Below are 59,161 nucleotides of genomic sequence, written 5' to 3' on the forward strand. Positions count from 1 at the left end.
TGTAACTGGCATGTGTTATGTACACGCTGGGTGTATCAGAATATCTTTTATCCATACGTTGGTCATGTTACACAATATGAATGAAAAGCTAAATTGAGATAGTACTTATTAATTGCTTGTATAGAGTGTAATGTTTCACACTGAAAGTAGCTGTACCTACAGAAAAATACTTTCTTATATGGTGTGAAATATTTCACACTGAAGGCAGTGATAACTATATGGTAACATTATGTTATATGGTGTGAAATATTTCACAATGAAGGTTGTGATAACTATATGGTAACATTATGTTATATGGTGTGAAATATTTCACAATGAAGGCTGTGATAACTATATGGTAACATTATGTTATATGGTGTGAAATATTTCACAATGAAGGCTGTGATAACTATATGGTAACATTATGTTATATGGTGTGAAATATTTCACACTGAAGGCAGTGATAACTATATGGTAACATTATGTTATATGGTGTGAAATATTTCACAGTGAAGGCTGTGGTAACTATATGGTAACATTTTGTTATATGGTGTGAAATATTTCATACTGTCGGTAGCGATAACTATGTGGTAACACTTTCTTATCTGGTAGGAAAGATTTCATAGTCAAGGTTTTAATTGTTTGTTTTGAAGTTAAGCACAAAGATACACAATGGGCTATCTGTGCTGCATAATGAAGGTAGTGGTAACTATATGGTAATTTTTTCTTGTATGGTGAAAAGTTTTCACACTGAAAGTAGTGGTAACACTTTCTTATCTGATGTGAAAGATTTCATACTGAAGGTATTGGTAACTAAATGGTAACACTCTTTACATGATGTGCAATATTTCTGAAAGTAATGATAATTACTGAAAGTAATGGTAATTATGTGGTAACACTTTCTTTTATGGTATAAAATATTTCACAATGAAGGTAGTGGTAACAATATGGCAACACTTTCTTATATGGTGTGAAGGATTTCACAATGAAGGTAGTGGTAACTATATGATAACACTTTCTTATATGGTGTGAAGGATTTCACAATGAAGGTAGTGGTAACTATATGATAACACTTTATTATATGGTGTGAAGGATTTCACAATGAAAGTAGTGGTAACTATATGGTAACACTTTATTATATGGTGTGAAGGATTTCACAATGAAGGTAGTGGTAACTATATGATGGTAAGGATTTCTGAAGGTATGGTAACTAACACTTTGATGTGCATATTTCTGAAAGTAATGATAATTACTGAAGGTAATTATGTGGTAACACTTTCTTTTATGGTATAAAATATTTCACAATGAAGGTAGTGGTAACAATATGGCAACACTTTCTTATATGGTGTGAAGGATTTCACAATGAAGGTAGTGGTAACAATATGGCAACACTTTCTTATATGGTGTGAAGGATTTCACAATGAAGATAGTGGTAACTATATGATAACACTTTCTTATATGGTGTGAAGGATTTCACAATGAAGGTAGTGGTAACTATATGATAACACTTTATTATATGGTGTGAAGGATTTCACAATGAAAGTAGTGGTAACTATATGATAACACTTTATTATATGGTGTGAAGGATTTCACAATGAAGGTAGTGGTAACTATATGATAACACTTTCTTATATGGTGTGAAGGATTTCACAATGAAGGTAGTGGTAACTATATGGTAACACTTTATTATATGGTGTGAAGGATTTCACAATGAAAGTAATGGTAGCTACATGACAATACTTGATTGGTTGCAGTGTAACAATTCGCATTTAAGAAATGGTAACTACATGGTAATACTATCTTATTTGATGTACATCGCTTCGTAATGAAAATAATGGTAGCTACATAGTAAAACTTTCTTGTTTGGTATGCAACGTTTCACATTAAAGGTAACGGTAACTACGTATAAATAATTGATTAATTGCAATGCTAACACTGTTTCAGAATCACTTTGATCTGAGGTTTCCACCATTCATGTGAACAGTAGACACAAGTCCAAGATGATTAATTAAAGTGTACATTGTGAATTACGCTCAACTACAAACTAGGGACCAGTTTTGATTCAGAAATGTTTTCGGTTTAGCCCCTTGAACGGTATTAATAAAGGTAAAGTAGACTTTAAAAATTATAATATTACAATTAAAAAATTCAACTTATTTTAAAAATCGAATTCTCTATTAGCATATTGATTTGCTTTTATTGTTGGAGTTAGTCCATTAATTCGATGTTTGGATGCCCCATCTATGAACGAAAACATGTACTAAACATTATTTTATAGTCTTGTTACTCTAAAGAAAGTGATTTTATCATAGTAGTAACGTTCTTCTAATAAATTTAAAATAACCAAAATGCTCCTTTGAGAAATGCTGCTTACGGTTAAGGTTAATAAATATGGATAATGAAGTAACATATGATACACTTATGATAACACTTAACATATGATAAATGATACACTTATCAGGAGGTTATTTTACACTTGGAACATCTTCTATGATGTAATGTTATGTGTAACGAATTAGGCTTACGTTGTTCAGTCTCAGGCATGAACTGAATAGACTAACTCACTATTTTCATCCTGGCAATCCAAGAACGTGTCATCTACGAAATTAGTTCAACAATCGTGTTTAGAAAACATTATCTAAAGCAGTACATTCGAATGTGTGTTTTGTTATAGCAAAGTCACAACGGGTTATCTGTTGAGTCCACCGAGGGGAATCAAACCCCTGACTTTAACGTTGTAAGACTTAACATAGGGGTACACTACATTTGACACTATTCGTTGTATAGGAGGAAAGAAAGAGGTGAAACCATAGACGGCCCAATATTCTGTGTTTACTGATTTTCATGACGTTTGAATAACATTTTTAATATATGCTTTAGCCTAACCCCGCGTGGTAAGGCGGTAAGTTTAGAGACTTACAACATTAAACTCTGGGGTTCAACCTCCGAGGTGAACACAGCAGATGGTTCGGCGTGACATGGTTCTAAAACGAAGAAGTACGTGCTCTAATTCATCTAATGATGTCAACAATTTCTGTATGAGAAGTAGAACCTTGAATTATTCTATCGTGAAAATAGTTTATAGTGTCTTCTTCCAGAACTTTTAATGAATACAAACGAATCACACGAATAACGTTTCACGACTCTCAGCAGGGCTTGTAAAGTTTATAAAAACATGAAAATTTGCTACATTTCAAGACCTTTTTATGCCATTTCTTAGTAAAAAAAAATCCAAAAATTAACCACCCTATTGAGACCTAAATTTTCCAGTTACCACAGAAAAATGTCATCATGGTAAACTGTGGATGTGATGGATGCTAGCATTATAGGATACCTTATAATGAAACTGTTTCATGGACGAGACTGCTTATTGTCAAGAGCCATATATTATAATTTCGAGACCTTTTTAATACATGGCGTAACATACAGAGCTATGTGTACAAAGCGTTTCTTCTCAAAATGTTAACATTTTCTAAGAATTATCAAAAGTGTCTCTGACTTAAGAAAAACCTTATGAACACAGCGAATTTTGTCTTACGTCATATTATTAAGTTTTTCTTGTGATATTTCTTAGCAGATACATTTTACAGACAATTAGACCGGTCTTACATGAGATGGAAGACACAGGATATGCTTCTATTACGATTTTATTACCTTCCCCACTGTTGACCTCTAGCTATATTAGTTACTAAAGATGTTGACCTTTAGATATTTAGTTACTGAAGATGTTGACTGCTAGCTTTATTAGTTCCTGAAGATGTTGACCGCTAACTATATTAGTTACTGAAGATGTTGACAGCTAGCTTTATTAGTTACTGAAAAGATGTTGACCGCTAGCTATATTAGTTACTGAAGATGTTGACCGCTAGCTATATTAGTTACTGAAGATGTTGACCGCTAGCTTTATTAGTTACTGAAGATGTTGACTGCTAGCTATATTAGTTACTGAAGATGTTGACCGCTAGCTATATTAGTTACTGAAGATGTTGACCTCTAGCTATATTAGTTACTGAAGATGTTGACCTCTAGCTATATTAGTTACTGAAGATGTTGACCTCTAGCTATATTAGTTACTGAAGATGTTGACCTCTAGCTATATTAGTTACTGAAGATGTTGACCTCTAGCTATATTAGTTACTGAAGATGTTGACCTCTAGCTATATTAGTTACTGAAGATGTTGACCTCTAGCTATATTAGTTACTGAAGATGTTGACCTCTAGCTATATTAGTTACTGAAGATGTTGACTGCTAGCTATATTAGTTCCTGAAGATGTTGACCTCTAGATATATTAATTACTGAAGATGTTGACCTCTAGGTATGCTGGTTACTGAAGATGTTGACTTGTAGGTATATTGGTTACTGAAAATGCTGACTATTGACCACTAACTAGCTATGCTGTTTCTGAAGATGTTGGCCTCTATGCTTGTGATACTATTAGATTTTTGAAGATGAATTGTGCAAAGCTACTAGGGCTATATTAGCCGTCCCTAATTTTGAGTGTAGACTGTTAAGGCAGCTGGTCTAGCTATCTTGGTTACTCTTTACCAACGATGTGGGCCGTAACTATAACGCCGCCACGGCTATTAGTTACTGAACGAGGATGTTGACTCAGATTAGCTATACCTAGTTCTTGATTTAAATATGTTGACCTCTAGATATATTAACTACTAGTCATATTGGTTCTTGAATATTCTGACTACTAGCTGGTTCCTGGAATTCTGACTATGTAGGTAATGGTGGTTCTAGAAAATGCTGACTAATGACCACACTAACTAAAATGTGTGTTTCCTGAAGATTTTATCATCAAAACATAGTTACTGTTGTCATTCCTTGAAGATACTATTAGATTTTTTATCTCTTCTGGTTTCGTGTTTGTGGTGTAATTACGTGTCAGCTATAGTATAAATCTTTTAATTGTAACATGTCATGTTATAACCGATAATAGAAACTAGTGATTGTAAGTCGGCTTCATAAAGAGATATGTTCCCTCTATTCTAAAAAACCGTGTAAAAAACAGATGTGTTCACTTCATTGGACATCGCTAGGGGTCTGTTGATAAACCAATAATTCCTTCCACCCTCCAATCTGAATGGATCATGTGCTAAACCTAAATGTTTCTTTCATCCTACAATTCTAGTGGATCGTGGGAAACATCAGCATTTCCCCTCTATCCTACAATTGTAATAAACTATATGACATATCGAAGTGTTTCCTCCATTTCTAGAGGACCGTATAGTAAAATGATATGTCCCCCATCCATTCAAGGGGACCGTGTGATAAAAAGATACGTTCTTTCCATCCCATTGGACCGTGCTGACTAAGTAATATAAATTATTGATGTTAAGGTTAGAGGAACGTGTAACAAAACTAGTAAATACATCAGAATATTAGTGTGCTATATTTTTCTTCACTGAATTAATCATCCGTGTTAAGATATAACAAAATATTTTCACCAGTGAAGTACAACCATATGTAGTATTTGTTTATCTTAAAGTCACATTGGACTATCTTCTATGTCCACCGCGGGGAATTGAACCCCGGATTCTTGCGTTGTTAGTCCGTAAAGTCACCGCTGTTCCACCGAGAGACCACCAGTATTGAAAATCAAGGAAAGATATTGTCGTCCCGAGCTTATGGAGATACTAACTTATCTGCTTTCTTCAGTCGTTTTGGTTGGACACTATCCATAAGTTCTCGTTAAACGTGTAAATTTATTAAAGTTTGGACCAGTCAGGTTATCAGTAATTTTTGTCTTTGTGGATCTACACACATTGTTCACTCTGCTAGATAAATAGGTGTTCTTTAATGGTTGCGAATTAGACCCAAAACTCGGACGCCTTCGACTAGTTGACTGTTCTTCTTAAGGATAATACAGGGTTATTTTAAAATATTGATTAAAATCTTGTTTCGTTTTTATTATTATGTTTTTTTCAAGACGAAATAACATGCCAAAAATGTACATTTTGCAAAACAGATAGTGTTCAGTTGTATAAGTTGTAAACATATGCATATGTTTACAAGAAATGTCAAGAAAGTCCAGAGCAACGTGGTTTAGTGTAGAATGAGACATTCATTTTAAAATATGGGTTTGACACATTTTATTTGAAAACATATGATATCGCAACGCTTCAAAGAAACAACGCTATATGATGCTCACCTTTATTGTATGTACCTCTTACAAACACCGTACCAATTGTCCCGGTAATCCCCTTCACCTAATACATAAATAGATACGGTATAAAAATTTGTACAGTTTTGCTTTTCATAAACCAAACAGGCCTCTGTATAAATATCACGAACAACATTTTTTTTCTGTTGTTTTTTTCTCACACATTGAACGAGTTAATTCGTTCGTTACTGTATTGTCTTCTAACGAAAATAACGCGCAACGAACGATAGTAGCACAATATGGACGAAAATAGCAAATACGAATTAAACCGGAAAACATACTAACCAGTGAGAACTTCACATAGAATAGCAAATACTGCATATCTGAAGAGAAGCAACCATTCTGTGCACAGCGTAAAGAAAACATTACTTAAAAAGAAACAGTTTCTAGAACCCAGATAAAACAGCCCAATAACTTATATAAATCCTTATTTTCCAAAGAACTTTCAAACAGCATGTTTTGGTTAAATAAAACTAGGCTCTCTCGCGAAGGAGTAGCTTAAAACATAAATCTTCATATAATGTTACTGTATTATATACTGACGTTAAGAAAACAGTTGTGTTAAAAGAAGTCGAGAAAATAATAACCCTATAACCCGAGCGCTTCCTAAAGATAGCCTTTTTTGTTTCATCAGGAGCAAATAGTTTGCTTCTGACGTCTACATTTATCAGAGATAAAAATATTATAACGTTGAATTAAAATTGTAGATTTGTCTTAGTTCTCATCTCTATAATTCATTTACTTTTCTCTTATGTATGAGTAATAGATACATTAAGAAATAATACTATTAAATAATACTGCATCAAATAAACAGTGGTTTAAGTACCTTATGATGAACATTGTTGGAGACACACGACACTATCTTTTTATGGAACCATCCAAGACGAATAGATAGAACAATACAAACATCGTAACAATGCTTGCAAATAAATAATCTCGTAATCATGAAGGTAAAAAGGTTTGCAACAGGTTAAAATATCATTTCAAATTAAAGTTGACAATCATAGTCTATTATAGCTGAGAAAAGTGTCTATTGTATTAAACACGAAATTTGTTTAGGCAGGATTACGGTAAATTAATCTGTAACACTTATTTTTAAACCCTTTTATTAGCTATATTTTTGTGCGTCATCAATACCAAGCAGGTTTATTACTCATAAGGATTTATATCAGCCTACCCTCAAATTGAATTTTACTTTAGGTAAGATAAAAATGAATTGAGCTTGGGCGTGGTAAGTTCATCATTCGAAAGAATTTGACCTTCTGAGTCTGAAACAGTAATTAAATCTCAAATTGGTCAAGAGAAGATGGAGCTACGAACTAAACATCTGTACTTATAAAACAAACAAACAAAAACTAGGAGCCATTCTGTAAGCCGTTATGTCGCGGCAAAAAGTTTTCTCATGTTAAAGTAGGTTACTGTAGTCTATCATGACGAATTATATTAAACTATCTAGTCAAACTCGGTTAAAAGTCAACTTCAGGACAAAGGATATAGTCAAAGTTTACAGTAAACACCAGATACAAGATCCACCAGAGTGAAATAAACTTTCACGTTTAAAATATTAAAATTTTAAAGAAATAAGGAGCAAAAAGAAAATCACCTCTAACATAAATCAGACAAACAACAAACAAGACTTGCAGAAGTTAAATCTTCCTTCTTGAAGGGTAGATTGGCAGTTTTCAGTTTTAATCTAAATAAAAAATAATGGTTTCTGACACCATGATTCCTCTAAATGCTGTTTTTCATCCCATATATTATTAAGTTGAAATATTTATACATTATAAAGGTGATCAGCTTTGTAAACATTTGGCCCATCGTCTAATTAGTTAGTGAGTAATAATTAGACTTGAGTGACTACTGACCACGATTCACGTCGTTACGACCTTACGTTTGTCTTCCATGACTCAGGTCATCACAGCCTGACATTAGAACTTGCATTAGTCTCCCATGACTCAGGTCATCACAGCCTGACATTAGAACTTGCATTAGTCTTCCATGATTCAGGTCATCACAGCCTGACATTAAAACTTGCTTTAGTCTCCCATGGCTCAGACGTACACAGCCTGACATTAGAACTTGCATTAGTCTCCCATGACTCAGGTCATCACAGCCTGACATTAGAACTTGCATTAGTCTTCCATGATTCAGACGTACACAGCCTGACATTAGAACTTGCATTAGTCTCTCATGGCTCAGACGTACACAGCCTGACATTAGAACTTGCATTTGTCTCCCATGGCTCAGATCACCACATCCTTACGTCAGATTTTAGATTTTTCTCCCACGAATCAGATGGATACAGCCTTACATTAGAAGTACATTTGTCTCCTATGACTCAGGTTGCCACGACCCTACACAAGTATTTAAGTTTATCTCAAGGATTGACGTTACTATATTTCTTATTTTGACATTTAACAAGACGCTAAAAACTTGTCATTCAGTAATTATAGAATAAAATAGCTAGACAGTTAAACACTAGAATAGAACAACATTCAAAGGGAATTTTTAGTTCAATGTAATCTACTAAAAGTGTGGTTCAATTCCTATTACTGGTTGAATTTCTTGTTGTTGAATACAAGGCTTAGCATATAAACCAAAAAGTAGGTACGATTTTGAATTCATCATTCGAAACACCACTTGTCATCAAGCTATAGTGGTGTTGGGGGATTTCACCCCTCGTTAGTAATCTGGATAATGGTAGATCACACGATAACTGTATACTCGTACAACCATTTTAAAAATATGTACCACTGATGTTACCAGATAAATTGTTCATAATAGTAAAAACTATCCATGAAGCCGAATCTATTATTCGATTTATCACTTGTCAAACTGGTCTCGTGAATTCCTTTCGTACATTTTTTTAATATTTGAATTTTTACTAAACATGTTTCACTGAGACCTTACACAACGTCTCTTTACAAATTACATAAAACAATGAACTGCATCTATTAACATGTCGACGTAAAACTCCCCACCAACTAAAGTATTGGACAAATTGAATTTGTAGAACGAAAAACACATTCTAACAGATACACAAGTTCTCATAAAACGATGACGTAAAGCTCCCTACCAACTAAAGCGTTAGACAAACCGAGTTTTTTTTACCACAAAATACGTTTTAACAGCTACACAACTACTGGCACGTTGACGTAAAGCTCCCTACCAACTAAAGAGTTAGACAAACCGAGTTTTTTTTACCACAAAACACATTTTAACAACTACACAACTAATAACACGTTGACGCAAAACTCCCTACAAACTAAAGTATTGGAAAAACTGAGTTTGTTGAACATAAAACACGTTTTATCAGATACATAAGTGCTAAAATGTTGACGTGAATCTCCCCACCAACTAAAGTATCGGACAAATTGAATTTGTTGAACACAAAATACGTTTTACCAGCTACACAGCACATGAACGTGTTTTGTGTTCAATCAAAGTCTTACTGTTAGAATAAAAACTGCAAAAACTCACCAATCCTAGCTATTTAGTACATAAGGTAATAAGTTTGATTGTCTGATAACAGACACTGATTAAGGTACTTTCATGATCATTAAAAATACATCCACATATATTCATTGTTCAAATATTTCATAAGAGATGGCGCTATAAGTATAAAAATGTTGTTATTCTGGTCACCAGGCAGAAAAGTTTTGACCAAAAACTATTAGGGAAACATGAATTAAGCCTAACCCTTTTCAAGTATTGTCGATTTGTATTTTGTTTTAATTGTTAAAGTGTTAATATTTCCTTTGGAAAACAAGTTTTATGTTTATAAGAAAGTAAAGAACGAAAAAAGAAGCAATCAAGTTATGAAAAAAAAAAACTACGTGAAACTCAATAGAAAAACCGGCTTTTAAAATTCACCATGCAAACAACACGAAACTTAAAATTAGGAAATCGTGATATCTGAGCCATCTGTACTGTTTTCATAGTTAATAGAAAATATATGCTTGCTAGCTGGTCCCTCGCGTTTCCAGCGCCTTGAGATTGCAACACATGAAGCTAAAATACTGAGCTCGACAAATAACGTTAAACTTCCAAAAACAGCCGTTATTGTTGGTTCAAAACACACGATGTCGCCCTCTGGTGGGACCATGTCTATCTCCTTTTCTTTAAAAACTGGAAAATAAGAAAACGATGATAAATATTTTTTTGTTTTTATAGAAATTTTTCAAGTAACAAATTACAAATTTTCTGATTATACGTGAGAGAGCTTCGAGGTTTAATAAATATTAATATTAAGAAAAAATAAAACGATTTAAAAACTACACATGAAACATCTGAAAAAGTAAAGTACATTTTATGATTTTTTTTATTATTATGAATGTTTGACGTAAGATGCAATATGGTTCCCCCAGTGGCTTAGCGATAGGTCTGTAGGCTAAGGATGCTTAAATGTAGTAGGCAGAGCACAAACAACTTAATGTGTAACAGAAACAACTAATCGTTAGGTCGTATTTAGAACGAAATAACAAAGCAAGTATGAATATTAGATGTTAATATCCATGTTTTCACATATCAAAGCCACATTGTGCTATCTGCTATGTCCACCGAGGGGAATCGGATCCCCTGATTTGAGCGTTATAAATTCGAAGACATACCACTCTCCCACCGGGAGACATAGATGTTAATAAAACCATAAATAGGACAATGAGATGGTTGATAAAATCTGAGAAGTATTCACTTAAGCTGTTCTAAGTAGAAAATAAATTTATTTCGCGTTAGAATTTACAAGCAAGGTATCAATGAAAGTTAAGACGTTTGGAAGGTAAAGGTAAGAAAATCTGACAGGTATTCTACGAACTTCTGACTACAAAGTAAAGAAAGGTAGGTTATAATATTTCAGCACACTATATTTCCCATATCCAGTGCAGACGAGGCCTTTCGTCTAATACCAAGGATCATCAGACCAGCCAAGATACGACAGACACAGGCAATTTTTACATCATAATTTTCCAAGAACAACAACTGTTATGGTAAATCAGATTAAGGAGTGAATTGTAATTGCTATACATTTTACTTAAGTCATTTTTAATAACAAGGATTAATAATACATTGGTACTCTACTGATGGAACATGTACAGACACGTCCTTCTCGGAAGTTTATCTCTTGTTCAGAGATAAATGTTCTGTGTAGTTGAGAGACAAATAATGGGGTGGTTAACTACTTCAACAAGGTATACGACAGGTAGACTTTTTAAGTTTTTACCTGTTCTTGTTGGAGCCGTGACGGGGGTGGCATAGTTAGCCTCATAATAAGGTTGTCCAACTCCAAAATCGGGGGCTTTCACTGCAAGACTTTTAGCCAACTTCATGGTCGACAGAACCTTCCCGTTGTTACTCTCTCTAACGTCACGTTTCTTACGCCCGAACGAATACACCGTTTCAAGGTCATCTTCACTTCTACCAGTAGGAATGTTGCACAGGCCTGAAGATAGAGATTACATAGGTTTCTAGTATCGTCCTACTTGTCCTATTATTCATGTTTGTGTCGGTGGTTATTTAAGACTAAATGTTCATAAATCATTGTTTCTTCAAAGTCGAAGAATTATTGTGAATGAACCTAACCGACAGGAAGGTTTCCTCCATTCACATAAGAAGGATATTCACTAATTTTAAAGATTACTTACAAAAATCTATTAAAATTTGTGGTCTTTTCTCGATATTCAGAGGGTTTTAAAGATAACCATGCGTATGCACACAATATTATTTGTAATTATTTGAAAATTATTCAAGCAAAACAAAGGCCGAAACAAATCGAAACCGTTGAATTTTTTACGATAATTTTATCAACAACTAGAAGTAAACTCCACATAAATTCTTAATTGATACTTTAAAGGACAAATTCATTTATAATGTTAAGTAACAAACAGCTCCAACCGCCATCTATCGGTTGATGCTTTTAGTAATAAATATATCAAGTAAGATAGAAGTGCCCGAGGAAATTTTTTTCAATTAGTTGATGCTTTTAGTATAAACATTTCACAGAACACAGAAATGTCCCAAATCGCCATCTATCGGTTGATGCCTTAAGTAACAAATGTAGATTTTCAGAAGTGTCTCAAGGCACTTTCTATCAGCTTGCACTTTTATTAAAAATACATTACCTGCAAAGCATTGTTTCAAAGCGCCATCTGGTAGTTGGCGTTGTAATCCTAAATTAAATAAATAACATAAATAATATTGGTCCAATATTACACCCGCTGGTTGATATTTCTTGAGAAAAGTGATTTTATAAAGCGAAACTTACCGGTTGACAATTTTCAAGGCAAGTTTCCACGTCTGCTTCCAGTTCCAATACGCTGCTTCCAGTGAAAGTGAAAGCTTCTAAGTAACTCTCTAACGACTTGCTATTCTTGTCCAATTTTCGGACTTCTCGCATCATCTTCACTTCTACCGGACATCTGTTGTTAGATAAAGTAAAACTTTCACACGTCCTTCAGCATTTACACAGCTTGCTGACATTCATGTTCGAAAGTCTTCACAAAGTAAATTCAAGGTCAAAAAACTTACTATGGTAAGTCGTTACACTGAACTTGTTTCACTCATTTTACAACGTTAAGTGCACTTATAACCCGTTACCACAGCGACAACAGTTACAATGTAACAACACATCACACGTTAGTAATATATGACAAAGCAATAAGTCACAAAGTAACAACGCATTACAAATTAACATACGTCACAAAGCAACGATAACTCACAACGCATTACACGTCACAAAGTAACAAGAGTTCTCAAAGTAATAACACATCACAAAGTATCAACAAACGACAAAGTAACAACACATCACAGAAGTTTCTCTTACCCGGTTTTGTCAATCAAAGTAATGTTATTAGTACCACTTCCGTCCTTAGCGACGAGGTTCCTTAAAAATATACCATAAGTATCTGAAAATATAAGGCGGTAATTGGTTAAAACTAGGAAACTGTGTTCGGATATTTAATATTATTTTAGTTTTTTGTTTTTTTTACTGCGAACAAAAGATTCAATTCCACAAACATGTTTCTTCTAAATTACTTCCAAGACGGAAAGTTATATTACGGATAGCCAATCGAAGACATTTTAAAAAGCCATCGGTCACGACTGATACTTGGACATTCGTGATATTGAGTAAAAATGTTGATACCAACCGTCCTGAGGTACACATTGTGACAGCTTTCTGTAGCGTTTTCTTTAATAAATTCAAGATGTGTATAAACTTTACGACCACAAAAATAATTTGTAGAATTAGATTCGTGAAATGAATTCTGCTGATTGGAATTCGGTTGTCACTGGGTAAGTTGTATCGTGTATTTAGTTATTGTTGTTGTTTTGAATTAAGCACAAAGCTACACAATTGGTCTGGGTTCTGCCCACTACGGGTATCGAAACCCTGTTTTTAGCATTGTAAGTCCGCAGACATACCGCTGAGCAACTGGGGGGGGGCATATTTAGTTATAATCCTTTCGTTTTGAAAGGTAAACGATCTGAAATCAGGTACGTAATGAACTGAATCTCTCAGAAAAGTGTTCATGATTTCTACACACCGAAACGTTTAGCAAAGAATAGTGTTTATAATTTCTTCTCATCGAAACGTTTACCATGTAAATATATTCATGATCTCAACGAAACATAGAACACAAAATGGTGTTTCTGATTTCTTCTCATCGAAACGTTTAGTATGAAATGGTGTTCATGATGTCTTCTCACAGAACCACCTACTATACAATACTTATAATATAATAGACAACACAGTTATTTAAAAAGAATATATATTTCACATGTATTGCGTTACAAGTGTTTTGATTAATTCAATTGAAACTACTGCTGTAACTGTATGCAAAATGTTATGGCAACAATATTAAATCATGTTAGAAAAACTAAATTTATAATCCAAGTATATAGATACTAGGTGGAAGAATCGACGAAAGTTATGTGAATGTACAATTAATGGAAGGTTATCTTAGGAAATCAAACGTTACTTCCTTATATGTCATTACCAAAAGTACAAATACCATTGTAACTTGCAAAATTTAAAATTGTTAAAGATCCATCCACACTCTGTGAAGTAGTTGCATGGACGAACAGCAGATGGCACTATTATATTTAAATAAATACACCTTACTAATATTATTAAGATACAAACTAATATATTGTTGACTACAGTTAAAAACAACAATAAAAAGAAACATTCGAATAAACTTATTTTACAACTCACTGTATATTCATTAAAATTATGAAACTAAACAACTCACTGTATATTCATTAAAATTATGAAAGTAAACAACTCATTGTATATTCATTAAAACTATAAAAGTAAACAACTCATTGTATATTCATAAAACTGTGAAACTAAACAACTCACTGTATATTCATTAAAATTATGAAAGTAAACAACTCATTGTATATTCATTAAAATTATGAAAGTAAACAACTCATTGTATATTCATAAAACTGTGAAACTAAACAACTCACTGTATATTCATTAAAATTATGAAAGTAAACAACTCATTGTATATTAATAAGGACTGTGAAACTAAGCTTACTGCATATTCATAAGAACTATGAAACTAAACTTACTGCATATTCATAAGAACTATGAAACTAAACTTACTGCATATTCATAAGAACTATGAAACTAAACAACTCACTGTATATTCATAAAACTGTGAAACTAAGCTTACTGCATATTCATAAGAACTATGAAACTAAACTTACTGCATATTCATAAGAACTATGAAACTAAACAACTCACTGTATATTCATAAAACTATGAAAGTAAACAACTCACTAAGATATTAATAAAACTAAACAACTCACTGTATATTCATTAAAACTGTGAAAGTAAACAACTCACTAAGATATTCTGAATTCATGTATGTTGTAAGGATGTGAATTCTCAAACAATGTCCTATCATGAATAGATTAGTGTTACTGTAAAACCCTAAAAACCGTATTACTATAATTAACACTTATTTGTAACACCGATTAAAGATAGTAGTGTTATATGTAACACATTTTTTGTAACACTATTTAAATATAGTTTTTTTTTTTATCTAGTTCACTGTTTGTAACACTGTTTAAAGATAATGTTATGTCTAACACTTTGTTTATAACACCATTTAAAGATAGTGGTGTTATATCTAATATACTGTTTATAACATTGCTTAAAAATAATGGTGTTATATCGAACAATTTTTTTTTTTTTGTATGTTCATAAACACTAAGCGATAAGAGACTAGATAACTGCTTGAATTTAGTTTCAAACCAAAACAGTGAACCCATGGAATCAAAGATGTCGCGAGGGACGGGGGGGGCGGGGGTTCCAGAAGACATCATAGTTTGGTCATTCATAATTGTAATTATACATCTCCAGTTGGCCTGGCATGGCCTAGCGCGTTAAGGCGTGCGCTTCGCAATTCGCGGGTTCGCGCCCGAGAAGATATCATAGTTTGGTCATTCATAATTGTAATTATACATCTCCAGTTTAAAAGTCGAAATCACTTACTAACTCACTATATAATTCTGTAATGTTATCTAAAATGTAAACCTTTTCTTTACACCCTTGATTTGTTTTCTCTGTATTCGTACCTTCCTCAGACATCTTCACCTGAACCCTTAGCAATTCTCCCAGAGTAACACTGTTACGTTCCTCTCCTTGCATGTCCAGTATCCGGAGTAGGAGCTTCGGGAGAGGTGGTCGTCCTCTTGAGAAATCAGTGGACTCTATATTTCTGAAGATAAGTACTTTTGTCAGTCATTATTTATATTTATCCACGGACTAAACAAGGTGCACACAGATATCATAGTTTGTATCAGTGTTAAATACCAATGGAAAGAATCGGGTACTTTTCAAATAATTCATCGAGAAGAGTCCTGATGTGTTAATAACGACAGCAATAAAGCAATGCACATTAATAACTTAATATATTTACTGTGTGACTAATTTAGGTCGGTTTTAACGTAATTTCAGTGACCGAGTTCTTTAAGGTTATGTTGTGGTAAAATTTCATTGTCACGGAAACCAATATATTTTAAACATTTAAGTGACAAAGAAAATTTATACAGATAAGACCTACGGAATTCGTATAGTTTCTTTTATTCTTTGATTTGTGTGTGTGTGAGATATTCCTTTCCGATCTCAAATCAATCTAGTTAGAGATTCGTCTAGGTATGAAATTAAAAAAAAACCGCTAGTACAGCGCTAAGTCTACGGCTTTATAATGTTAAAATCAGGAGTTCAATTCCCCGCGATGAGCTTTCCAGATAGCCCGATATGCCTTTACAATAAGAAAAACACACAGATTTAAAATGTAAAAATAGTTGTTTAAGCATATTTAAAATCGTATTTTTAAATTTGAATTTAACGGAGACGTCATAGAAAGAAAACTATAAATTATTTTATAATAATACTAATAAAAGTCCCAACATATAACAACTTCGGAAACTTGTTGTCTCTTGTCAAATATTTTTGCTGGTTAAATGTAGGAAAGTCATTAATCAAAATAATTAAAGACCAGGAGAAGTGTTTTATTTTATGTCTTTTATTGTTTTCAAACAGATGGCGTGTTTCAATGAACCAAATGGCGACGAGATAAACACACTATTGGGTTTTATTGCCATTCAAGTATTTGAATGTGTTTTTGAGAGTGGAGTTAACCCTAAAATGTTTTCTGAATATTAGAAACCTTTCTATTTATCGTTCACTAGACTAAACTCATTGTCTCCACATAATGAAGTTCACCAAATACGTTTACCATGATTTAAACAGCGAGGTGGAATACAGCAATATGAGATTATAAGTAATGTATGCATAATTCAAGCACAAATAATTATTATTTGTTCATACTTCCTGAAGACGTAAAATATCAAATACAAAAATAAAATCATTAGGACGAACGAAGAAACGAATTTAGAGGGTTAACAAGAGATTATAAATGGATGTAGGATTAGCTTAATTAATGAAGAAATTCAGAGGATTAACTACGGATTAGATGAAGTCCTTTTATGATTGAATAAAAAGAACACCAAAAGAGAAAGGGGAAATTACAAGAAGGAGATATAGAGTCAAATAAAGAAATAAATTCCTACTATATATGGTCGACATTAGTTCCGTGTTTATATAGAGATCAAGTCTGTCTAGGAAGCCAGCATCATTAAACAAATCACCGTGAATGATTCTGTAAGTAAAGTTTTATGTTCAACTCTGAAAAACAGATTTGAACGTTGATTTAACCAAGATCTATTATTGATTAATTAACTGAATGTGTCATTAAAACCGAGAATCAAAAATATTAATATTAGATTCGGTAATAATATGACTTCACCTATATTTACTAAAGATTGTTGTCTCATTGTTGACATTGTTGAGACTACCTTCAGTGATAATATGACTTCACCTATATTTACTAAAGATTGTTGTCTCATTGTTCACATTGTTGAGACTACCTTCAGTGATAATATGACTTCACCTATATTTACTAAAGATTGTTGTCTCATTGTTGACATTGTTAAGTCTACCTTCAGTGATAATATGACTTCACCTATATTTACTAAAGATTGTTGTCTCATTGTTGACATTGTTAAGACTACCTTCAGTGATAATATGACTTCACCTATATTTACTAAAGATTGTTGTCTCATTGTTGACATTGTTAATACAATCTGTATTGGTTATTTACCTTCAAACAAAAACTAATTTGTTACCGTGAAAATATTTAGTACCTATAATTATAATTGGGCGATCAAAACAACAGAATGATCTTTTGTTAATAACACCGTGTCTTCTATATTAACATTTTGAATACAAATGATCGGGCGATCAAAGTAATGTAATGTGATCTCTTATTAATAACACCGTGTTTCCTATATTAATATCTTGAATACCAATAATTAGAATAACAAAGCAATAGAATGATCTCTTGTTAATAACCCTGCGTCTTCTATATTAACCTCTTGAATACCAATAATGGGGTGATCAAAACAACAGAATGATCCTTTGTACTTAATATGCCTTTGTTTCCTATATCTAAATTTACTAAGAAAGACAGTAAGAAAAAGAAACAATTAAAAAAATGGTAATTCTTAGGCTTTCTTTACATGAAAAATACTTTAAATCATAGATGGTAAGATATTTAATTCTCAAGCTCTTGTTATTAACAATACTTTAAATCATAGATAGTAAGATATTTAATTCACAAGCTCTTGTTATTAACAATACTTTAAATCATAGATAGTAAGATATTTAATTCACAAGCTCTTGTTATTAACAATACTTTAAATCATAGATAGTAAGATATTTAATTCAGAAGCTCTTGTTATTAACAATACTTTAAATCATATATAGTAAGATATTTAATTCACAAGCTCTTGTTATTAACAATACTTTAAATCATAGATAGTAAGATATTTAATTCAGAAGCTCTTGTTATTAACAATACTTTAAATCATAGATAGTAAGATATTTAATTCACAAGCTCTTGTTATTAACAATACTTTAAATCATAGATAGTAAGATATTTAATTCAGAAGCTCTTGTTATTAACAATACTTTAAATCATAGATAGTAAGATATTTAATTCACAAGCTCTTGTTATTAACAATACTTTAAATCATAGATAGTAAGATATTTAATTCAGAAGCTCTTGTTATTAACAATACTTTAAATCATAGATAGTAAGATATTTAATTCACAAGCTCTTGTTATTAACAATACTTTAAATCATAGATAGTAAGATATTTAATTCAGAAGCTCTTGTTATTAACAATACTTTAAATCATAGATAGTAAGATATTTAATTCAGAAGCTCTTGTTATTAACAATACTTTAAATCATAGATAGTAAGATATTTAATTCAGAAGCTCTTGTTATTAACAATACTTTAAATCATAGATAGTAAGATATTTAATTCACAAGCTCTTGTTATTAACAATACTTTAAATCATAGATAGTAAGATATTTAATTCAGAAGCTCTTGTTATTAACAATACTTTAAATCATAGATAGTAAGATATTTAATTCAGAAGCTCTTGTTATTAACAATACTTTAAATCATAGATAGTAAGATATTTATTTCAGAAGCTCTTGTTATTAACAATACTTTAAATCATAGATAGTAAGATATTTAATTCAGAAGCTCTTGTTATTAACAATACTTTAAATCATAGATAGTAAGATATTTAATTCTCAAGCTCTTGTTATTAACAATACTTTAAATCATAGATAGTAAGATATTTAATTCAGAAGCTCTTGTTATTAACAATACTTTAAATCATAGATAGTAAGATATTTAATTCACAAGCTCTTGTAATTAACAATACTTTAAATCATAGATAGTAAGATATTTAATTCAGAAGCTCTTGTTATTAACAATACTTTAAATCATAGATAGTAAGATATTTAATTCTCAAGCTCTTGTTATTAACAATACTTTAAATCATAGATAGTAAGATATTTAATTCTCAAGCTCTTGTTATTAATAATACTTTAAATCATAGATAGTAAGATATTTAATTCAGAAGCTCTTGTTATTAACAATACTTTAAATCATAGATAGTAAGATATTTAATTCTCAAGCTCTTGTTATTAAGAATACTTTAAATCATAGATAGTAAGATATTTAATTCTCAAGCTCTTGTTATTAACAATACTTTAAATCATAGATAGTAAGATATTTAATTCTCAAGCTCTTGTTATTAACAATACTTTAAATCATAGATAGTAAGATATTTAATTCAGAAGCTCTTGTTATTAACAATACTTTAAATCATAGATAGTAAGATATTTAATTCACAAGCTCTTGTTATTAACAATACTTTAAATCATAGATAGTAAGATATTTAATTCAGAAGCTCTTGTTATTAACAATACTTTAAATCATAGATAGTAAGATATTTAATTCTCAAGCTCTTGTTATTAACAATACTGTAAATCATAGATAGTAAGATATTTAATTCAGAAGCTCTTGTTATTAACAATACTTTAAATCATAGATAGTAAGATATTTAATTCACAAGCTCTTGTAATTAACAATACTTTAAATCATAGATAGTAAGATATTTAATTCAGAAGCTCTTGTTATTAACAATACTTTAAATCATAGATAGTAAGATATTTAATTCTCAAGCTCTTGTTATTAACAATACTTTAAATCATAGATAGTAAGATATTTAATTCTCAAGCTCTTGTTATTAACAATACTTTAAATCATAGATAGTAAGATATTTAATTCAGAAGCTCTTGTTATTAACAATACTTTAAATCATAGATAGTAAGATATTTAATTCTCAAGCTCTTGTTATTAACAATACTTTAAATCATAGATAGTAAGATATTTAATTCTCAAGCTCTTGTTATTAACAATACTTTAAATCATAGATAGTAAGATATTTAATTCTCAAGCTCTTGTTATTAACAATACTTTAAATCATAGATAGTAAGATATTTAATTCAGAAGCTCTTGTTATTAACAATACTTTAAATCATAGATAGTAAGATATTTAATTCACAAGCTCTTGTTATTAACAATACTTTAAATCATAGATAGTAAGATATTTAATTCACAAGCTCTTGTTATTAACAATACTTTAAATCATAGATAGTAAGATATTTAATTCAGAAGCTCTTGTTATTAACAATACTTTAAATCATAGATAGTAAGATATTTAATTCAGAAGCTCTTGTTATTAACAATACTTTAAATCATAGATAGTAAGATATTTAATTCTCAAGCTCTTGTTATTAACAATACTTTAAATCATAGATAGTAAGATATTTAATTCAGAAGCTCTTGTTATTAACAATACTTTAAATCATAGATAGTAAGATATTTAATTCACAAGCTCTTGTTATTAACAATACTTTAAATCATAGATAGTAAGATATTTAATTCTCAAGCTCTTGTTATTAACAATACTTTAAATCATAGATAGTAAGATATTTAATTCTCAAGCTCTTGTTATTAACAATACTTTAAATCATAGATAGTAAGATATTTAATTCAGAAGCTCTTGTTATTAACAATACTTTAAATCATAGATAGTAAGATATTTAATTCTCAAGCTCTTGTTATTAACAATACTTTAAATCATAGATAGTAAGATATTTAATTCAGAAGCTCTTGTTATTAACAATACTTTAAATCATAGATAGTAAGATATTTAATTCACAAGCTCTTGTTATTAACAATACTTTAAATCATAGATAGTAAGATATTTAATTCAGAAGCTCTTGTTATTAACAATACTTTAAATCATAGATAGTAAGATATTTAATTCTCAAGCTCTTGTTATTAACAATACTTTAAATCATAGATAGTAAGATATTTAATTCACAAGCTCTTGTTATTAACAATACTTTAAATCATAGATAGTAAGATATTTAATTCTCAAGCTCTTGTTATTAACAATACTTTAAATCATAGATAGTAAGATATTTAATTCTCAAGCTCTTGTTATTAACAATACTTTAAATCATAGATAGTAAGATATTTAATTCAGAAGCTCTTGTTATTAACAATACTTTAAATCATAGATAGTAAGATATTTAATTCTCAAGCTCTTGTTATTAACAATACTTTAAATCATAGATAGTAAGATATTTAATTCACAAGCTCTTGTTATTAACAATACTTTAAATCATAGATAGTAAGATATTTAATTCAGAAGCTCTTGTTATTAACAATACTTTAAATCATAGATAGTAAGATATTTAATTCACAAGCTCTTGTTATTAACAATATTTTAAATCATAGATAGTAAGATATTTAATTCAGAAGCTCTTGTTATTAACAATACTTTAAATCATAGATAGTAAGATATTTAATTCAGAAGCTCTTGTTATTAACAATACTTTAAATCATAGATAGTAAGATATTTAATTCAGAAGCTCTTGTTATTAACAATACTTTAAATCATAGATAGTAAGATATTTAATTCAGAAGCTCTTGTTATTAACAATACTTTAAATCATAGATAATATTTATTTCAGAAGCTCTTGTTATTAACAATACTTTAAATCATAGATAATATTTAATTCAGAAGCTCTTGTTATTAACAATACTTTAAATCATAGATAGTAAGATATTTAATTCAGAAGCTCTTGTTATTAACAATACTTTAAATCATAGATAATATTTATTTCAGAAGCTCTTGTTATTAACAATACTTTAAATCATAGATAATATTTATTTCAGAAGCTCTTGTTATTAACAATATTTTAAAACATAGATAATATTTATTTCACAAGCTCTTGTTATTAACAATACTTTAAATCATATATAGTAAGATATTTAATTCAGAAGCTCTTGTTATTAACAATACTTTAAATCATAGATAGTAAGATATTTAATTCAGAAGCTCTTGTTATTAACAATACTTTAAATCATAGATAATATTTATTTCAGAAGCTGTATTATATAAAACCTCCAAGAACGAAACTAAAACATGTAACCGTATGAGTTTTACGAGTCACTCTTATTCTCCCTGTGTCTGTATAGTTGAATAAAAACTTAACTTTTAGAAACAAGTATTAGGTATAGAGCAGTAATATTGAGAACGTTCTTATTTGGTTTTCAAGAACTCAGTTCTATACACGTTTATAGTTCTTACCACAGACTACATGAAGCACTCCTATCTTTCCAATAAACATCACAGATTGTCCGGACATTATGTTAACAAATTTACCGACGTATGTTTTGTTAGTATAATTTCCTGGCAGCCTATATAGTTATAAAGATGATCTCGTATGTCTTAAGCTCAACTTATCTGTACACCTTTGACGTAAACCGAAAGTAATGTATTTCGGTCAGAGTAATAGCGAGGTCAAGGTCACGTTCCTGTAATAAAAACGACTGTCACTTGAGTCCAGATTTTATACAGTAGCACCAACAGCTGGACGGTTTAATTTTGTCATTCAGTTTTGTGTATAGCCCGGCATAGCCAGGTGGTTAGGGCGTTGGACTAGTAAACTGAGATTCGAATCCCCGTCACATCAAAAATGCTCGCCCTTTCGGCCATTTGGGCGTTATAATGTAACGGTCAATCTCACTATTCGTTGGTAAAAGAGTAGCCCAAAAGTTGACGGTGGGCAGTGATGACTAGTTGCCTTCCCTCTAGTCTTACATTCGTAAATTAGGGATGGCTAGTGCAGACAGCCCTCGTGTAGCTTTGCGCGAAATTCAAAACAAACACAACAAACAGTCTTGCGTAATTAAGTTCAATGACGTGAATGGATGTTTATTTAGAACTTTAGATAGTGGTCAGCTGTAGACAGTTGTATGTTTGAGGGTTGTTTTATCTTGTGATTCAAACTAGTGTAGTTATGTTCGCTGACACGATGTGTTCTATTACACGGTGATCTGCTACAGACACTAGTATGTTTAGATTATATTTTATCTTTAAAGTAAACTTTGAACTGAAATAATTCGTTTAAGAAAGTTTTCTTTTTTTAGTAATGTGGTTATAGAATTTAAAATAACTTTAGTTATGTTATTTTAATTTAAGAGTAAATACCAGATACGAACAATAATGGAAAGTAACTCATTCTAAAATTACGAAAGAAATTAATTTGCAACTAAAATAATAATTTTGCTTTCTCATAACTCTGAACTCAATAATCGAACACAGTTGTTTTAAGCCTAGTTAGAGATGTTTTAGATGAAGAAAACGTTTGTTCATGTGTGACGTCAATTTAATGGTTGCCATGACAGTCAACCAACCGAGCGTCATGGTTAATGATCATCTAATACCGGTTCGGCTCCTGTTAGGATGGGTGATCGTGTTTTAGGGAGTGCCAAGGCATAACCCTTTAACCTTGTGACCTCAGGTTCCGGGATTGGCGCGGCGCATTTTGATGTTGTTTCATTATTTTATGGCTAACGACGTAACCTATGACTGTTAAACTTCACTGGCTAACACACTCCCTGGCTTTAGGAAGAATGTACATTTCTTTAACACTGAGATAAGAGTTGAATCACTCCCCAGAACTGGATAATATGGCTATAAAGAAATCAGGAATCTTTTAAAGTTAGAAATTAAAACAAATTCGTTTGTTGAATTTCATGTGAAACTATTCGTGAGTTATTTGCACTATCCGTCCTTAAATTAGAGAATGTTCAGTGACCGGATTCGAACTCTCGATCCGCAGATATTGTGAGTGCTCTGGCCACCAAGAAGGAAAGAAAACAATAAGCAGTAACAACTTTGCCAACACATTACCCCATTTGTGCAGCTTTTTGCTTAACAACAACCAAGTATAATCCAGGTAGAAGCTGACTCGCTAGTATATACAAAGTTGAGTCACTGTTATAAAAACTGACGCAGAACTGTTGAAGATGACACAGTTGTGAAAGTACGTATAAGGATGGCGAAGTGCATGTCATTCACGAAGCTAGATACATAACTTACGTAGGTTAACACAGGAAACAACCTCGTGTTGGGGAAAGAGGCCTGATTATGTGACGTTTTGTTTGTTTGTTCTTGAATTTCGCGCAAAGCTACTCGAGGGCTATCTGTGCTAGTCTCCCTAGTTTAGCAGTGTGAGACTAGGGGAAAGGCAGCTAGTCATCACCACCCACCGCTAACTCTTGGGCTACTCTTTTACCAACGAAAAGTGGGATTGATTGTTACATTATCACGCCCACACAGCTGAAAGGGCGAGTATGTTTGGTGTGACAGGGATTCAAACCCGTGACCTTCGGATTACGAGTCGAGTGCTTTAACCACCTGGCCATGCTGAGCCTGTGTAAGGTAGCAAGGAAAACAATTTCGTGTAGGGGAAAAGTGACTTGATCGTATGGACTAATAATTCGTTTAGTGAAAAAGAGGCCTGGACCTGTAGATTTGAAATCAGTCAGTTTCTGAAACAGTCCTTTAAGTTTAATAATAAAAAGTATAAATCAATACTCTATTCCAATCATTCAAGTCAAGTAAAATGAATATTTACTTACGTTACGTTGATCTGAGTTTCACCAGTTTTATTTCCCACGTCGTAAGAACACTGTACACCCACTGCTTTGTCCTGTGACGTCACTACGTAATCATTACTCTGTATGACTAAAACGTTGGAAAACTTTCCTTCTTCCTTTATAAAAGTAAAGAACACAAAAATAACGTGAGAAGCTTTCTCCAATAATTATGTTCACTGTAGAAATTTATATTTTACATATCTTTGGTTGCAGGCATATTTGAAAGTCACATGTTTACAAGACAACAGGGTTTTGTTTGTTTCTTTGCCACGTTCATGCAAGATATAATAATGTTACATGAGTACCAGAAACAGTTAGCTGTTGAACGTTCATACGAAATATAATGATGTCACTTGTGCACGAGACAGTAGTGACATTTGTTACATTCGAAGAAGATATGGTAACGTCACGTATACCAGACAACGGTGAGTTTTGGCATATTCGTACAATATATAATATAATACGTGTACCAGATAACTGTAAGTTTGGTACCTTTATGGTTTAGGACCAATATCATTTTGCAGAACTTTATGAAATTCGTAAAGTAAGAACAGTGAGTGTGACAACAATATCAACACATGTTATTTGGAGAACAAAAGCATTAGAATTATTGTGTTTCATTCACTTGATAAGTTTGATGAAACAAAGTTTATTTTCCAGGGCTAAATGTAAAAGGTTTTGAGCGATGGAACTACACAGAAAGTGGTGTATTTTAGTGTTGGAGTTTATGTGGTAAAAACGTGAATAGTTAATTGTGATGATCTTTACTTATGTGAAGCTAGTTTTCTGGTGGGATTTTGTCTCTCATTGTTAAGTTTGGACAAACGACATACCACATCCCTGATTAAAAATTTGTTATGTACAATTAAGGGCAATATGAAACAAATATTTAATCTAACCTGATGTTTATCACAAAAAAACAACACCCGTGACTATGCTTTCAGCAAAATCGGGTGAAACACTGTTGACATTATAGGATTGCAGAATTGATTTGGAATTGTTAACCAAGCTAGGGTTAATACTGTTGACGTACCTATGTCCCCCGGTGGGACAACGACAAGTCCACGAATTTATAACGCTAAAATTCGGGTTTCGATTTATCTCGGTGAACACACGACAGCCAAAGGTGGCTTTGCTCTGAAACAAATAAACCCATATCTTTTTTTTTTATTATTTTGCATAAATCTAAAGCAGTTAGTTAAATAATGAAAAATATATTTTAAATTAGTGTTTGAAATCTTATTTCAACATTTTATTATTAAAATAATGCTTAATAAGAAACTCGCAAAGCGTCAGAAATCATTAATAATAATAATATATACCTGTTATACTACAAATCACGTTTTTATAATTAATTTTCATGAGTTATTAGCCCAAAACTCCATCTAATAAACTATCATGTATGCGATCTAAACTGCAACCAACTTTTCAACACCAAAAGACAAAGAATAATATACTCTATTCATTTTCATTAAAGGCATTCAACCATCGCTACCCGCAGTTAGGCTTCTGGTATTGGTTCATCTTTCACCACATAATGATATATATATATATATATCATAAGTAGGTGCGGAAATGAACTTAAAATAGTTTGAGAAACAATGATTGTATTATCGCTTTCTCATCATAATTATATGAAAGTCTCTGTAAAATAAGGTTAGAAGAAATATAACCATCAGAGGAATGACTTCGTTAGGCTCTCATTAGGCCTAATGTTCTATTCGTGCACTCATGAGAACGTGAATATTTTAATAACGAGCAACTTTCTACTGATCACGACCAGCAATGCTTAAAGTTAATACCCTTTACCATCTTAACATTCCCCATATAATTTTGCCCTAAATCATGGATTAAGCTTAATTGAACTACTGGGTACGGATGTAAGTAATCTGGCACAACTGAGGTTATATTTGAATTTTTTTAGGTCTGGGCTTTCTTCAGCTACTTATTTTAATCACCTAAGGTCTATAGGCTTGAAAATAAACAAAATATAATTTCTATTGAATGACTGGTGCTTTTTTGTTGTAGGACTTTTTATATAAAACATACATCACTGACAGTTCGACAGTTGGATCCAACCATTAGGATCTGTAGGTTATACTCTAAGTTGTGGTCCACATTTGTATATAAAACATACCTCATTAACAGTTCCACAATCGGATCCAGCCAGAAGAATCGGTAAGGTAAACACTAAGCTCTGGCTCACATCAAGAACACAAGATTTGGGTTTTTCTTTAGCGTAGATCTTTCCATTAAAAAATGAATTTGTTACAACCTTGACTTTCATCATGTTCGGCTCACAGTTGACAAACACTAAAAGAGAAAAACGATTGAATAGTCTCGTGATTTTCATCATGGTTTCACGAGATCACATTTACTGTAAATACAGCGATAAACTTTCACAACCCATTTGCATCTCGTCACTATATTACATACGCCCCACAAACCCACTTGCATCTCGTCACTATATTACGTCAGCCCCATACACTCCACTTGCGTCTCGTCACTATACGAGGGCTGTTCAAAAAATACGCGGACTGTTTGAATTGCGCGGCTCCAGTTGGTTCCAGGGAATCCGCTTGGTGTCGCTAGGTTCGCACAGATCAGCTGATTACGACGCCATTTTCCGATTGCAGATATCTTCATTTGTGTATTAGCTACGCGGTTTTAAATGAAGTGCGATTTTTTCGTTTGGCGGATTTCAGAATGAATGGCCTGAAGAAGCAACGACTTGCTGTGAAATTTTGTGTTAATCTTGGTAAATCTGCGACTGAAACTTTTGCTATGCTTAACACGGCTTACGGTGATGTTGCTATGAAGCGTACGGCATGTTTCAAGTGGCATGAACGTTTTAAGGCTGGTCGACAATCCATTGAAGATGATGAGCGTCCTGGACGTCCTTCCACGTCAACTGACGACCCACACGTCGACAAAATCAACACCCTGATGCGGACAAATCGACGTCTGACTGTCAGGGAGCTTGCTGAAGAGTGTGGGATATCAGTTGGATCTTGTTACGAGATGTTGACCGAAAAATTGAAGATGCACCGCGTTGCTGCGAAATTCAGCCCTCAGAACTTGTAAGTTTTTGGCCAAACACTCGATCACTGTTCTTCCCCACCCTCCCTACTCACCTGACCTTGCTCATTGCGATTTTTTCGTTGTTCCCCAAACTCAAAAGACCCTTGAAAGGAAGAAGGTTTGAGACGATTCCCGAGATTAAGGCAAATGCGACGAAGGAGCTGGAGGACATTACAAAAGAAGCGTACGAGGACTGTTTCAACAAGTGGAAACACCGTTGGGATAAGTGTGTGCGTTGGAGAGTACTTTGAAGGGGTCCCAGACCTGTAACTTCCAAATGAAGTACATTTTGTTTTATGACGTCAGTCCGCGTATTTTTTTAACAGACCTCGTATTACGTCAGCCCCATACACTCCATATGCATATCGTCATTATATTACATCAGTCCCATACACTCCACCTGCATCTCGTCACTACATTACGTCAGCCCCATAAACCCACTTGCATCTCGTCACTATATTATGTCACCCCATATACTCCACCTGCATCTCGTCACTATATTACGTCACCCCATATACTCCACCTGCATCTCGTCACTATATTACGTCACCCCATATACTCCACCTGCATCTCGTCATTATATTACATCAACCCCATATACTCTACTTGCATCTCGTCATTATATTACGTCAACCCCATACACTTCACCTGCGTCTCGTCACTATATTACGTCAACCCCATACACTCCACTTGCGTCTTGTCACTATATTACGTCAGCCCCATAAACCCACTTGCATCTCGTCACTATATTACGTCACCCCCATATACTCCACCTGCATCTCGTCACTATATTACGTCAGCCCCATACACTCCACATCCATTTCGTTATAACCTTCGTTCAGTACATTTATCATTAATATTAGGTTTTACACCATATATACCTAGATCACTTTGCTGGAAATAAATGTATTGTTTTAAGCTATATTTTTAAAGTTCTAATTTAAGTGTTACTAGATGGAATTGCGGGTCTTTGTGATAACTTTCCTGTGAAAAGGGTTAGTAAATTAGGCCTAAAATACTGAAACTTTGAAAGTTTCTAACATATTATAAAGTATATATACATACTAGATAGTAAATGTAGTGTGTATTTTTCCAGAATATATAGAGTGAATCAACCAACGTGTAAGCTGTCATGGTTATCTTCGCAGTTCAGTTGATTTGATTTTACATTATTCCTGTACCGAGCGAGAGATTTGAATGTCTTTATAACGTAGGCTTACAATAACTTATTAGAGTGTGAAAGTGTTCAATTTGTAGAAACATTTATTATTGTTATGTGGATTGGACTTTGAATTATATTCACTAAATAATTTAAAATAACTCTCCATTGATAAAAGTGACCTCATAACAGTATAAACGTCTTTAAGCTGTTTCGAGTATTTCATCTTAAACAGTAACAATACAAAAACCTAGACATTAATAGTTATCTAAGTTTGTTATCACAGCCATCGTCTTCTCACGCTAAAAATAAACAGTTTTATAAACGTTTTTCTTAATTTCAAAAAAACAAATAAAAACTTTGCTTGAACACAAGAGGACAATGATACTTAAAAAAATTAATACATTTATGGTCGTGAGAGTACAATTCAATAACTGCGGCCTCTCTTGAGCACTTATAGTACTATATTCTTTTATAGATTAATTATATAAGAAATAATCTCGTCACGTTCAATTGCTCTGACATTTTATCCCAGTTCTCTTACATAAGAGAGAAGAAAACTCTTTGACAAAAATACATTAATTGCGTCATGCATTCCGAGAAAGTTCCTCAGACGAATTTCAATACATTGACCTTAGCAGGTGATGTTCATTGTGATATACGTGCTTCTTGAACGAGGAAGTTTGAGGTAGAGAGTATCGACTAAAGGACATCGGGGCTAGAGTCCTGACGCCCATGTGTGAAAACTGGTGTAACTGAAGAAGCTATTCGTCCAAATAGTCGAGTTAGGCCCAAATGATAAGAACTTATGTTTGTAAAGAGGAATGCAATATATATCAACAACACCGCATCTACTAAATCTACAGCCAACAAGGTTTTTCACTAAATACTAGGACTCATTGTACACAGAAAACACTTAAGGGGGTGGGTTAATAATTTCGATATTCCAAGATGAAACTGTTAACCAAAAGGGATTTGCGACATTGTATAAATAATATATATATCTGATCAGAATTCATCATAATGTGTCGCACAGTGATTACCTATTCAACGAACCGAATTAATTCATTATTTTCTTACTAAAATCAAGTGTTTTGTAGAAATTTTACAGAACAGTGGGCACTCGACGGAAACAAACAAAAACGTATCGAGAGGAAAATCTTTAACTAATCCAAGTAAAAAAACTAAAGCTAAGTCTAATTTTTATTTGAATACGTATTCTAGGAATACCTAGACGGAAATAAAACTGACGTCACAATTATTTAAGTAGCCTTCGTTCGTGGGTATCGGGTCTTAGGTCTTTGTTGGTCTGGGATGGTCAAGTTTCGGTCTAAACCCATTTCTCCCAGCATTATAATTAGAGTATAGTGTTAAAATCTGTTTGAATTTCGCGCAAAGCTACACGAGGGCTATTTATTATCTGCGTTAGCTGTTCTCAGTTTAGCATTGATAAACAAGAGGGAAAGCAGCTACTCAACACGGCCCACCACCAACTATTGGAATATTCTTTCACCAACAAATAATGCGATTGGTCTTCACATTATAGCACCCTCACGGCCGAAAGGGAGAGGATGTTAGATAACGGAAATTCGAACCCCCCATTCGAGAGTCGAGCGCCCTAACAACCAGTCCATTGTTGTGGTTATTTAATTTACAACTATTATTTATGAGTATAAAACATTTATCATGAAAAGATTAGTTTTAAGCTAAGATAAATAGGTACCCATGAAAGGAGAAAGTAGGCTTAGATTATTTTACCTGAGATTTGTTTTTATTCTCTATAAAATACTTTATTACTTTGTTATTCTTATAAATTAATGTGAAAAAAATAATTTAATTACAACGATTTTGTTTTCTGCGAATGCAGTCTTTTAAACTTAGGAATAGGAAACAACATTGTTAATATAATGCGGTAAAACTATACAGATAGTTTATTTCTTTAAACGAAAAACATAGTGGTAGCAATACTGCTTACCGTCAAAGCAGGTAGAAATTTCTACCAAATCGTTTGTACTAGATCTAGCAAAAGTGCCATCTGGTGGTGTTTGTAGAGTATGATGACTCATTGCACACGCGTGAGCCAGGGGATCATAAGAGAAAGTTCTGCATACAAATTCCTCATTGTGAAAACACTGCTGCTGGCATTCATCGATACTCATAGCAAACTTAATGTTATCCGCTACTAGCGCCATCTGTTGTCGGTGCACCTTTAAATTGCAGAAACCACGAGGTTCTAAGACGATAAAAAAGGGAGAAAAACAACAAAACAAACCAGATTAATGTTTTCATAGAATGAAAATTAATTATATAAAATAAAAATTCTATAATAAAGGTTTACTATACATGCAGGAAATTAACACCGAAGCAAATGAAATCTGAAACGTTTTATATTGGACTTCAACATTTGAGAACTCCAATGTTAAGGATTATTTAATAAAAGCGTGAATAAACTATGAGCAGTTTAATTATTTTCCAGTTTATTATAATCAGTGTTGCATTAGTTTTGATAATAAACCAATGAACATGAAACTGATTTTATGGAAATTCGTGAAGATCTCGATTTAACATATTTTAAAACAATATATTATTTGAAAATTTAAAATACCTTCCTTAACAATCCAAATCGCGCGAACAACGTAACTGTATTATAAAAAAAATAACTTCTTGGATAGTTTGATATTTTATTAATAGATTTTTTAAAACCATTCTGTTGTAATAACACACACAATTTTCACCTTTAATGCAATTATTTTCCAAGTAGTCAACCACAAATCGGGCGCTCGAGAGGGAAACGCCCTCCTCTGGCGAAGAGAACCTGTTATGGGGACTTATCCTACATTCGCTGAGCTGGTGGTTAAATTCCGCTGAACGGCACGCGAAGCTCCGACTCTGAAGACAGGCCACTTCACATTCTTCGCGAGTGTTCGCCTCCACCGTGACCTTCTGCTGGTCGGTATCGACTAGTTCCTTGCCCCGAACACGCTCAAAAGCCCAGTCTCTTCGGCAGCCATTGCCTGATGGATCCATTATCAGAGAAAAGAATACCAAGTTATTTAATATTTAAAAGTGTAGAAGCAGTAGCGCGAAATTAACGAGATAAAAACTCGCACTGTACGCAGACAATCCCAGGCTAATAATATATCGTTTTGCAAACAGGCGTAAGGGTTATGAAACAAGCTGATTCGACTCCTCAGATGAGGTATGGTACGTTAAAAAGACTTTAAATCACGCGCGTAAAATCAGCTATACACTTGACGTATGATAACTAAAAGTAATTACCAACCAGTGATCATGTCTCACAACAGAAAACTCAGACAATGACAAAGTTTATAATTTCGAATATTTGTTTGACGAATTTTACAAACATTTTAATAACATACGAATTTGAATTCACTACATGGTGAAGTTATTTTGTACGAAAAAAATGTTACCAAAAATTCACTAACCCGGTAAACAGATTTTCTCGAAGAAATAGAAATGTTTGTTTTCCTTTAAATTCTTTTCTGATTCTCTGTTCAAACCATCAGCATTAAAGTGGCACGTCCTCGTGCGGTAGTTAATATTAACAGAATGACACCTAATGTCGTTTCTACACATTTTGAGACACTGGTGAGGGGTAAGGTCTGTCGTTTTTTTATAAGGGTCAATCTCCAGGTAGACACCAGTGATCATCTCTAAATGGACATCGTCTTTTTCACAGGCTAGAATTTCAACAGACATTTTAACAGGAATAATGATACGAAGAAAAATATTATTTGTCAAAATAACACACAAAAACTATATACATGTTTAACACAACTAAAGGAGTGTAGCATGTTTAACAAAACTAAAGGTGTGTATCTATGTATGACAGCTACAGGTGTGCATCTCTGTTTAACAAAACTAAAGGTGTGTATCTATGTATGACAACTACAGGTGTGCATCTCTGTTTAACAAAACTAAAGGTGTGTATCTATGCATGACAGCTACAGGTGTGCATCTCTGTTTAACAAAACTAAAGGTGTGTATCTATGCATGACAGCTACAGGTGTGCATCTCTGTTTAACAAAACTCTATGCATGACAGCTACAGGTGTGTATCTCTGTATGTTTCTGTTTAACAAAACTAAAGGTGTGTATCTATGCATGACAGCTACAGGTGTGTATCTCTGTATGTTTCTGTTTAACAAAACTAAAGGTGTGTATCTATGCATGACAGCTACAGGTGTGTATCTCTGTTTAACAAAACTAAAGGTGTGTATCTATGTATGACAGCTACAGGTGTGCATCTCTGTTTAACAAAACTAAAGGTGTGTATCTATGCATGACAGCTACAGGTGTGCATCTCTGTTTAACAAAACTAAAGGTGTGTATCTATGTATGACAGCTACAGGTGTGCATCTCTGTTTAACAAAACTAAAGGTGTGTATCTATGTATGACTACAGTGCATCTCTGTTTAACAAAACTAAAGGTGTGTATCTATGCATGACAGCTACAGGTGTGTATCTCTGTATGTTTCTGTTTAACAAAACTAAAGGTGTGTATCTATGTATGACAGCTACAGGTTGCATCTCTGTTTAACAAAACTAAAGGTGTGTATCTATGCATGACAGCTACAGGTGTGTATCTCTGTATGTTTCTGTTTAACAAAACTAAAGGTGTGTATCTATGTATGACAGCTACAGGTGTGCATCTCTGTTTAACAAAACTAAAGGTGTGTATCTCTGTTTAACAAAACTAAAGGTGTGTATCTATGCATGACAGCTACAGGTGTGTATCTATGTATGTTTCTGTTTAACAAAACTGAAGTTGTGTATCTGTGATGACAAGTAAAGGTGTGTCTGATACAATTAAATGTGTGTTTTAAATCTATATATATAGGAGCAGATCCACGATTTTCGAGGGAGTTAATACTTTAATACCAGAGAGAACATTGTGAAGTGTTCGTTAACATTTGGGGTCTTTTCTTTTTTTATTTAGTTTAGATTCCAAAATATTTAACCAAAGATAGTGCTGTGAATGAAATAGGACTAAGTTATCTTATCTAAGTTTCATCTTCTAACCAAGAGATCTTTCTTTATTATTATATATATCAAAACAAACGTAGGTGGTTTTAGGGACTTAATAACTTATAAGACTATAAATGATACTATAGGAGGTAACTTATTTTAAAACTGTTGTCAAGGTTTGTGAAACAGAAGTGTTTAAGACATAGATACGATGAATTAATGTTTCTCTGTTTAGGTGAAATTGATGAAGTTGTTACATACTGACCAGCTAGGTTCCGAGCAAGCTCATAATAGTTAATAGCTTGCGAAGGTTTGAAACTTCCAGGGTTTTGAAGAAATCCTGCTCTGTTCTGATGCGTCAGACCGCAATATGGTCGCCCGCTTTTTCTTCCAAACAGAAAGGAACGGCAAGGAAACAAGTCGTTTCGAAGACACAAATTACCACATTCGCTCACAGTGAGTCCGTAATACTCTAGTAAACTGTGGGGATGCTCTACGTTGCCAAGCAACATAATCTCTGCAGCGTTAGAGTTCGTTGCTGCAAGATATAGAATATGAAGAAATCATAAAAACATTTCGCAAGACTTTTTATTGTACAATACTAGATTTATTAGTATGAAACTGGTTCAGTATTGTATGTTATTCTGTTTTACAACACACATAAAACACGACAGTTTGTCTTCTCTTCTTGGTTACTTTTACGACGAAGTTAGGACTAAGAAAGAAATAATGAATAGCCTCATCCGCGTTTAGTCGAATAACTTGAAAAAGATCAATCTAGAGAATAGTTAGAATATCCATCTTGTATTTTCGTTCTTTTTCGATAAAGAACAATTCCGATTTATTTTAATGTTTTATTCTTTTATTTAGGTGAGGAGATGCAAATTAACCTAAGGATAACCTATTAAAACTGTTATTGACCTATACAAACCTAGCTTAACATCAGTTCGGTTAAAATGGAAATTGGATTGATGGCGTCAGTAAGATTTCTTTAGGATTTATATTAACTTTGATTTTATAAAACATCCAACCACGCTGGTTTTCCCCTCAAAGTTTTCAGAGGAACAAGGCTGTGTGTGTTTATGACTAGGGCAAGTAGCAACTTGCACCTGCAGCCCTGGCAATGAAAAGGATAGTTTGTCGCACCAGGTGAATGCTCCAAGCTTTTATTTATTTGCCGCGAAAGCTAATACATTCTAAATAGGAAGTGAGCTGTCAACCGCTTCTACCGTATTTTTTGCTCGAAGCAATGTTTATTTATACATTTCTTACCATCAGGGTTAAATTCCCTTCACTCTACAAGCGAGTCTTCTGCGTGTCCCGTTAATTGGACTTATCATTACAATATACAAAGTTACTTCGAAAATAAGATACTTGATTCGATAACTAACTTGTTCATTAACTGAGACTGTTTAAACTACAACAACCAATGAAATGCATAGAAATCAGTCTCAGGGTGTAGCATTCCTTTATATCATCTGCTTTAACCTTTAAACGGCGGCCATAGTCAATTGATGATGCTACCTGAAACATTCCTGCTGTTGAAGGGTTAAAGGTTGAGCATCGTTTGTTTTTCTTAAAGGTCTGTATTATTTGACTTAAAACTCGAATATTGTCTGTCTTGAAGGTCGGATATATTTGTCTTATAGATTACGTATTGCTTACCTATCTTAGAGGTCAAGTATCGTCTGCTATAAAGAGTGAGCTATAATTTTTTTTAAAGATCGAATATCGTCTGCTATAAAGGTCAAGTGGTGTCTGTTTCTAGTCTAGTATCATGCGTCTTAAACAACAATTATCACCAGTATGAAATATTAAGTAAGAACTTATTAAAATCAAAGGATCAGCTATTAGATCATTAGTTTAGTCATAATGAGCCAAAATTAATTGTCTTTTTTTTTGTCCCACGTTTCCTCTTATTGTGACAAAGGTACAAGAATTAATAACTCTTAGAAATTTATTTTGAAAACCATTTAACGATAGTACAGAAACATCAAGGCATCGCACATACCTGGCTTATAAGCACAAGTGTTATCGAAGTAACTAACCGATGATTTGTTAGATTTTCGGAAATTTTCATGTCGATTGAAGCGATCATAGCGACTGAGGCGACACTCAGCAGCGACGTCATCATATTCTAAAGACCTACAGACGAATTCCGTTTCCTCTAAACACTCTTCAATGCACTGTTCTCTGGAGATATTGAGAAACCGTTTGTCGTCATAGCCTATCAGTTCCATCCCTTGAATCAACTCAATTACGAACAGTCGCTCACACACTGCTATTTTTGTAGGACAGAAATATAAAAGAATTTTAATAAAAGTATATTAAAATTATATAATAAAATAAATATTTGAAAAGAATGGCTTTACAAAATGTGATCTTAAGAGTTATACCTTTTATAATCTAAAAAAATATATCGTAAAACACATATCATAATATTAAATACTAGAGTTAAAGAGTACATGGTTCGTTAAGTAAGATTTTAAAAAATCAACCAATGATTCAACAAAGTTTTTTAAGAACCAGACAAGCAGTTAGTTCATTTTTTTTTATAATCAAATCTCTTTATTACTATCATATATACCTCTCAGGCACATTTTCTCGAAGTAATAAACTCCAACTTCTGGTGACAAGTGTTCCTCTCGTATGACGTGATCTGTCGCCATAGTTACATCTAGTAAGTTGCAATGAGTATCGGATACGTTCTTCACGAATGTCACAGAGCGACACCTAGGGTCTTGTGAACATTTCCCAACACATTCGGTCAGGCTTTGTCCATGATACTGGACATAGGAAGTAGACTCCAGTTGCACATTCATAGCCAATAGGAAAGCTTCTGTACTTGGACATAGCTCTAAATGAATTGAAATTATTTGTTTCATCAGAATAGTTGTTAGACAACGCAGGTACTAATTAAACGAACAATTACTTTAAACGGCTGTTGTTGGGTATTAATTAAGCGAATGATTACTTTAAACGGTTGTTGTTGGGTATTAATTAAGCGAATGATTACTTTAAACGGCTGTTGTTGGGTATTAATTAAGCGAATGATTACTTTAAACGGCTATTATTGGGTACTAATTGAGCTAATAATTGCTTACGCGGCATTGTTGAGTACTAATTAAGCGAACAATTACTTATAATACTGTTATTAGGTACTAGTAAGATAAGCACTTATTTTAGCTAAAGAATGAAAAGATGCTAAAAAAGTGTTAAACACAGATCTATAACAATTGTTATTTGCAGCGTTGAGAGTAAAAGTTCTTTGTTAGACAGTTATTATAAACAAGTGTTAAATGTCAAAAAGGGTTACATAAAATCGTTGAAGGTTGAAAATGTATAGAGATTCTAAACTGTGTAGCTCGTCATATTGTTAGAATAAATATTGTTGAAGTGACTGTATAAAGAGTTGTAAAAACGGAAAATAACGAAATTATAGAAATTGGATTTTATAAATTAAAAGGATTCAGAAAAGTAACAAACATGAATTCGAAAAAATATAATTTTAATTCCATAATAGGCCTGGCATGGCATAGCGCGTTAAGGCGTGCGCTTCGTAATCTGAGGGTTGCGGGTTCGCGCCAAACATGCTCGCCCTCCCAGCCGTGGGGGCGTTATAATGTGACGGTCAATCCCACTTTTCGTTAGTAAAAGAGTAGCCCAAGAGTTGGCGGTGGGTGGTGATGACTAGCAGCCTTCCCTCTAGTCTTACACTGCTAAATTAGGGACGGCTAGCACAGATAGCCCTCGAGTAGCTTTGTGCGAAATTCCAAAACAAACAAACAAACAAACAATTCCATAATAATAATCAGTAACAAATATAAATTCGAAAAAAATAGAATTTTAATTCCATAATAATAATAATAATCATTAACAAATATAAATTCGAAAAAAATAGAATTTTAATTCCATAATAATAATAATCATTAACAAATATAAATTAAAAAAATAAAATTTTAATTGAATAATAATAACAACAAACAGTAACAAACATAAATTAAAAAAATAAAATTTTAATTGAATAATAAAAATAAACAGTAACAAACATAAATTAAAAATAAAATTTTAATTGAATAATAAAAATAAACAGTAACAAACATAAATTAAAAATAAAATTTTAATTGAATAATAAAAATAAACAGTAACAAACATAAATTAAAAAATAGAATTTTAATTTAATAATAATAATAATCAGTAACAAACATAAATTCGAAAAAAATAGAATTTTAATTTAATAATAATCAGTAACAAACATAAATTCGAAAAAAATAGAATTTTAATTTAATAATAATCAGTAACAAACATAAATTCGAAAAAAATAGAATTTTAATTTAATAATAATAATAATCAGTAACAAACATAAATTCGAAAAAAATAGAATTTTAATTTAATAATAATAATAATCAGTAACAAACATAAATTCGAAAAAAAATAGAATTTTAATTTAATAATAATAATATTAATAATTAGGGAAATATCATTTTCCAGTGTCAAGTTAACAGGAACAGAAAAAAAGATATTAAAGAAAGCTGTAATCGCTTGACATTAAAACGTTTATTAATTCCGTGTGGTGCGAAAAGATCTACTTTAAATATAAGGTTTATGTTCTAGGCTTTCGCGATCATAGTTGTTGTTCTAGAAGGGGGCATGTAACAAACCGAGTACACTCATGTCATCAGTTCTCTTGTGATCGGATAATTCAAGTGTTTGAGAACTGAGTGGTCGAGGGTGTCAGATGTTTACAGTAATATCCGTATAGTTCCCCAATATAGAACTGTATTCATCTAGTACAGCGAATACAATAAGTAATGAATTCTGACCTACAGGTGATTCGGTCTATTAGTGAAAGGTTAAGGTAGAGCAGGACAGAGTCAATAAGTTGGTTATATAATATCAGGTAATGTAAATAGTTCGTCCACACAGACGACTTCCGTTAAACGTTCGTGTGTGTGAAAACACTTCAGTCTGCAAGTTGGAATGTACTAGAAAGTCTTTGAAATTTCCCTCACGTTTGAAATAAATTAAGGGTAGACGTGGTGGTAAACATGTCGTTAAGTGGGTTGTTTCTTGTTAGTGTGTAAAGTTGTGTTGGGCTATTCTGCTAATCTGTCTGATTAAAAGATGGTATGTAAGGATTAAAAGAATTCTGTCGCTATGTGGTTTGTTATTAGAGTGGAGAAGTCAGCTTGTGATAGAGTGGATATGGCAAGTTTAACCTTTTTAATGATGTCATCGGGATAATTCTGATTTCTAAGATAACTGTTGCTTGTTTGGTTTCTTTTTAAATTTTGTACAAAACTATACGAGGAATTTCTGCGGTAGCCTTTACTAATTTAGCAGTGTAAGACTAGAGGGAAAGCAGCTAGTCATCACCACCCATCGCCAACTCTCAGGCTACTCATTTACCAACGAATAATGGGATTGACCGTCACATTATCGTCCCCGCGGCTGAAAAGGCGACCATATTTTGTGTGACGGGGAGGTAAAACCCGCGATCCTTAGATTACGAGTCAAGCGCCTTAACCATCTGGCCATATTGAGCACTCATTTTATATTATTATTAAGTTTGTTAACAAATATAAAAACAAAGTGAAGAAGATGGAAGAATATTTGATGTCAAATTAATATGCATCTTCATTCATCGTGATGTGTTGTGTGTGAAATCTACGTCTTTTAGTCTCAGAACTAAGTGTTGTGGTCTTTTTTCAACATATTACATCCGAAACTTCTCGTTTCAATGACCAGAAGTAGCCAGACATCATCATGATGTTCCGCATTCTCTGATACATCTTCTCCATTCAGCTGATGTACTCATGAAACCTTTCCCATTCTCCTTCGCTGACGGCACCAAGATATTCGTATTGACTGATTGACTGCTTAATATTAAGCTCAAACCTACACAATGTGCTATCTATACTCTGCCTACCACGGCGATCGAAACCCGGTTTCTAGTGGTGTAAGTCTATAAACATACCGCTGTGTCACGGGAGGGGCAAGCTTTTCAGGTAAATAGTTAATATCTGAATGTGAAAAATGAACTTTCAAGCTCATATATAACCCAACTTTGAATTTATCGGATAGGTTATTGACAATAGTTTCGTGAGTTGGGTTCTTGTTGTTTTCTAAAAAAATTGTCGTTAAATTTTTAAAGACAATTCCATGCTATTGTTTCAACTTTCCTCATTGTCATCTCGAACTGTAAATTTCCTAGTCTGAGGCCCCCATAAAACCCCTTCTTTAACTTTTGCTTCTGATAGAGCTGGAAATTGTCCACATAGATACGAATGAGTAATAGTAACAGATGCATATATTGTGAAGGAGAACACTTTTTAGACTTCCTTTGGATGAATTAATGTTGCCACTCGCTTGGGACATAGACTGCAGCTCTTAACGTTGGTATTAATTCTGCAATATTGTTGCAATAAACCGGTGAATCTTCTTACGAAAAGTATGGTATAAATTCTTTCTCATGAGTTCTGTAAAATGGTGTTCATGTAGAAAGTAAGTTCTGAACTCGAAGTCTGGACGCCAAAATCTCTGAAGACTCATCTGGAAGGTCCAAGTCTCTCACCAAATCATTAAGCTTACTTTGTATGAAAAGTCGTGGTTTACCAGACGTTTCAGATTGAAAACAACCCCTGTCATCATTTATATTGATCAGATTCAGAATCAGATTAAACTGTATCAAGAATCTCTGGTGTAGTAGGTACAAGTACATAAGGTCCGTGAACAAAAAGTCTTATAGCAGATTGAAAGTTCATATAAGAAATTTCCTTTTTGTTTCGAATGTTGCGTACGCGTTACATGAGCAAAAATAACAGTCATCTCCGTAGTTTCTAGACTACAGCCAGATCATTGGACTTCCAAAGAGCAAAGGCTTTTTCTTACCTTTAGTTCACAATCTCAATTCTTCATCACGAACGGTGCAAACTCTGTGCAGAGCCCATGATTTGTCTCAAAGTTTCCCAAAGTTTTATTCCAAAATACGCGTAATACGTATTTTGACGAATTCTGTAATGTTTTACCAATAATGTAACAGAATACGTTTTGTTGTCATAGTGATGAATAAATAACATTGAAAAATAATATCAAAGTGCACACACAAAGAAATACTATCAAGAAATTACACGGCATGCGGACTGTTAACGGTTTATATATGTGTGTGTGTTTCCTATAGCAAAACCACAGCGGGCTATCTGCTGTATCCATCGAGGGAAATCGAACCCCTGATTTTAGTGTCGTAAATCCGTAGACTTACCGCTGTCTCAACGGGGGACTAACCGTATATGTACTAGCGGTATGTTTCTCATGGATTCTAGAATGATCGATAAGACTGTCACGTCGCCACTGATCTAGAGAAATCTATAGCCAGTGGTTGTCAGCATTTTAAGCGTAACAAAATGTGATCAGATTTCAATGAATATCGAAAGTTAGTTTAAAGTGCTGTAAGCCTACAGACTTACTATTGCTGTTGAACAACGAAACTACTTCCTCTAACAATGTACAGTTTTGTTTGTTTTTTTTTTTCATTGGGGGTCATATTATTACAAGAATCTCAGTTAAGCCTAACTGTTGAATCTATACTTAATGAAGGATAGTTTTTTCCCCTTTTAAGATTCTATTTAATCTAAATCATATAACCTTTACAACGTACATAATAAAGTGGTTTATTGCATGGAAGGACACTTTTATCGGATTTCTTTACCTTATTTCAATGATTTTAGATACATTTAAAGTTTTAGGCTTGCGCATTTGATAATGTGATTTGTTTATTTTTAAATGTAGCTTTTATGAAAATATTTTTCATAAACTGTTATTTATATGTTATCTTTTATTTGTTAAAAACGAGTATACGCTGGAGAACTAAAAAGCATAAATTATATATATCTTATCGAAAATGAAAGCAATTGTCTATCTCCAGTTAATAAACATAATAATAAGTTTATTATGGCAAAATATCACACTTTACAAAAAGTGCTTGTTTCAAACATCTCAGTTTCGTTATTCTTGTGAAAATGTACTATATTATTTCATGAAATTATTTTTTTAGTAACCATAAAACTATTTTGAATATTATATTGATTAACTCGTGGAAGTAGTTTTAATTATAGATAAAACTTCAAGGTGAAAATACACGGGATATTTATCATTCTTATGTAGGTCAATGTGTCTTTATCTTAAATGATTAATAACAATAACAAGTTTTACAATATATACCCTTTTACTTAAATGTGTGTGTGTGTTATTTTAATAATTTGTTGAGAGAGTTTATTCTTACCTGAATCTATGGATCCAACACCACCCATACACCATACTAGGACTAATGACAAATAGTAAAGCATTGGTGTTCCTTGTCTGTAATATAAAACATACTTAAATTTATAATAAAGAAAAAAAAAAAAACACGATCAGGGCAATGGAAATCTGTACGTTAGAGCCAGTGTTTGTCGTACAGAGTAAACAGCTACTTGTATGTTACCCAGTGTTTGACGTACAGAGTAAACAGCTACTTGTATGTTACCCAGTGTTTGTCGTACATAGTAAACAGCTACCTGTATGTTAGCCAGTGTTTGTCGTACAGAGTAAACAGCTACTTGTATGTTAGCCAGTGTTTGTCGTACAGAGTAAACAGCTACCTGTATGTTACCCAGTGTTTGTCGTACAGAGTAAACAGCTACCTGTATGTTAGCCAGTGTTTGTCGTACAGAGTAAACAGCTACTTGTATGTTACCCAGTGTTTGACGTACAGAGTAAACAGCTACTTGTATGTTACCCAGTGTTTGTCGTACAGAGTAAACAGCTACTTGTATGTTACCCAGTGTTTGACGTACAGAGTAAACAGCTACTTGTATGTTACCCAGTGTTTGTCGTACGGAGTAAACAGCTACTTGTATGTTACCCAGTGTTTGACGTACAGAGTAAACAGCTACTTGTATGTTACCCAGTGTTTGACGTACAGAGTAAACAGCTACTTGTATGTTACCCAGTGTTTGACGTACAGAGTAAACAGCTACTTGTATGTTACCCAGTGTTTGTCGTACATAGTAAACAGCTACCTGTATGTTAGCCAGTGTTTGTCGTACGGAGTAAACAGCTACTTGTATGTTAGCCAGTGTTTGTCGTACAGAGTAAACAGCTACCTGTATGTTAGCCAGTGTTTGTCGTACAGAGTAAACAGCTACCTGCATGTTAGCCAGTGTTTGTCGTACAGAGTAAACAGCTACTTGTATGTTAGCCAGTGTTTGTCGTACAGAGTAAACAGCTACTTGTATGTTACCCAGTGTTTGTCGTGTACGGAGTAAACAGCTACTTGTATGTTAGCCAGTGTTTGTCGTACAGAGTAAACAGCTACTTGTATGTTAGCCAGTGTTTGTCGTACAGAGTAAACAGCTACCTGCATGTTAGCCAGTGTTTGTCGTACAGAGTAAACAGCTACTTGTATGTTACCCAGTGTTGGTCGTACAGAGTAAACAGCTAATCGAACCAGGTATAAATAATAATATAAACAACATTCAATTCATGTTGTCTTTCAACAACTAAAACTGGAGTTCATCTAATGCCATTATCACTCATAAATCAAAACGCATCGCTTTATTAGATTTATAATAATAACAGATAAATTTACACTGATCACTTTATTATACAGGTTTTTTTAAAGACGTTATTCTTTAGGCACAAGCGACAATTTTAATGTTGTTCACGTAGCAGGTTCCTGAAAACACTTTTTGGTTTCATTTAGTTTAAGGTCGTTGTGCCTGAAAACACTTGATACTGGTTATACTTAGTTTAACGTCCCGGTGCCTGAAAATACTTGGCACTGATTATTTTCAGAGCTGACGTCCTCGTGCCTGAAAGCACTACGCATTAGCTATATTCAGTTTAAGGTCTTTCCTTGTCTAAAACACTTAGCATTACATATATTTAATTTAAAGTCGTATCAACTGTAAACACTTGTCACTGATTATATCCAGTTTTACGTCTTGGTGCCTCAACACACTTGGCACTGGTTTTATTTAGTTTCACAACCTCTTGCCAAGAGGTGATTGTCGTTGTCTACTTCATTCAGTTTGAAGTCAGTTGAAACAACTTATACTCAGCTTACAGCTTGGTAAATAAGTTAAAAACAATTGGCAGAAATTCAGGAGACCTCGGAATGAAGAGATTTACAAGGTTACCAAGGTTTTCTTGTACCGGAGGTCATTTTCCTACAACAGCAACATATATTAAAAGTTATTTGTAAACGTTCACCCTGAAAAATAGATTCAGCATTGGATGTTTCAACCACTGTTTCATCCTCTGGGTATTCTATAAGTCACTCCCTAACTACCTTACAAATCATTTGTAAAGGTTATCATTCAGAATAATGGAGTGAACATGGGAATACTCCACCAATTTAACTCTCTCTACAAACCAGTCCTTAATTACTTCCAAAATCAAATGTAAAGATTATCGTTGAGAAACGGGTTAAACATGGGAATACTCCACCAATTTATCACTCTCTGCAGGTCAGTTGGAAATATTTTACCTAAATAATGAGCTGAGCATGCGATTAGTCCAACATTTTACTATTCTCTATAAACCAGCTTTTAACTATCTCAAAGATTGGTTTTAAAGTCCCCCCAACACACACATATTAGTGTGACGTCATTGACGTACAGACTACACTTAAAAGTTCTAGTGTTTCAGCTTCCAAGTACTTTATTTACATGGTTCAAGGACAAGAAACGGGTGCTTGAACCAACTCTCTGAACCAGATGTCTAAGTTGAACGAAACGTGCCTCCTGAAAGATGTCTTTTTAAATGTCATTCTGCCATTTTACATTTATCTTTTCAAGTTTAATGCGTCCCCACATGTAAAAAACGACACACTTGAGGGCGTTAAACCAGAATACTTTGGTTTTCAAAACCAGTTTTCATGCTCTTGAGGACGTATGTTCTTTGGTGAACAAAAAGCAACTGGAAACAATCATGTTTAGTGCATAATTTAATGAAAAACCTTTTTAAAAATTGCTTTATCAAATGACACATAAACTCACAAAATTTCTGCCAAATATTATAATAGATGCCACTTTACATTAAGTTTGTAATTCTTCTCTACTTGTTAGCTTACAGTGTTCCATGTGAAATCATCACTAGTGGAACTGAATACATATATTATGGTTTGAGTCACATGATTTCATTGGCCTTTATTTTATTGTTATTAATGGGAAAGCAAAGAGTAGCAATTGCGTTATTAACAACAAACAAACTTAAATTATTGTTTTTAGATGTAATATGCAAAAATGTATGTTTATAGTTTCAGTATTTAACTGGTTTCTTTAGAAGACAATGTATAGCGTAGTATATGGACGATGTAAAAAACGGGTTAAGATATACCATCTAAGTACAGGTTGTAATGACGGGTTAACGTATATCATTAAACGTGTAGGCTTAATGAACTGGTTAAGATATACCATCTAAGTACAGGTTGTAATGACGGGTTAACGTATATCATTAAACGTGTAGGCTTAATGAACTGGTTAAGATATACCACCTAAATTGCAGATTGTAATGACGGGTTAGTATATATTATTAAACATGTAGGCTTTATGGACTGGTTTGATATACAACCTAAAGTACAGATTGTAATGACGAGTTAACGTATATCGTTAACACGCAGGCTTAATGAACTGGTTAAGATATACCACCTAAAGAGCAGATTGTAATGAGGGGTTAGTATACATTAAACATGTGAGCCTTATGAACTGGTTAAGGTGTACTATCTAAAATACAAGTTGTAATAACGAGTTAGAATATGTCATTCAATGTGTAGGTTTGATAAACTGATTAAGATATATCACGTAAAGTACAGGTCGTAATGACGGGATAGGATATATCATTAAACATGAGACTTTATGAACTGGTCAAGATATACCGCCTAAGGTACGAGTTAGTAAATGAGAAAATATATCTTTAAGATATACCACTAAATGAAGACGGTGAGAAGCGGTCTGAAGGTTTATTCACACCAAACGAAAAGGAAACTTGTTGCTTCTAATAAGGTGGTTTTTTTTTTATAGATAATTTATGTACGTAATCATCAATATGCCATCAACCACGTGGCATGGTATTTCAACCATAACTTATCCAGACCTTGGTTAAAAAACAACCTCGTTTAAAAATTACCTGTAGAACTTAATAACATAATTTTCATGTAACTAAGGTAATACGTTTCATTACTAATATTTTACAAGATTAAGAATAAATTATAGAGCTCACCTGAGATTCTGGTACTTTAACAGTGATATCAGACCAGCTACTTTCGCCAAATTCTTGTGTTCACTGTAATTTTTTGTTTGTTTGTTGTTTTTCTTCTTGTAGTCACTTTTCCCCTAAATTAAATATATATTTTTTTTAAAGTTTGATTAAAGAAGAAAAGCCAACTTCTTCCTCTCTAATTTAGGTTGTTAATATTTAAAAAAAAACAAAAACAACGAGGCTTAATGTAAGCACAAGTTACTTTACGTGATCGTTTCCTGTTGTGGCTTGCTGATAAAACAGAAATTTCACGGTGAAGGTAGCATCAGTGGTACTCTGTTAGGTTGAACCTGCATTTGCTAGAGACGTCTTTTAGTGCGCCACCATGCGGCCACTCTTTCGCCAAGTGAGGTGGCACCGCCAGAGGCATCCGTGCGTGAATGTTCATGTCTTAGTCAACTTTCCCTTTCCTAAGAAGGCCATGAACTTTGAGAGACAGAGAGACCAGTCTCAAGGTCTCAGACACTAGTGATTGTTTCTTTATCGCCAGCTTCAAGTAACAGGCTATCTGTGCTCGTGAGGTTCTCGTTCTGATGTGACAAAAATACCATGTTTTTACTTAACACTATTCGAAATGTTTTACTATGAATGGATTTGTTCATGTTATTTCATTTGGTCCCACATGTAACAGCCCTCGAGCAGAATTCCACAAACTTGTAACACCGCATCTTCAAGTTCAGGCTGTGAACAGTATCGTTTTTCTCAACTAGAACGGAAACATTTTAGAAATCTTTCATTGGATAGTTGGAAAAAAATAAATAAAAGTTTTAATTTTTAGTATATTTTCAGCATACTACTACATCGTGTTAACTCTAAATCACTTTCACACCATCAAGGGTAATTTAAGAATGAACAGTATTCTTCTCAAAGGTTAATGTTTCTCAATATCACCTATAAAAGCCCTTATATTATTTTCTAAAAGTTCTCAGGTAAGAAAGCGGTTAAGTTTACGGACTTACAACGCTAAAAGTCTGGGGTATGGTTCCTTGCGGTGGACACGAAAGAGGATCCAATGTGGCTTTGTTTTAAAACAAACTTTATGAAAGAAAAGATTGAAGCTGTGATTGAAATTTACGAGTTTTACGTGTTTTAAAGAGATATAGTTAACAAGATTGAATACACTTTTTTTAGGAAACGTAACGTACCTTTATTCAGTTTTATGTCTTAGGTTTCGTTCTGTAATAGTTACTTATCACTCACTTATCAGACGAGCTCCCCCTGCCAACAATGGCATTATATGAGCATTCACAGGGTTGAGTACATTGTTTTAAAACAATTATGAATATGCAAATCACGTGATAATCATAGCCATTGGTAAGTTACAATGGAACGGAATGTATCACAATTACATTTTGACATTGCGTGGCTTTTCGTAAAAAGTGTGATACTACACAAAAGTGACCACTTTTGGCGAGGGTATGTAACAACCATTTCCGACGTAAAATATTCAGACTCTCAAATCGTAAAGACGTGTTCAGATTACTGGTTTATAATTTCTAAGACCGAAATATCCCTCATTCGAAAACAAAGGAATATGGATAAGCTTCGGACAAGATAGCCATCCAGAAAGAGATATACAAAAAGTTGTACTCCAGCCGTTATAAGCAAAGTGCATTGTCCTGTAATAGATGAAAATCCACGAACATAAAGGTCAGTAGCAAAAGCCGTCCTGCCCTAAGGAACAGTTCGTAACATAATCTAGAATGATCCCCATTCGAAAAAATGATACAACTCACATGTATTCAAGTGCTTTCATGAAATTCCGTTCAACCGTGATATACCTCAAGAAGCTGGAGAATGAAATGGGTACCCATGTTATTCCAGATCAAAATATACCTGTCATTTCACCGAATGTAGCACCTATAGATTTCTGTGAGATCAGACTGTTCAAACCAACATTAGAAAGCCATCTCTTAACATTAAACGGATCATGGAAAGCAACAAAAACAAACTATGTGACCTGGACATGACAGACTTAATGTTCATATCTGTTTATTCTAAGGGTGTAATGCCTCACAGCTGTCACTACATTCAAATATCTTTAATTTTATTGGTTACAAATAAATAAATATTTAATAAATAATTAAGTTTGGTTTGTTTTTTAATTTCACGCAAAGCTACACGAGAGCTATCTGCGCTAGCCGTCCCTAATTTAGCTACTGCTAGAGGGAAGGCAGATACTCATCACTACCCACCGCCAACTCTTGGGCTACTCTTTTACCAACGAAAAGTGGGACTGACCGTCACATTATAACGCCCCCACGGCTGAAAGGACGAGCATGTTTGGTGTAACCGGGATTTGAACTCGCGACCCTCAGATTACAAGTTGAACGCCTTAACCCACCTGGACATGCCGGGCCCCACAGATTTTAAATATATTCTTGTGGTTAAACATGGTTATTCTTTCATCAAGGAAGACGTGTTATTTGAGAACTAGTTTAAAAAATCAAACGGAATTCAAGAAATATTAGGCAAGCAAGAGTTCTTCCTTAGCAAGGCCAGCTGATGAAGATTGATTTATCATCTAAATTAAAGCAAGGTTTATTTCAGAACTTTTCGGAAGTCAAACGAGGTTATCTGTGCATAGTTGTCTCCAACTTTGGACTGAGAGGCTACAAAGAAAACAACAAGTCAGCAGTCCACAATCCAGCTCTTAGGCTACTATTTTCTGATCGAATACTAAGACTTGAGCGTTGCCCCATTATAATGCCCCAAAGTGCGAAGCGTTTATGCTGTATCGAGTCGCTAACCACGAATCCTTGGATTTACAGTCTGGGCACACTGGCCATTTGGTCACGACCGGCCTATGAAGTTAAAAAAAAAAAAAAAAACATTTAAACTAAAGGATAACTAGTGGTGGAGTTTGAAGTTTATTGCTAAAGGAAAAGATATACCCACGCACTACGTGTGTGTGTGTGTGTGTGCGCTTATCACGGATATCGAAAAAAAATATTCTGTTTATACCTTAAAATCAAGTATTTATGGAATTTTTGTTTGTTGCATTTCGCGCACAACCGCTTTTGGGTTATCTGCGCTATTCATCTCCAATTTAGAAGTGACGGTCTGGATAGAAGGCAGACATTCAACACCAACCGCCGCCATCCTCTGAACTACTTTAATCGAACAGTAGAATTAAGCGATACATTGTAACGCTCCCACGACTGAAACAACGAGAATCTTTTATGATGGAATTCGAACCCGCGACCTCCAGTGGTGTGTGAAGCGTCCTAGTTCCCAGGCCTTCCCTTGTAAGAAAAAAAAACCATAACGCTTTTGTACGATCAAAACGTGATTATTAAACGAAGTTCATTTACATTTTGCAGTTCTGAAGCGATAAATGTAAAAATATAGAGTAACCGTGGCCGTGTGCATGATTTGGATAAAGTGGTGATAAAATTATAATTAGAAACAGTAAGTTCCCTCAACTGTGCTTTAATAAATCTTGTATTAGAGACGACTGATACGGATCATCGGATACTCCTTTGTTCTTACACTTCACTACGCTAAATATATGTGAATAACTACGCATAAATTACTCAGAATTTGATATAAAATTTCATGTATACGATGCATATTTTTCTACGACTCAAAAACATTTTTGTGCTGCTCTCCACGAATGTTTTCGAAATTAAAAAAGACTGATATTAAATACGTCTTTTAACGTAAGGTCATTTAAATGTCATTTCGCTTTATACCTCTCTAACACCAATAAACATTTGATCATTAAATAATTTCTTTTCTTTTAAATCAATTTAAGTAATTATTCAATGGCAAATAGCCGGAGTTCTAAATGTAACATATCGTTTTCATTCGTTATTTCGATCTTTATGGAGTACCATACCTTGCTTTGTGTCATGATTAAGAATCCAGTATCCGCTGCAATAAACATTCCTAACTTAAGCCTTTTCTTCTTCTTTATTGTAATAACAAAATAAAAAAAAGAAGAGAGAAGTATTGGAGGTCATTGTCAGGGGACTAGGAGGTTCTTGACTTTTGACGTGCCCAACTTTTCTGTAAAGCTGGGTAAGGAAAATCCGGCTGGTTACGCGCTCGCATTTGGTTGGGTGCTTAGCGAAGAATTTTGATGAGCGAAAGAAACGGCTAGTCAGTCCGGTTGATGAGCTATCTCATCGAGGTAATAAAATATTTTAAACGCGCCTCGACCGAAATTGTATTCTGACAATAATCACGAAATTTATGGAACTATACAAGATGAATATCACTATTAATATTACTACCACACACACACACACACACACACAAATTATAACAGGAGATATAAATCCAAATAACGAATTACTCCAGTAAGTTAAATTACACGACGTACCTAAGCCTATTAAACATAACTAAGGAAGTTATTAAGCCTATTAGTGTACTGTTACTAGTTGTTAGTAAGTTTGTGGAATTGTACAGTTACCGACACACTACACAATCAAGACAAAAATCTATATCCGTAATGTTGTGACATGAATATATCTAACAACATTAACATTCAACCTAACAATCATACAACCGTTACTTTCATGTTGTACATTTGTTATAAATCTTCTCAATAAACGTACGCGTACGACAATTGATAAAATGACGTAACAAAGTGATAGTTCACGACCTCTAAGAAATAATCGGCTGCATTAACTAAACCAGAATATTATAATGAAAACCTATCCTAATAATTATTTTACTTCATAAATTTTATATATTTTTTGTTTTATTCAGATATATAAATAAAAGGCAGCTAAAGACAGCGGCGAAGTGAGAGTGTCTGACGCCCGGAGGGCAAAACATAATTTCCCCTAAAAAAATTCCCAACTGTACCCGCCCTTTAAACTCTTACTTTCTAACCTTACATGACAACCCTACCTACCATGGTACTGTTTCTTACTATATTGTCATGGCTGTCAGAACTATGGAACTTATGGTTTATTCTTTACGAACTTGAACCATTGCCTGATTAAGATTTCCGGTTTGTATAACAATATGTTACATATTATACTCTGTATTCATTACAGCAAAGAATACGGTACAATAATGCATTAAGCATCTACGTCACGAATTATCTTTTCAAGATAACTCCTTAAGACATATATATGAGATGACGTATTTAACATTACTTTAATTAACCCAATGGCAACCCATGTCTTATTGTTACCAAATGTTGTAGAACTTTATATACCAATTCTACTAAACTTCACTTTATGAACTTTTCTGTCCATTTCTTTATGTCATGATTTACACACTAATAAAACACATCATTGACAGTCAAGTTTAAGTATCGAAATAATGCAATGTTCCACGAGGTGAGGTTATGATAATTTGATTATGTGTTTGTTTATTTTTCATTTCGCGCAAAGCTACACGAGGGTTTGTTTGTTTGTTTGTTTGTTTGTTTGTGTTCGAATTTCGCACAAAGCTACTCGGGGGCTATCTGTGCTAGCCGTCCATAATTTAGCAGTGTAAGACTAGAGGGAAGGCAGCTGGTCATCACCACCCATCGCCAACTCTTGGGCTACTCTTTTACCAACGCATAGTGGGATTGGCCGTCACTTAGAACACCTCCACAGCTGAAATGGCGAACATATTTGGTGTGACGGCGATTCGAACCCGTGACCCTCAGATTACGAATCGAGTGTCTTAACCACCATTGCCAAAAACATGGTTTTTGGATATTCTGTTGATATCAGTAGAAAAATTAAAGGTCTCCAGTGTCATCACTGTTCAGCCCCAAGGCTTAGAATGCTAAAAACACACACACACAGATAGCTCACTGTTTACGTTTGTATTTAACAAAAGTAACAACAACAAAAAAGACAAATAATGATTGAATACAGACGAGAACGTCATTTAAATTCACACAAAAATGTAATTCACATCACGTAAAGATTTTCTAGGCATGAACAAAGAATTCATAAATAATCTTCTCTAAGTAAATCTATTCCAAAATAATTCTCAAGTACTTTTGTTTTCGTTTTTTTAGACTACCAACATCAAGGAAAACTACCCAACTTTCACTTAAATTTCGGTTAGCAATACCACTTTCCGAGGCCCGGCATAGCCAAGTGGGTTAAGGCGTTCGACTCTTAATTTGAGGGTCTCGGATTCGAATCACCGTCATACCAAACATGCTCGCCCTTTTAGTCGTGGGGGCGTTATAATGTGACGGTGAATCCCACTTTTCGTTGGTAAAAGAGTAGCCCAAGAGTTGGCGGTGGGTGGTGATGACTAGCTGCCTTCCCTCTAGTCTTACACTACTAAATTAGGGACGGCTAGCGCAGATAGCCCTCGAGTAACTTTGTGCGAAATTAAGAAAACTCATTTGGTTGGATAATAACTTTATATACACTATTTAACTGAGACTGATAGCTAGTATAATTCAATATTATACCTAATAATATTAGATACCCTGTTTAATTGACAGTTAATATAATCCAGTTGGTTACCTACTGATATAAGAAACAGTTTAATTGAAAGTTATTAAAATTCAATAGGTTAACTAGTAATTTAAGTTTTAGGTACATTGGTTTTGCGTTAATTTTTTTATTATACACCTTAGGGGGCTGCCTAATAATTTAATTACTTCGTTTATTCTAGGGTTAGTAAAACTCTGTGAATCATCTGATAAGTAGAGCATGCTCTTTATTTGAGTTAGAACTAGTAGTAGACCCGGGTGGAGGTATCTAACAATTTAACATTTTTAGTATAGTGCTTATTTTAAGGTTATTAGAACTCAGTGAGACTTAGGTACACTGTTTTTTTTTTATTTAATATAACATCGAGGTTTATCTTACAATTTTGCTTTATATTTAACATTGAGGTTTATCTTACAATTTTGCTTTAAAAACTACAGACTGATATTTATTTCAGATGTTTTATTAAATTTAATTAATTATTTATTAACTAAACGTATTCCACTTGGTGGCCTAATTCTTTATTATATTTGATGAGTTTATGTCAGCTTGTAATAAATGTCTGTCATTCATGACTGTTACAAGAAAGATCATTATTTGATTGGGTTCCTTAATTGCATTTAATAGAACACAGGCGTCTTCTTACAATCAAATCAATTTTTTCATGTAGCGCAGTAAGAAATAAATTCGAAATGTAAATATTCCTGTGCAACTTATTGTGTGAAAAAAAAAGTATCCGGGGCTCCTCCGTTTAAAGCTGTAAGGACGTATCTACAAAGATTATTTTTGTGGTTTGTTTTCATCATTTCGAGCCAATCCGAGCGAAACTATGTGCGCATGGGTGCTTGGTCTTCAATATAATACAGCTGATCCAAGAATCCACAAAACAACATCCGCCCTAATACCATCATTCGAAAAACAATAACAAACATCATTCTGGAATTTTATAAACAAATTCTAGTAGGTTTACAGTGTTGTTTTTGATATTGAAAGACATATTTGAACAAGGAGGTCCCATCTGAAGATGAAATCTAACATATTAATGTTATTGCTAAATCCCTTGTTTTCCTTTGAACGTTTAGGTATTAGAGCAAATATTTGAACAAGAAATCTCACAGAATAATATTATTGTTAGATCTACTGTTTGCTCTGGGATATTTGGGTCTTAAACAAATATTTGGACAAGAAAGTCTGTTCTAAACCTTTCAGCATTACCTGGCTTTTGAGTCGGAAATTTTTTTATTTACAAAAAATGTATTTTAAACGTTTATACAGTCCTTTTGATTCTCATGCAGTTGCTAATATGGTGCCTAAAGTTCTTAAATTTTACACGCTTTATCGATCTGACCACTGAACTGTGACACTTAAATACTTCTAAATATTTCAGAATACACCTTTTAGCTTCATAAAACAAAAGTATTTGGGAGAATGCTCCTAGACCCCTTTAGATAAGCATATGCGCAGAAATCTCGTTCTTAATACTGAATCAACCTTGAAATCTGTGAAACAGTAAAAGAAAAGTAGAAATACAAGTTAAGGAATGATAGAAATGCGTAAAAACAAGTAACAAAAGTTGAAAGAGATATCAATATTAATCTAGAAAGGGGGATCTATTGTCATTGAAGACCTTGTTACGTGCGGTGTTGGCACGTGACGGTTTGAACCCTTACAAAGAACATAACTTGACAAAACCTATAGAATACAGCAGAAACATGTTAAAGTGTGTGTTGTACATTTTAATATCATAATTAAACATCATCTGTTTCTCTTATCTTTTTTTTTTGTGGGGGCGTTATTGTGTGACGGTCAATCCCACTATCCGTTGGTAACAGAGTAGCCCAAGAGTTGGCGGTGGGTGGTGATGACTAGCTGCTTTCTCTCTAGTTTTATACTAATAAATTATGGAGGGCTTTGAGCGAAATTCAAGAAACAAACAATTAAGATATATGAATGAATTTGCACCAGACTGAATGTTATATTTTGTTGAAACTCGACAGGATGAAAAATCAACCTTTATTAGGCCTTAGTAACACCTGATTGGGTAAAAGTCGGTAGTTGTTAGGAATTTCCGATACCTGATTAGATAACAGTCAACATGTTTTTAGGTTTTGGTGATACCTGTTTAGACAAGAGTCAGTATTCGTTAGGACTTTGTGATACCTGATTAGATAACGGTTAACATGTATTTGGTGATACCTGATTGGATAAAAGACAGCTTTTGTTAGGTTTTGGTGATACCTGATTGGATAAAAGTCAATGTTCCGAAACTTTCATGTTAAATTGACAAAAAACTTTTAAATACGAAATACGCACATTGACGGTGGAACCAGAACAGACCTTGATCATTGAACAGAGTTTTCAATGGCACGAACACCATCAATTTCAAACATTGCGTGACATCAAACATAAGACATTTTGCTGCTGTCCCGGCAACGCGGCATTCTTCAACTAGCATTTTATTATAAAAAAATCATACACCATTTACATCTTCTGTTTAATACGTAAAATAATACACCTCGAGGCTCGAAAACACTTTTTTTTTTCAGAATTTCGTCACGCAAGATTCTTGAGCTATGAAATAATGATCTACTATTGTCGAAATAATAACAAAAAATAGCTTTTGTAAAGATCTAAAGAACGAGTTTTTATGAAGGAAGAGTGTCGCGTTAACCTTTACATTAGAGAGCTGACGTACTCTTTATCAGATATCGTCAGACAAAGAGTTGATACTTTGTTGCTCGGCCCAACATGGCCAGGTGGTTAAGGCACTCGACACGTATCCCCATCACACCAAATATGCTCACCCTTTCAGCCGTTGGGACGTTATAATGTGTCGATCAAACCCACTATGCGTTGGTAAAAGAGTAGGTCAAGAGTTGGCGGTGGATGGTGATGACTAGCTGCCTTCCCTCTAGTCTTACACTGCTAAATGAGGGACGGCTAGTGCAGATAGCCCTCGAGTAGCTTTGCGCGAAATTCAAAACAAACAAACTTTCTTCCTGTCAGAAAACATCTGTCAAAGAGGTGATACTTTCTGGCTAACAGAGATCATATGCCAAAGAGTTGGTACTCTCTTTATATTTGAGAATATTAGGCAAAGAGTTAATGGTCATAAAGTAATATAGTTCTAGAACATGTTTTAATTTTTCTACTCCAACACATTTGTATTCATCTCAATTATCTTTATTAATACACTCCTATTCTGTAAATAACTTCTACGGTTCCTTTTTTTGTCTTACAATAGGAGTTGGCATGCTGTTTTAACACCTCTGTTCCCTGATTATTATAATATAAGTTAATAAGTTATTAACTTCTCTCTTCTCTGTTAGTTAGAATAAGAGTTATCAAGATGTCAACATCTCTTTTCTCTGTTGTTTAGAACAAAAGTCAACACCTTATTAACTCTTCGTTCTTGCTGAAACAGCCTATACACATGCTGCTGAGGGTTTTTTTACATTTTCTGTTTTATAAGCGTGATTGTTTGAAAACACTGCTCCGAACTTAATTACTTTAAAGACTCTACGCATATCGCTTTGTTCTCTGCGTTTATATCTCAGAAGAAATCTTATAACTCTGCTTCCTTTGTGTAATAGTTGTACCTGTTTGACGTTTGACAACGATAAGACACAACACAAGCTGAGGATTGCTACGCGGTTCTACCAAAATCAGAAACAAAAGAACCATTCTGCTCTTTGTATGAACACTACCGTGAGGGGGCGTCTGTTCATCTTTTAAACAAACATGGTTAACAGCTTTTTCCCAGCGAAGAGAAAAAGAGGACGACTATACAGGTAGTGATTCTATCTGTTAGAGGGGATCTGGGTTTGTTGTAAGCACTGACAAGACGTGTGAGAAACTGTAGATATAGTTGTACTGAAAGAATTGCAGTTTTGCCCGAATAATGGAACGATATAAAACTTTAGTAGCTTTACTTTGTATTCTGGAGAGGCCCGGCATGGCCAAGCGTGTTAAGGCGTGCGACTCGTAATATGAGGGTTGCGGGTTCGCATCCCCGTCGCACCAAACATACTCGCCCTTTCAGCCGTGGGGGCGTTAAAAGTGACGGTCAATCCCACTATTCGTTGGTAAAAGAGTAGCCCAAGGGTTCGCGGTGGGTGGTGATGACTAGCTGCCTTCCCTCTAGTCTTACACTACTAAATTAGGGACGGCTAGCACAGATAGCCCTCGAGTAGCTTTGTGCGAAATTCCAAAAACAAACAAACAAGTATTCTAGAGTGCTCACAAATTAGTGAGTTTTTTAAATATTATACTGTTATCGTTTTGATTTATTTAAATATTTATAGCAGTGAAACCACATGCAAACACAGGAGATTGTATTTCGAAACTATTGCGTGTTATCTGTTTGTTTGGAATTTCGCGTAAAGCTACACGGGAGCCATATGCGCTAGCCGTCTCTAATTTAGGAGTGTAAGAATAGAGGGAAGGCAGCTAATCATCACCACCCACCGCTAGCTCTTTACCTACTCTTTTACCAAGAAATAGTTGGATTGACTGTAACATTGTAACGCCCCCACGGTTAAAAGAACGAGCATGTTTGGTATGATGGGGATTCGAACCTGCACCCCTCAGATTACGAGTCGAGTGCCATGTCGGGCCTGAGTAATTTGTGATAATTATAATAAATAAAATGAAAGAAAATATAAAATTGTTAAAATGTGTTACACGTAGTTAGCAAGGCATTTAATGTACTACTGTTACTGACATGTGATGTTTAGACAATCTTCCTTGACTATTACAGTGCGATAAACCACTTTTTACAGTTACATCTTGATGTACCATATTGTATCGTCAGTTTGTCACACAAGGTATCGTTAAAATTAATGTATCACATCTTTAAAATAGAAACATTTTATTCTCTAAAGCAAGCCAAGGAAAAGGAAGAATAAATGACAGAAAGTCAGTGTTAATGACCAAATTCTAAATTTCTGAAGCTGAAATCTCTGACTTCATACTATAAGTTGAGCTCTAAAATTTTGATACATTGTTTTTATAGACCCTCAGCACGATATTAATATTCAGGAATCTCAGTTCTGACATTGTTCAACAGACGGTACGAATCTTTTAGATCTTAGATATCGCCTCGTTTTTTCTACAGATGGAATTAATTTTAGGTCTTAGTGGTGGCCTTATTTCTTCAGCACATGGCACTAATTTCCAGGGATATTAGTTCTGGCATTAATTGTTCAACAGACTATACGAATGTTTTAGATCTTAGATATGGACATGTTTTTTTCTATAGATGTAATTAATTCTAGATCTGGCCCGGCGTTGCCACGAGAGTTAAAGCGTTCGACTCCTAATCTGAGGCTCGCCCATTCAAATTCGCGTCACACCAAACGTGCTCGCCCTGGCAGGATGGGGGGTGTTGTAATGTTACGATCAATCCTACAATTTGATGGCAAAATAGTATCCCAAGAGTTGACGGTGGGTGGTGATGACTAGCTGCCTTCCCTCTAGTCTTACGCTACTAAATTATGGACGGCTAGTGCAGATAGCCCTCGTGTAGCTTTGCGCGAAATTAAAAAAAAATAGATCTTAATGGTGGCCTTGTTTCTTTAGCACATGGCATTAATCTCCAGGGATGTTAGTTCTGGCATTGTGCAACAGATGGTATAAATTTTTAGATCTTAGAGCTGGCCTTGTTTTTTCAACAGATACTATTAATTTTAACACCCAGCTTTTATTCCTAAAAAAAAACTCACTGGCTGACAGGTGTTTCAAGATTTATTGAAAGCTTTGGTTGATGTACACTTAGTATCATAATGTCTCGCTATAAAACCACTTCAACTGTCTCTGTAGGAAGTTTTTATTTCACTTTTTGTTTTCATTCCGTGCGTATCTGCTACGAAATCGGTTTAGCATAAAGTATTTCAATAGTGATAAGCACGTGGTGTTCGCGAGACGCGTTTTTGAAAGCTGGGTGTTTCAAGTTCTAAAGTGACTCAGTGGAACAAGTGATCTTTAGAAACCGGTCGGGAGCGTTCCGGTTGAAACCTCGGCAGATCGTCAGGTTTGACAGGTCTAGGGTAAAGAACTCTCATTTACTGGTCAGAAAGTTAAACAGTTGGTAAAGAAAAGAAAACAGACGACTAGTTGTTAGGT

At 33.7% G+C, this 59,161-nt stretch overlaps 1 protein-coding gene across 1 annotated transcript; it reads right to left on the reverse strand.

The window, feature by feature from the left end:
* Nucleotides 1-6,064: 6,064 nt before the first annotated feature.
* Nucleotides 6,065-47,001, reverse strand: LOC143248732 (uncharacterized). The gene is made up of 15 exons (XM_076497407.1): nucleotides 46,596-47,001; nucleotides 42,616-42,692; nucleotides 36,922-37,191; nucleotides 36,346-36,615; nucleotides 34,600-34,872; nucleotides 32,793-33,047; nucleotides 32,082-32,360; nucleotides 31,322-31,579; nucleotides 27,244-27,419; nucleotides 25,089-25,222; nucleotides 15,733-15,875; nucleotides 12,968-13,049; nucleotides 12,406-12,563; nucleotides 11,369-11,587; nucleotides 6,065-10,278 (listed from the first exon to the last, which is right to left on the reverse strand). Exons 2-15 carry the CDS (start codon nucleotides 42,677-42,679, stop codon nucleotides 10,049-10,051), a joined length of 2,811 nt encoding a protein of 936 aa, XP_076353522.1. The 5' UTR covers nucleotides 42,680-42,692; nucleotides 46,596-47,001; the 3' UTR covers nucleotides 6,065-10,048.
* Nucleotides 47,002-59,161: the final 12,160 nt, after the last annotated feature.

This window comes from Tachypleus tridentatus, chromosome 4 (genome assembly GCF_004210375.1).
Source record: "Tachypleus tridentatus isolate NWPU-2018 chromosome 4, ASM421037v1, whole genome shotgun sequence".
NCBI lineage: Eukaryota > Metazoa > Arthropoda > Merostomata > Xiphosura > Limulidae > Tachypleus > Tachypleus tridentatus.

Bases quoted from the DNA above. Each gene is read 5' to 3' on its own strand.
- LOC143248732 (XM_076497407.1), bottom strand. From the start codon at position 42,679: ATGCTTTACTATTTGTCATTAGTCCTAGTATGGTGTATGGGTGGTGTT. The intron at 31,580-32,081 runs GTGAAAATTGTG...TTATCGTCTTAG, and splicing joins GGAAAATAATTGCATTAAAG to AACCTCGTGGTTTCTGCAAT. The intron at 13,050-15,732 runs GTACGAATACAG...TTATATTTTCAG, and splicing joins GGTGAAGATGTCTGAGGAAG to ATACTTATGGTATATTTTTA.